At 36.9% G+C, this 72089-nt stretch overlaps 1 protein-coding gene across 1 annotated transcript; it reads left to right on the top strand.

Moving 5' to 3' along the window:
- Positions 1-16109: 16109 nt before the first annotated feature.
- Tbx20 (T-box transcription factor 20) lies at positions 16110-63141 on the top strand. The gene is made up of 8 exons (XM_027939698.2): positions 16110-16236; positions 19869-20118; positions 21169-21333; positions 24967-25075; positions 29267-29425; positions 38391-38467; positions 61531-61643; positions 62801-63141. The coding sequence occupies exons 1-8, from the start codon at positions 16110-16112 to the stop codon at positions 63139-63141; spliced, it is 1341 nt and encodes a 446-aa protein (XP_027795499.1).
- The last annotated feature ends 8948 nt before the right edge of the window (positions 63142-72089 follow it).

Below are 72089 nucleotides of genomic sequence, written 5' to 3'. Positions count from 1 at the left end.
TGATAGTCCTCTTTTTCAAAACAAAAAATATCATTATTAAATTTCACCTACTAGGGATAGAGGTATATCTCCATGGTAGAGTGCTTTCCTAGCATGCAAAAGAGCCTGTGTTCAATCCCCAGCATTGCAAATAAATAAATTCCATCTACTTAATGTTCTCTTTTCCAGAAAAATTCTGCTAATTTTAATGAAACATAACATTGTCCATCAAGGTCCAATTTGAAGCACACAGACCAAATTAATAACAGGTTAGTAGTTTTTCAAGATGCTCTAGACTTCTGTGTAGCCTCTGAATGGAAGACTTGTTTCCACATACCTCTCCATTCCCCAGTATGTCACCATTCTCAGTGCCACAAGAAGCAGACAATACTGATGGTCAGGGACAAGATATAGTGCCCAATGACACAGCCCCAAGAACCCATTCCCTTCAACTAGGTTTCACCTCCTCCAGCTTTTACCACCTCCCAATAGTCCATTCAGCTACAAATCCCTCAATGAATTAATCCACTGATTAGGTCAGAGCCCTCATGATTCAATCATTTCTAAAATCTCTACCTCTAGTTATTGCTGCACTGGGGACCAGTACTTCAACATATGAGCCTTTGGAGAACATTCCAGATCCAAACCATAATACCTCACAATGCAGATTCCCACTTAGTAAAGGACAAGAATGTTCATTTTGCTATCTCCAGCCTTCAAAGACTCCCAGGTTGTCTGCTTCTTGCTGGAGCCATATTCTGTAAGCCCCAAAGTTTCATTATTTTTTGTGTGTGTTTGTTTGTTTCTGTTTTATTGTTGTTTGTTCTGTTTTGCTTTGTAGTGCTGAGGATCAACCCAGAGCCTTGTGTATATCAGACAGGTACTCTACCACTGAGCTACATCCTCAGCCCTCTCATTTATTTCTTAACTCTAAAATAAAAGGTACATGTTTTTTGGAAAGTTATTTCTTCAAAAATTTTACTGTAGTTGGAGTAAAAAAAAAATCAAATGATTCATTCAAGATGGATGGCCATCCAGGAAGTAAGGAATTGAAAGAGAAAGGATATAATAAAAGGGTTTAATGAAGTTTTATGGAAAGAATTTCTTTGCTACTATATGGAAAATATAAACTCAATTCCTTGTCTTCAGACTTATCTGCACATTAACAGATCCAGCAAAGCCATAAATGCACAACTGAATTGGGAGAGATGGTGGAAGGACTGGTTTGCTAGAAATCAATATTCTAACTCACTGCCCTCATGCAACATCAGGAGGCTAGAAGCAGCATTTACTCCCTGGAGATCAACCAACAAATAATTACTGCACCATAGTAACTTGACGGTTAATAGCTTTCAAAAATGTGCTATTAATCCTCTGTTGAAAAAAAAAAGCTACAAAAATTCCCTCAGCACCAAGGTACCTAATTGACTGATACCCATTCCTCAAGGAATTTGTCTTTGAATCTCTGTTATGGCATCCAGATCAATGGTTCTCAAAAATGCTTAATGGTTAATGGAGGATTCCCATTCCCACCAGCATGATGGTAATGCAACAAGTAGGGGTGGACTTCCAGAATTCACCTGAGGTTTTTGATATGGTATGTTCCAAGAATGAGTAAAACATCTCTAAATGTGGCCTGCAGACTAACACAAATACCACTTCAGAACTTACTAAATATAGAAACTTTGGATATGAATCATACTATGCACTTTAATAAGATTCCCCAGGTGCTTTGTTTTATATGCAAATTAAAGTGAGAAGTACTATTCTAAAATTAATCAAATTTTTTCTGTAAAAGGCCAACTAGTAAATATTTTAGACTTCATAGACCATGTGGCTTCTGTCACTTATCTCGGCCATTCTAGTGCAAAAGCAGCCAACAAAACAGGGGCATAAGTCAGGATAGGTGGCATGTTCCTATAATCTAAGTGACTTGGGTGGCTGAGGCAGGAGGATCACATACTTGAGGCCTGTCTGGGCAATTTAGCGAGACCCTGTCTCAGAATTTAAAAATAAAAATGAAAGGCTGGGGATGTAGCTCAGTGTTAAAGAGCCACTAGGTTTCATTCCCAGTACTGAAAAACAAACAAACCAACCCCCAAAACAAGGGGACTGGGGTTGAGGCTCAGCAGTAGAGCGCTCGCAAGGCGATCCTCAGCACCACATAAAAATAAATAAATAAAATAAAGATACTGTGTCCAACTAAGAAATAAATATTTTTTAAAAGCCCAAACAACTAAACAACCCCCCAAAATCTGAAAACAATGTTCCATCTGCCAAATCTGGCCAGTCACCTGTTCTAAGCAGCCCACTAGCCAAGAATAGTTTTTGCATTTTTAAGTGTTTGGAAAAATGCTTTAAAAGAATAAATAAATGAGACAGAGACAGATGTGATATTTAAAAGTTACATGAAATTCAGATTACAGTGTCCACAATAAAATTTTACCAGAACAGAGTTATGTTCGATTGTTTAGGTATTGTCTGTGGCTGTTTTATGCTATAAAGGAAGAGTGGAATCATTATGACAGAAACATGGTCTGCAAAACCTAAACACTTACTATTTGGCTCTTTGCAGAAAAAGTTTGCCAACCACCACTATAAAACTTTGTGGACACTGAAATGTGAATTTCATATAATTTTCACGTCACAAAATATTCTACTTTTAATTTTTTCCTCAACCATTTGAAAATATAAAAACCATTTTTAACTCTCAGGATATACAACAGATTTAACATCTGAAGCAATCTGTTCTGCGAAACTGGATTTAGAAAACACAGTCCAGTTTTCCCAAAAAGAAAAAAAAAAAAAAAAATATACATATATATATATATATATATATATATACACACACTCACAAATATATATATTTAAATCTTAAAGATATATATCTTCATATATAATGCATATTTATAATACATATATAATATATAACTATATAATACATATATAATCTTTGTAATATATATATATATATATATATATATATATATATATATATATATATATCTTAAAGCAAAATTTCACAAGTTTGATTGTGATTATGACTTCTGAGGATGTCCCTAAATTGAGAAGTTTGACAAGAGATTATTTTTAAGATCCCTATTTTGGAACAGACATTTTATGTTTCTGCCACCTGACACCTTGTACTTCACTCTTGGCATCCTGAATTCCTCTACAACTAATGTAGGGACACAGGTTCTTCTCAAAGGAAATGAGGTTTGGAGTACAGGATCTACTAGAGACTTACTTTCACTGACTGCCACTTATGATCACTGTAGGGGTTTTTGTGTTGAGTTGGTTACCCCAATCTTTTCAAAAGCTGGAAACAAACCATATTGATGGGTAAAGACATTCCCTCATGTCTTTCTCACCTCTCTGGTGGACCACTAGAAATGGCTCTCCCCATGACCATTGCTCTCCCCCTCTTATCAATAGTCATCTCATTTCTCCCTAATGAATTCATGCCTAGCCTGGTCTCAGTCATGTGGCTATGGAGGACTTGCTTGGCTTTAAATTCCAGGGGTAGGGCATAGGGCACTGATTTGATTTGATCCTAAATCAGGGCCAGTGAGATACAAAGAGGTATTTATTTCCTGGACTCCTTGCTCTGCAGGGCTGCTGAAGGAGAAGGATTTTCCTAATAGGTGCACTCAAGGAATAATGTTATCATGAGACACATTGAAGCCATCTTGTGACCCCAGAGGAAAACCTGCCTAAAAACAGGACTGAAATCTTCCCATGCTCCCTCTCCCAACCCTACTATGCATCAGCTCTCATATATAACAAATTAGAATAATAAATAAATAACAGCACTGAAAGCAGGGCACAGTGGTGCATGTCTATAATCCCAGCAGCTCTGGAGGCTGAGGCAGGAGGATCATGAGTTTAAACCAGTCTCAGCAACTTAACACAGCCCTAAGCAAATCAGTGAGACCCTGTCTCTAAAAAAAATACAAGAAGGGCTGAGGATGTGGTTCAGTGGTTAAGTGCCCCAGAGTTCAATCGCCTGTACCAAAACACAACAAAACAAAACAAACAAATAAACAACAACAAAAACACACTGAGACCAAGAAACCAGGGACAAGGCACAGAGGGTTTCCTCTGAGTCATAGACCACACTTTCCTGAAGCTATCCCTAAATACCTGAAATGGGTAAATCAACAAAGTCTTCTTATTGTTCAAACCAGATTGAAAAGAATTTCTCATTATTCAAAATATAGAATCCTAATTGATGCACACATCGTTTCAATCCACACCCCATTTCCTTAAAAATTTTGTTTCATTGGTGGCACTTATATTTCATTGCACATGTAAGTGTTGCCCTCCCCCTCTTCCCCCCAGAAAGAGAATAAAAAATGCAGACCAGTCAACCTTAAAATCCAAAGATGACTATGGTGTGATGCCGATGACCAGGAACTCCTCCAGAAGTCAAATCTTTGAAGGCAAACACAAGGACAAATCTTCCCAGCTCAAGGCCAAATGAAGCCACGTTGCAAAATTTAATTTCACTTCTCAGAGCAATCATGTGGTTTTCATAATGATCATGAAAAAGCCCAAATATAAGTAAGCCATTTATTTGCATAAATGAGGTATATTTTCATAAAAAGGTATATTGCATAAATTAACCAAACATAGATAATAAGAAGACTTTCTACCCCCAAGGATAGCTTGTGTCAAAGGGATTTATGACCAGCATTAATTTAAAGTCAAGGTTCAAAGACCTGATCAGCAGTGTGACTTAGGGCTTGTCACTCCCTGACACAAGCTTCAATTTTCAATTTCCTCATCTAAACACTGGAGGTTGGGGTAAATTTTAATGACCTTTCTGGTCTTTTCCAACACTCTGAAATGTCTTGATCCCTGCTCTGTAGTAATCCAAGCTGAGGACAGTCAACTCCAGCATTGCCCTCTATGTAATGAGGGCTGTGGAGTTATTGCTAGTGAATTTTCTTTTCTTAACTTACAGAGCTAATCATGATCTTCCAGTACCCACACTTAAGAGAAACAGACCAGAAACCCCTCTCTCAGATTAAAGGTATGATGGGAAATTATGAAAGTAACAGGTTTCAAATTAGGGCCAGTAGAGATGGTGGAGCATCTCTTCATCACAGAAGGCTTATCAGAGGAAATGGGAAATTCTTGTTTCTCTTTTTGCTAGTCAAATTCCAAACTAAATGTGTCCAGAAGGAAGACTGTGGTAACATGAAGACTAGGAGTTCAGCAGCCACTTGGGAGAGCCTGGTTCCAATGTAGATTTTCGCTTTCACCTCAACCCCAGGGGCCTTGTGTACAACTCTGAGTAGAGCCAAGAAATACACAAAACTTTTAGGTGCTCTGAATTCAGGGAGACCTAGAACCATACATTGAAAAACTACCATGCTAAGAAATGTATCTTTTTGAATGTTTAAAATAAACAATAATAATTTCTAATAAGCTCTTTCTAAAAATACTTTCAAGTATTTGGTTCATTGGATTATTGCAAAAGCTCATCGAAGTAGACAATATTTATTACAAAGTAAAATTTATGAAATTTATTTTAAAATTGAACAATAAATAAAAGAACATCTCTACAGGTTTTGACATACATTAGGTTTCACCAAATGTTAGTCATTCAATATGACTAACAAGTGTACAAAATAAGAAGTGAGCAATGATTTTTACAATAGAGTAAATGGTGGCTCAAAGGTGAGGGACTGATAGGAAGCCATGTTGACTAATAGGGACCCTTAGGTGACTCCTTAGAAGCAGAGGAGCTTTCTGAGTTTGTGTGTTTGTTTTCCTACTGACTCAGTGCGTTGCATCAGTTTCAAAGTGTTTTTAGAGAATAAGAATTTAGAACATAAGAGTAGAGCATGAATGATGTTGGAGGACCCGGGCATAAGAGCTTTGGGAGAAAGGGAGAGACATTAGTTCAAGCCAATGTTCCACCATCTCTACTAGCTGTGTGATTTAGAGTAAGTTACATAATCTCTCTGAATCTGGTTTCTTCATCTGTAAAATGGAGAAAATCAAATCAGATTATCTAGCTAAGTTGCTTAGGCTGCCTCCTGGCACATACAAGCCCTTGAAACACATTAGCCATTATTATGAGCCATTCATTTTACATGCCAGAGGGAGAGAGTCAATTCAAAGCAGGACTTTGCTTTGGGGGGAACTAGAGAGCTGGAGCCAGTCCTGGCTGAAGCTGAGCACAGGAAGAATCTCCATGCAATCCACAGGGTTGGGCTGTATGCCCAGCATATCCCACTTAAGGACCATTCACAAACATTCACTACTTAGAAGGTCGCTTTAATAATTAGCCCTGCTTTGCTGATTACACTTTACTGATTAGAAACTCTGCTGACAATACCATGTTGTTATGAGTGCTAGTTTGCTGTTTGTTTTATTAATTTGTTTTTAGCAGCCCTTTGATAAAAATGGTGACTTATTTTGAAGCGAGGCTTCTGTCTTAAATGAAACGTCAATAGGATATTGTACTGAAAATGCAAAGAGGGAACTGGAGGCCAGAAGATGCTGGTGGGTGTTTCACAGCTCCTTTTCTCCAAGCCTAAACCTGAACACCCTATATACACATAAATACCTTTTAGGATCAGGACATAGCTGACTGACTGTAGGGAGATTCTTTTTTAAGTATTAAGTTTGTGGTTTGTAAAAATATTTAGCTAATAACGAAAAGAAAATATCCTTTGCTTAAGGAGTGTCTAAAATGTGGTCAACATTTCACAAACACCATCTCATTTAATGTGCTCCAGAGTCTAATGATATGGGTGCTAGTACTCCATCTATCCTACACCTAAGACGAATGAGGCTTAGAGAGATGAAATGACTTGTCCAAAGTCACACAGGTTGCAAATGCAAAGGTGTAAACTGAACCTAATTTGCTGTGGGGAAGCCAGCAAGTTTTTAACCCCTGAATTTCTTTGTTTCTTTGAAACATTTAACTTTGGTCCCTCTCTCCCCTTTCTTTCTTTGTTTGTTAATACCTTTATTTTATTTATTTTTATGTGGTGCTAAGGATCAAACCCAGGGCCTTGCACGTGCTAGGCGAGTGCTCTACCGCTGAGCCACAACCCGAACCCTCCCCTTTCTTTTTAAACAAATAAAAAGGGACTTTTAAAAAGCTAAATTCTAATGTGATGGTAGTAGTAACAACATTTATTTGTACTAGATCCTCCGGGTAATCTTAATCTTCACAACCTTTAGTTAAATATCTATCCAGACCATTTTTTTAAATGAGAAAACTAAAATTCAGAAAAATTCAGGGATTATGCCTCAATTACACAACGGTAGTCAACGTCAGATGGAGAACTAGGGACTAAAATTCTAATAAAATGTCAGCCTGGATACTGCTAGGTTGCGACTGCCCATGCCGCGGCCAGACTCGGTGCGTCCTCCTTTCTCATAATACCCCAGAAGTGCGGCAGCTGCGGCCCGGACAGGCGGGTCTCGGGACCCAACCCCCACTCTGCCCTGTGCTAATGGGGGTAAAGCTCGGCCGGCGCCATCCTGCAAGCCGAGTCTGATAATAGCCCTGATTAAATGGCGGGGCAGCCAAAGGAAGGCCCCCGCCGCCGCCAGCGCCACCGTCACCGCGCCGACGAAGCAGGGACCGGCAGTGGCGGGGGCTTTAACCCGGCGTCTACATCCCAGCCGCAGGGGTGGCGGCAGCCGGAGCCCTGGAAACAGTCTCAGGCCTCCGCTCCCGGATGAACGGCCGCGCGGTCCGAGAGAGACCTGGCCACTGCGAGCGGAGACCATTTAGTCGCTCCAGGGACCCGGACAGTGTCGGCCTGGGAGAAGTCTGAACTGACAGAGTTCACCTCTAGAGCCAGGCATAAGGTGCAGCCGTCCCCTTGATTCTGGGCCGCCTTGGTCTATCCAAAGTGGAGTTCTGGGACCAAGGAAGGATGCTAAAGATGGAGTGGACTGGGGGCGGGGAGGCAACAGATCCTAGACCCGATTTGTAACAAAGACCACGCCTTTAAGCCCCTGACCCGGTGTGTCCGCACCCCTCCATTGCGGAGGAAGTGTCTGCCTCCTGCGATCTCATCGCCCTAATTAGAGCAGCCGCTCACCAAGCGCTCAGCCGGCGCCTGGTTCTTCGCAAGACGCGTTGCATATCTATCACATTATACACTCCGCACAGCCTTTGATGAGGTCCACACCAAGGACACGTCCTCTACCTTCGCAATTAGAGAAACTAGGACTCAGAGAAGTACAGACAGGCCAGGGTCACATAACTAGCAAAGGACAAAGCTGACTTTGAACCGTGGCAGTCTTGCGGAGACTGCGAGCGCCACAGCAAGGAGTGCCCTGCCACGCGCGGGCCACTTGGAAGCTAGCACCGCAGGCAGTGGGCCCTTGTAGACTTCTCGCAGCCTTGAGAGATGCAACCCCCGCCCCCCCCCGCCCCCGCCAAACACACACACTTCTCCTCATTCCATCCCAGACGTCTTTGTTGCCCAAGCCCAATGTGCAGTTTACTAATGCCTTTTAGAAAAGAAAACAATTTCCAAAATCCGGCTGGACCGGCGGTTCAAGTGCAGCTGCGAAAGATCCTTACTTGGTTCTCTTCTGCTTTGCTCGCTGAGAAGTTGGACGCTGGACATGAGAATCACAGCTGCCCACGTTTGGCCAAATTCTTAGGTCCCTGAGGGCATAAAACAAAGATATGCACGTGTTTCCGGATGCCGAGACTGCTACTTTTAAACAGTCCAAGAAAATCCAGCCCCCTCATCCCAGCAAAAAAAAAAAAAAAAAAAAAAAAAAAAAAAAAAATCCAGCAAACCTACCTCCTGTTAGAAATCATATGAGGTGACGGTTAAGACTGAGAAGTGAACAGATATAGGTCACACAGACCAGGGTCTCCACACTGCAACTATCCATGAGCCCCTGAGCAAGTGTTATTTAGCCTTCTGAACATCATTCCATGCAATTTTGAAATGCACATAATAACATTACCTGACTTGTAATCAACATTATATATCTCATGGCAAGTCTCTAGTACAAAGCCTGGCACACACTGAGTGCGCGCGCGCGCGCACACACACACACACACACACACAAACCAAACAAACTTCTCTGTAATGCATTCAAAAGCTGGTATCCTAGACTTAAAATGTACACTAATACCCTCAAAGAAGAAATTGAGTTAATGGACCAAAAAAAAAAAAAAATCAATCTAACGGTGAAGCAGATTGTGGTCTTCAGCTCTAGCTAGGATGTTCACAGAAGAGGGCTCCTCTCTCAGCATCTGCAGGGAGCCTACTGGCTTCCACTTAACAGCACGTGCATTTCTCCATGGAACTCTATCACAGAGCTCCTGAAAAACCACACACAGAGGCCAGAGAGAAGGTTGTTTCTCAGACCCTTTGAAGGCTGAGTTGAAATTGTGGCTTTTGAACACATTTCCTTGATCATGTCTGATTTATATCATCTCTGGATTGAGAAGGAGGCTTCTTCTCAGTTCTAATATTGGCAAATAGTAATGAATGTAAAATCCTTTGCTCTTACACTGACACGGCTTCATTAACTATAGAACAAACTCATTGATATAGATAGTCTCATCAGTAACAATATTTTGCAGGTGTGGAAAGGACTGCAGCACAGCCTGGCACCCAGACCCCAACACTTCCTCTTCTATTATCTCCCTTAGATGTATTTAACATTAAGTCATTATTCCCCTCATCCTGAGTTCTTTTAGCAAAATGTTGAGGGAAATGTAAAGTACTTTTTCTATATTGATGCATTTTAAATACATCTCTAAGTTAGGCTTTGAACCCTGGATAGGCAGGGGTCATATGAAAATTGTAGCACCTCATCCCACCTCAACAAGCCAGTACCTAGCCCAGTATGAATGAATTCCCACAAATAGACCAAATTCTCTAAGTCTGCTTCTACATTCCTTGAATCTTTATCATAACTTCTGTGTTTTGTATCCATTTACATGTTTATTATCAGTGTTTCTCACAAGACTGGGAGTCACAGAAGACAGAAATTTTAGTGTTCTGATCACTGTTCCATTCCCTGGGCTTCACACAGTATCCAGCCCAGAGTGGAGACTAAATAATATTGCAAATACATTGCATTTTTCTTCTTTTATTAGACGCATGCATCTTTGTTCTTGTATATGCTTTAACTTGTCTGTAACACTGATATTTGTGAATCGGCATCCAAAATCCTTAACGGATGAATTTTCCCACTTCTGGGAATAATATGAACTTCAATTCATGGCTTCTGGGATGACTTGCTGTGGGAGTTGGTGGCAGAGACCTGGAAGGGCTACTTCCCTGAAGGTCTTCATCTTGATCTCCCAAAATCTTCTGACAAATGTGGACAGATTGTCACCAAACAGCTGGCTCTGGCTCCTACAGATCAAAGGAGGGAAGTGACTGGCAAATGTATAAAGACGCTTCCATCACCACCAGAAGGGAGAGTGCCATAGTTATTGGCCGGGACTGGATCATTTCCCAAAATGTGCCATTGCTATAAAATTAACCAGGCTACATCTCCAAACAGGCACTACTTTGTGCAGGGAAGGACTAGTAAGATACCTGTGGTTGCTCTTCTAAGAAAGTTCTCCTTTAGTTTGAGTTTATTTTTAAACCACAGATTCATAAAGGACCCTTAGGCTGCCTGTCTGGCGGTGGCTTGAGCCATCCACTCTGGCTCACAGACTGCCAGGGCGGGATGGGGAACCTGGCTACAAGACCCTTCATCCCAAAGCAGGCAATGCGTGCCCTGGCCTCTTTTCTTCTTGGAGGTTCCTACTTAATAGGCTAGTAGTGCACGCCACAGTGGCAGAAGCAACCGTTTTTGAAGCTATAGATTTGCGTTTTGAAGCTATAGTTCCCGCACAACAGCTTATTATCAAGGTAATTTCGATCCAATTCTTAACAGTTTCGGGACAAATCGAGAACCCAAAATTTAGAAAGGCTCCAAGAAAACTCAATAATCAAGAAAACATTTTAATGAAATAATTTTAAAAACGAAGTTTATGCAAAAAAATCACAATGTGTAAGATACCTAAGTTTTAAATAACACCCACCAATAGCTGGGAGGTTGGTAGTAGGAAAGTTCTGATAGCCCTAGAAGAGGGCTGTGGGAGCACGGATGAAGGAGGAAAAGGAGGTTGGGGTGTAGAGTTTGGGGAAGAATGGATCTGGGTTCCCGTGCGTACGGGATCAGAAGAGAATTTTCTTCTTTCACACTTCTTGGCGCGTGTTTTGGACCCAATGCTAGCGCTCAGGTTCTTCCCTGCCCAGGAGGAGGCCAGGGGCACCGAGGGCTGGTTTTGTGGTCCAGAGCTCCTTGGGGATGAATGGAGATGAGAGTGGCCGCCGTAGGGAGGAGAGAAAGGGTCGCTGCTATGAGCAGGTTTTGAGACTTGGGTGTGGGAAGTGGGAAGTCCAGGAGGCCGCGAGGCGTCCAGCTGTGGGACCCTGCGGAGGCCTGTAGCCGGCACACGGTGCAGCCTGAGTGCGGAGTGGCTCGCGGCATGTAGACATGTAGCCTAGCATTGAAGACTACGGGCACCCACTGTTGCTGGTTTCCAGAAGCCTGAGGTCGGGCGGGTTAACGTCGCAGCACCGCTGTTTCCAGCCCTTTACTCTACTGCCTCAGGACACACGACGTCCCTTTCCTCGTTGCCACCGCGAGCGTGAGATCCAGGGCGGGCCCAAGGCGCGCGCACCCACACATCACCAGAGACCGTCCGATGACAAACTCCAGCCACACTCCTCGAGGAGTAGTCTTCTCTGCTTCAGTCATAAAAAAAGGAATTGGACAAGGACGTCTTGAGAGGTGCGGCCCAGGGGCCACAGGAATTGCCCGAGGCCTGAACATTCGGGCCATTTCTTGCGATCTGTGCTGGGATGTAGGCGCTTCTTTGGGACCACTGGTTCCAGAAAACAACCCAACGGAGGTGTGCGTAGGATCCTAGGTTAGGGCTGTACGGAGGAAAGGCTTTGACACACCCTCTAGCCGAGCTTTGAAATCCGAGCCCGCGCTGCGCGCTGCTTTTGGGCGCCTGGGGACGCGCCGCAGCGGTCCCCCAAAGGGCCTCGGTCACTTTCCGCACAGTGCTCTGGGCACCTTTCCTGTTTTGCAAATCGAACTTATGAATTCAAGGGCACCGAGACCCGTTACTGTTGCTTTTAAAGCGTCTACCGAAAAGAGCTAGAAGGAGAAATGTGGACGGGTTCTGAAGCCACCTTCTCTAGTAGCTGCCCGGGTACTAAGAAGCTGATCTCTGTTCTCCTTTCCTGAGGCCAACACCAGCAGCGAGGCGGAAGCCTCTATTTGGAACCTGGCCCGCCGCCCAGGCGCAACTCCGGACCGGGAGCCTGCGGACAGTTCTCCAGATCTACCAGGACCGGTCCTTGAAGCTCCAACAGAAGGGTTAAGCATTCGTATTCGTTAAGCTAGAGACCCATTTCCCAAAAGGGAAAGAGATTTTTTTTTTTCCTAGACAATTTTCGGGGACGGCTAAACTGAGTTCTGGAGGCTAGGAATGAAAATTTGAAACGGTGACTTGTATAATAGGAGACATCTTCCAGTCTTCCATATAACTAAATTCAGACATAAAAGAAAAATTTTACAATCCTAGGCTCTAAAGTTTACCAGGATATAAATAACAGCTCAATACCATCATGCGGCTTCACTCTTCGGTGTACATTCCAAAATTGTCTACACAGCTCTACATGAGCACAAGAGAGATTGTTTTTGCAATTAAAAAAATGCAGTTCAAAAATTAATGTAATTAAAATTATGTGTTATTTTGTTTATACAGTAGTAAATGTTGCCGTTATTTATGTGTTAGATACTTTAGGTGCATTGTACATTATTTCAGTAATCTATAGAGCTATTTGCCAGGTAGAAATCATTAGCCCTATTTTAATGTAGTTAATGAAACTCAACTTTGAGAGGTTTAGATAACTTACAAAGTCTCAAAGCTGATGTTTGTTAAAGCAGTATTCAAAGACTTCTCCAATTCCAATGCAACTTTCAGAAATCCAAATCAGCCCCCAAGTCCACCATCAGCCTGGGAAGGGTTGGAGGGGTGTTAATATGACTGTTTTGTTTTAACCCCCGAGGTGGTTTTACCTATTAACCTGTGCCAAAAGTGGGATTTTGAAGGGACCTTAGAACACAATATGGTCTGCTTAGGGAGGGCTTTTAATCATGCTTTGACAGAACTTCTCTGCCAAGCTCTGGTGCCCCGTTTTTATAGCACCATATTGATTCTCAAAGGCAATAAATCTAAGAGGAGGGGCAGTGTGCCCCCGATAATAATGCTACAGCATATGTTTTACTGCTGAGGTTTCAACACCAACAAGATACATAGCTTAGGGATGTCCAAATGGCTTACCTATTGCACCCAGATTTGTTTTCGAGTAGCCTTTTCAATTCCCCTGGTCTGCTGTCTGCTTCCTCCAACTCATTTAGCCTTTCTTGCTTCCTGTATTACTTTTAGTAGGATGAAAAGTTTGAATTGCCTGTCCACAAGCACTGGGCTAAAACTGTACAAGCACTCAGAAAGGAGGTGAAAATGATTCCTGTCCATTCACCTTTCCTGTTGCTCCATCAGTTTTTCTGAAAATGTCCCTCTTGTGATATTATTCAAACTATAGTCTGAGCCATTAAGATACATAAGACCCAGCTTTTCCTCTGTGTGGAAGTGCAAGGTTGATATTTGATTTTTTTTTCTTTTAAATGGAAGTATAATTCTACACCAAGCTTTTGAAAACAAAACCCAGCCAATGAAATTTGCTAAATCCTTTAAAAATGTGCACCAAGGTCTAGCATTTGAAGCAAAAAACGAAGCCAGTATATATGCCTTACATTCATAAGAAAATGTCACCTTGAAAAAGTGCTGTATTTGGGAGGGGAAAGGGTGTGTGAGGTGATTTTTTTTTTTTTTTTTTTTTTAGGCAGGGTCTCACGAAATTTCCCAGGTTGGTCTTGAACTTATGATCCTCCCACCTCAGCATCCACAGCACTAGGATTGCAGGTGTGCACCACCATGCCCAGTTTGGGGTGGTGACTTTAATAACCAAAGGATCTGGACTGTGTTTGGGTTTTCCAAAACCATCAAAATATTCAAGAATGGAAACTGACCCTCGGTCATGCTAGGAGCAGCTCAGCCACAGCTGTAGAGCCACAGTACCATCATGACCCCGGCATGGAGTATGGATCCTGCACAGCTATCTCCCGTTAGCTAGTGGGATGGACTGCAGGGAAGACGAGTCGCCTCTCCACGTGGGACCTTCTTTTTCTCAAAAGCAAACAGTGATTAACTAGATTAAGGTGTAAACCCCTTGCAGTACCAAAGTCCATAGCTTTACTAGTTTCTTCCAGTTTTACATAGACATTTTGCCCTTGAGTCAAGATATCATTTCTGTCACTTTCATGCAGAACTTTGTTTAAAGTATTGATATAAAATGACCAAGACAGTCTTGAATCAGAATTCTTCCACATGGCATCATTTTGTTTACATAAATGTTTTCAACAACTATTTCGACTTTCGGTTTTCCCCCATATCTTTATTTCAGGAGGTGGGTGGTGTAGTGGGAAAAGGGAGCTGTTTTTCTTTTCTCCTTTTCTTTTAAGACCTATCAAGTGGCTCCTAATCGCCAGGCCGACTGGCTGGAAAGGAGGGCAAATATTTACATGTATAGTTTGAATGTGTGTGTCAGCCTGAGTTTACACGACTCCAAGTGAAGCGGATTACCCTGCGAATTCGGAGAATTTGAGTAATTCAGGCTGAGCAAGGCCAACAGGAGGCCCCCCCCCCCCCCACGAGGCTGTGGGAAGTTGTGGCCGCAACCGAGTTTGCAAAGGCAGACGATTCCGTGTTCTCTGAGGCTGGGCGTTGTAAAGGTCACACTCTCCCACTGAGTGTCGCGTGGTCCCCGCAGGGCTCCGCGCCATGACCCTCGCCTTCCCTTAGGCCACCGCCTCACTTTCCACAGTTCCTCTTGGAAATAGAAACCCCAGGGTAGAGGCACACTAATGCGCAGCAGAAGCCATGGTTTTGAGTGCAGCATCCTTTGCCAAATGCTCGCAGCTCTCCCTCAACGTTTTTATTTCAGGGCTGTATCTCTTCAATCCCACTGACAGGAGACCGAATTGGGGGACAGTTGAGGGCGAGTCCGGGACCTGGCCCATTGGCGCCAGTTCAGCGGCGCTGGTTTCCATTGTACTTAGCGTTGCCCAACTTTCTTTTGGAACTTTGAGAGCAGGTAAGAAAAAGAATGGAAGAGGCGAGAATTCCCTGAGGTTTCCACGTCCTCATCCCAAGTCCTAGGCCTTGATAAAAATGCCTTCTTCAGGCAGCGCGCACCGTCCTCCCGCCCCAGAACGGTGGGGTTGGAAGTGAGTGTCTGCTGTAGCTGTGTCACCCTGATGGCAGTACCTCTTGTAGTGAACCAGTGCTGGATTGTGGGCCCGCGAGAGCGCACAGCCAAGAGGGCGCCGCGCCCCAGGCGTGCCCACCCCGCCCGTCCTGCGGCCACGCCCCCCGACATCAGAATCAGGAAACGGTGACGTGAAACAGCGCTGACTGGCTGCGGGCCTACGGGATAGCCACCGCCAGCAAATTAAGGCGCAGGGCAGCGAGTGCCCAGGCGCAGTGTCTGTCGCGCCTCGCTGGGGCTCTGCACGCCTGAGCTCCGGCTCCCGGGTGCTGGCGCCTCGCAGCGCCATACAGCGGGTCGCCACCTCCCGACAGTCTGGGACACTCCTGCTGTACCCAGCAGGGGCAGGGAGAAAGAAGCAGAGGGAGTGTCGCTGACCCCTGGGCTTTTCCTCAGCTGATGTTCGTTTCCGGCTTCGGGCAGTCTGTGCGCCTGCTGCGCTCCAGGCAGTTTGCGCACCTTCTTAAGTCTGGGAGTGATTCCCTTCCTCTTCCGCCGGTTCGAAGTCTCTGAGGCTCTAGGGCTTTGCGGTGGGAGAGAGGAAAGGCCAGCGTGGCACTCTGGGGAGTTTAGAGCTGTTTCTTCTGAAGTCCCAGGCTCCGCTGTGACTGCACTCGGAAACTTTGAGCTGTTTCGTGTCTTTGGTCTTCTTTGGGGAAACTGGACGGCAGTTCGGTAGGCCCTGTCCCTGGCCAGGACCGCGCGCCGGGGACCATGGAGTTCACGGCGTCGCCCAAGCCCCAGCTGTCCTCCCGGGCCAACGCTTTCTCTATCGCCGCGCTCATGTCGAGTGGTGGCTCCAAGGAGAAGGAGGCTGCAGAGAACACCATCAAACCCCTGGGTAAGTTGGATTGCCTGGCTGTCCGTGCGGACAAGGGAGGCAAGTGCTGCGCATCCATCAGTTCCCTGGACACATTGCGCGGCTCGCGAGTCTGGCGGCAAGTGTGTCTGTTTTTCCTTTCTCTAGGGGCTTCTGACCGCCCCCACCCCCGGCCCCGGCCCTGTGCTTACATCTCAAGAGGAACATTTTTTTTTTTCTTTCTTCGCTCAAATTTTCTTTGGAGGTTTCACACTATGTTGAACACCAGGGGTATGGCATCTCCAGATTGGGGTAGTAGTCGCTCTCCTTATTTATCTAGAATCCCGATGTCAAATCGGATGAATGGTGTATGAGTGTTAGGTTTGTTGAGATAAAAATATTCAAGGACAAATAATAATAAAGCCCCCGTTTAAGACCACAGGACTTAGGATGCGTGTAACACCTACTTGTGCATTAGAAACCAAGGGGGAAGCCAAGCGGTTTCACAAGAAACCATTTTGGTTTTTTGTCTGCTCTGATGTGAGTAGACTGAACGGAGCCCGCTCCTTAACACCACTGTGAAGTGCTGTAGATTAAGCCGCTTCTCCCCGCATGAACCATTTTCTTTACAGAAGTACCAGACTTAATCAGTAAAACTCATTTTGTAACTGTCATTTTCATTTGAGGTTGGCAAAAACATTAACCAGTAACCATTTCCCAGATTCCTCAACTTTTAGTTATACTGTTTATTTAACAACCTTTGCCATTTATAGTAGTCCCTAGGCTCAGAGTAAAGGGAGAGTAGGGTTTATGTTCTCCTTAACACAAGTGAGTTGTGTGGGAAAGAAACTACCCAAGATAAGTATTTTAAAATCCCTTTACAATGGAGGGGGAAAGAAGTGTTCTCACCATCCACTCTGGTGTTCTCAGTAAATAATTATCACATATCCTGATCACTTCATATACCTAATATAAGTAATCAAATAGCAAACTTAAGGTAATTTTTTTCTATTTTAACTAGCCCCAATATTTCTTTTATCCTCCCTATCTTCCTCAACTCTTCAAAAATAATCTTAATATCATATCATATTCAAAGTAATCTTAATGTGAAAGAGAAGAATTAGAGATAAAACAAAAACCAAAAACAACAACAAAACAACAACAAGGGGCTTGGGCAGAGAGGCCAGAGAACTAAAATCCCTAGCAATAGGAACCAAGGAAATGAAACAGAAGATCTTAAGGAAAGACCATTTCAAAAAGTCTCTCCTCTGAAGTCTTCACTCCCCTTTTCTGGTTCTTTCCACCTACCTTCCATCTGAATAAAAACCTGTTGAAGAAATGGGAGCAACCAGTGAAACCTCAGTTATTTAGAAGAAACCTTAAGGACCAAGTTCAAAATCATATTTGTGGGACTTCTCACCATTATTCACCTCTAATTGGGGAGGGGGCTTAATTCTTTATGAAATCCCCATCTCATTTTGATACCTAGCAGGAAAAGAGAATTTCAGGTTAGAATTCTTAACAGATGTATGGACAGTGAACTGGGGAACAAGCCGGCTCCAGTTGCACTTCTTTATTGTTCTGAGAGAAACTACCTTCTCTCTGAATTCCTAAATTCCAAACTATAAAACCATTCCCAGCCCTCATGAACCCCTTCAACGGACCTCTCCCAGACACCCTCAAAATGAGCATTCTCAGACTGGAGTTCTGGCTCAGCGGTAGAGTGCTTGCCTGGCATGTGTGAGGCCCTGAGTTTGATTCTCAATACCGAATATAAATAAATAAAATAAAAGATTCATTGACATATATATGTCGATAGATAGATAGATAATGAACATTCTCTTAGCTTTTGAGAAGAGCTCAGCAAGAAGTGGTAGATGTTCTCTCTTGCATTGGCCAGTTCAACAGAGCATAGTTAATGATTGTAAGCCAAGGACTCTTACAAGAGAACACCCAAAGGTTCTGTTATGAGACAGCAGCGTGGTACCTTTATGGAAGCCGCTGTGTATGTGTGTGTGAGGGGGGCTCAATGTATCCTGTTTCACCCTTTAAACATATTAAATCTATTTAAAAGAACCAGTAGAGCTTTTAAATTAAGAATAATCAAATCAATTGTCATGCTGATTGTTTCAAGTTCAGAGAAAGAGAACAAGACCATCTCCAAATTTTATCTTCTGATATTTTGAGAAACACATTCACACGATGTCTTTAGAGGGATTTAAGTAGTAACCTTAACATAGCTCTTATTTTCCAACAACTAAAAGAGACAATATTCCTAAGCCCTAGATTTAATCAGTATATTAGGACTGGGAAGCAAAAGACAAGAATAATATTAAAGTTACTCCTTAATCCTATAAAGCCTCATGTGAATGTGTTTCTCAAAATATCAAGAGAAGATAAAATTTGGGGATGGCCTTGTTCCCTTCCTCCTAATTTGAAACAATCAGCATGACAGTTGTTTGATTATTCTTAATTTAAAACACTCCCATGAGTTGGATGATCATTGTATGAGAAGAAAATGCAATCTTCTCTATATCCTGTTTGTCCCACATAAAGAAGTGTGAGAATTAACAAGGCATTTTATGATATAAACATGTCATACGTGCCCATCTACCTTGTACACCTGTGCATACATACATTTAGAACTTGTTCCCAGTCCTTGAGAGTACTTAGAATAGAGTTGTTTGGAGGTCAGCTTCACATTGTAGATTCAAGTAGTTTCTTTTTTAAGGGATGGAAGATAATTGGGACAATTACAAAAGTCCCTCTGTATTCCATCAAAGTGACTGATGTAGTCCCAGGCCCTTATCAGCCTGGCAGGAAAATGTTCAGTTCATCCAGTGGTATTCAGTCCTCGGACTTTTAATTCCATCTTCCCACTTTAATTCCCTGCTAACCTGGCTTTGAGGTGCTTTTTCTCAATTCCCGGAATCTTTTTGAAGGAAAAAAAAAATCACATATGTTACCTCTCCAGGAATTTTCCAAGTCTAATCCAAAAATGGCCTAAAGAGCCTCCTACTGTGCTATAACAAGCTGTATGCTGGCATCGTTCATAAGATCTCGGGCTGGAAGGGAGATTACAAAATTTTATAATCTAATATTATCATCTCAAAGTCTAGAAAACTGAGAGCCAGACACAGAAATGGAGTTGTTGTTATTATTATTAATCACATTCTCACCTTTCTCCCAATTCCCTGTCCTCCTTTTATGGAGAGAAGGCTCCAGGGGAGAAGGGAAAATTCCTCTCAACCTGGTAAAGGTACTGACTGATCTCTTCACTCCCTTGATTTCCAGGAAGAAAAGTGTCCTGGTTGTCAGAGACAAGACTGGTACCACATTCCACAAGCTACAAAGTCTACATTTTAGCCTGCATGATCACTACCTTTCTCTTTCTTCACTCCTCACATTCCCCCCCCCCCCAAATGGGTTTCAATAATATTGGTAATAAGTAATGGTTCTAGAACTCACTCATTTGGTTTAGTAAGCAAGCAATGGGCATGTTACTCTACGGAAATGTCAGGTACATTTTGTACAGTGGGATATCTTCCCTAGCATCCTGGAGTTTCTGAGTTTAACTTTCCCAGAGTCAAATCCAGGTGTGTATTTTGGATATGCCGTTCTTCCTGAAAATTTCCGTGTTTAACAGTGTCATTCTCTATTCTCTTTGCCTCCAGAGCAATTCGTAGAGAAGTCATCCTGCTCCCAGCCGCTGGGAGAGCTGACCAGCCTGGATGCTCACGGGGAGTTCAGTGGCGGCAGTAGCAGCCCATCCTCCTCCTCTCTGTGCACTGAGCCGCTAATCCCCACCACCCCCATCATCCCCAGCGAGGAAATGGCCAAAATTGCCTGCAGCCTGGAAACCAAGGAGCTCTGGGACAAATTCCACGAACTGGGCACTGAAATGATTATCACCAAGTCGGGCAGGTAGCTGGGCCTTGGCGGGTGGGAATGAGGAAACTGTAGAGACCACGGAGGAAGTGCTCAGGGGCTTCCAGGAATTGGATTTTAGAGCTGGCTGGTCCTGGAGCAGGGAAGCAGCTTTGCTGAAAGGCAGCTTCCTTCAGCCAACTGGCATTTAGAAAGAGCTGCGGATGTCTGCATTCTCAGAGTCTGACCGTGGGAAGCCCCACTAGGGCCTTGATGAGGACGTTACAGGGACTGACAATGCGCTTCCCCAAAGGACACAGTGGTTGGAGTCTTCTTGTCCCTTCCTCCAGGAGGGTTTGGAGCTCCTGTCAGGCCCAAATGGGGAATGGGCGGCTGGGCGCTGCAAGGGAGGGAGCAGCTTCTCTATTAGCATCCACAACTTGCAAAAGCCGCCAACTTCCATTAACTACTATTTTTTTTTTAAAAAAAAATATTTATTTCAAAATAAAATTTGGAGGAAAAAATTTCCTGTCGCAAGAATCGCTGGTGCGGTGGGCCCTTTGGCTCCGAAGCTGGGCAGACTCCAGCCGGCAGGAAGTCTTGGGGGCTATAGCGTGGGCAGCTGGAACCCGGCAAAAGCTCCTAGGTCAGTGCCCCTGGGCAATACCCGCAGTATCGTAGTGTCTTGGGAAACCCGTTCTTCGATTCCCTGCTATTAGGGTTTGTTTGTTTTTATCATCTTTTTCCGGGTAGCACGTGCAAATTGGATCAGCTCTGGTGACTTTGGTCCTCTCCAGATGAATTTTCTCTAATCACACACCTTCCGATGTTGGGGTGTGGGGGTAGGGACCATAAAACTTTCACCTAGCAGTGAGGATTTGCGTAAAGGTGAAACTTAAACCATGCACGTTTTAGGAGAAGTTGTGTCTCTGTATTCACATCACTGTGGCTTTACAAGAAAAAAAAAAAAAAAAGGTGGTTTGGGAGGAGGGGATGCGCAGGGATGAAAGTCCATCCTTTCCCTCCCCTCCCAATTCAAGTCAGTTCAGTTCAAGTCAGTTCACTAGGAAGTGTGAACAGGGCGGGTTCTTTGTCTCTCTTTGTCAGGAGGATGTTTCCAACCATCCGGGTGTCCTTTTCGGGCGTGGATCCTGAGGCCAAGTACATAGTCTTGATGGACATCGTCCCTGTGGACAACAAGAGGTATCGCTATGCCTACCACCGGTCCTCTTGGCTGGTGGCCGGCAAGGCCGACCCGCCGCTGCCAGCCAGGTTCGTGCTTCTGGATTTTTCGCTGGAGCAAAATGTTATTAACCCCTCTGGCAGAATGTCTCTGGCTTATGTGAATTTTAAGCAGGTCTGTTTTTAAAGCAGGGTTCTGGCATGAAGACTTTCCAAACCTGGAAACTCCAGGGTTGAATGGAAAATATATTAGTCTCCAAGAAAGACAGTTTACACATAGAGAAAACACTGATTTTATTTTTCTTGTATTTCAAAGTTTTCCTTAAATTTGAATATTTATTAGAAATCTAAACCATCTGATATATGTTTGTGTATAAAATTGCTAATTGATACTTAAAACCCGACTAGATAAAAATACTAATGAAATGGTTGCCCTAATTTTTTTTTTCAGAACAATGTACTTTAGCAGAGTGTTTGCTTATTGTGAACATTTTTTAGTAATTGGTTATATTTGCACATAATAAACATCATTTTGGTAAAATTTGGTTGTTTTTGACAGATAAAGGGTTCAGAGATTTTAAGAAAATCAAACCCTTTTCCCCGCTCCACAGTTTTAATGGATCAATGTAATTCAACAAGTTAATATTCTTTTACATGAAACATTACTCAGTTAATGTATTAGGGATCATATGTATTTATTCATGTGGTAGTCATTGCTAATAATGTTTTTCTAGGAATATGCTGTTTAAAATAATTCCACACACACTTTTATTATTGTTGATATTTCATTCAAATGACCATTCTTGGGGTAGGGAGAGCATGTATTTGTGAATAGTAATAGCTAAAGCTACAAAATCTAACCTCATAATTTAATATAAAACAGAATATTAGCTGACTTTGTATTTTGTGTTTAACCTCATAACTTTTAAATTGTTTCATGACTATTTGTGTGTGTGTGTGTGGGGGGGTTAACTGAAAGGTGGTGTCAGAGATAAGAATTTATTTAAATGTGCATATTTTGAAGTTATGACTGACATATATCTAGTATGGAGTCCTTGTCAAGACACACAATTTATACATTCAGCTCAGATATTCTACTTAATCAATAGTTGGTCACGTTACTGAGTTTATTGTGTGCTAAATCCACTAGAGAAAGGATTATTAGCCCCTTTCAGTTTTCTTAGAGTAGGAAGGTCATCTTCCCAACCTTTCTAAATCAATATATTAAATAACATTTAGGACTAAGACATGTCTTAAAAATTACAACTCATATTTTTAATTGAGCAAGATGTGACAGTTTACAATATAAAATTAATGGAACTAGTATTCTCTATTATTTAATAGTCATTTTACTGTTATTCTTGAGCTTCCTTCTGAACTTTTTGATATTGTTTTAGAGAGAGAGAGAGAGAGAGAGAGAGAGAGAGAGAGAGAGAGATTTTAGCCGATTCTTAACTGTTTTTTATAAACACTCTTTTTTGTTTTCCCAGTCTTCTAAGAAGTTAATCGCTCTTATTTAACATGCATTTTCTTCCTATCTGAAGGTATGGGGAAATGGTGCAGGCCAGCAGGACTTTGGAAATATGACATGTCTTGTTTATGTTACTAATCTGTTCTGGTTAGAGAAAGAAAGCTCGCTCGTACCAATACACTATCTTAACTGAAGCATGTTTAAGCTATTGCTGGAATTTTAAGTCCTCCTTGGGAGGGGTTCGAGAGGGGAGGGGCTTCCTGTAAGAGTTTTCATTTATTCTACTTCAGTTTATTTATGTTGATATTAGATAAAACTGTGTAGTGGATTATGGAATATAAATATTCTGGATAATTTAAGCAACTATTCTTTATTATCATTGTCAAAAGAAATAGTTTGCTGTATTCTCTACCTCCCCAAAGAAAAGGGGGAAAATTGGGGAAACGAGAATTTTTGTACTGATAGAAGAAATTTTTTGTGGTTCTAGGTCTTTAAAGCACTATATTTTAAAGTCTGTTGGTCTATCATTTTTAATCAGAAGAAATAATTCCTGACAATATTATTTGATAGTTATGGGCAAGACATTTTCATATAGGACATTTCTTTTTTTTAAAAAGTAATTAGTATGTAAATAGGTTACTATTTACTCTTAATGTGATTATGTATAGTGACTATGATACTTTAAAGAAAAAAATTTCATCAACTTCTAGGATTTTCAATAATTTTGTACTTTTGGGGGAGTGTAGGAAAGGATACTGATCAATAAAACAACTGCACTTATAAAGTTAAAGCTTCAGAAGGATGAATTTAAAAAGCTATTATTTCTGTGCTGTAAAAAAATGAATACTTTAATGAAAGCAGTCATGAGCACCCGTCCTAAGAACAGTGAAACAAACACCTAAAGGCTTTAAAGTTCTTCCATGAATCTGGCCAACATCTTTAATGCTGTTAGCCTTTTCTTTGCTTTGCTCTGAGTGGACTTTGTAAGTTCCAGCCTGAGTTCTGTAGTCTTCTATTCTTAGTCTTCTTGACAAACCATGGCATAGCCTTCTTGTCCTGTATACGAACATTACAAGGAAATGTTTTTTGTGACTTCTTTCTCTTGCTTTGCCCAACCAAAATATTAATGTTTAATTATATTTATAAGACTCCTATATGGAACCTCCATATAAATAGCCTGTTTCATGGATAAAGGAATTTATCAGGGTTGGGGTGTAGCTCAGTGGTAGAACTCATTCTTTGCATGTAAAGGCTCTGAGTTCAATCCCTCAGATATTATTTTTTTCTGTGAAATCCAGAATTTCACCTTCCCCCTCAATAGTTCTTTAATTTCCCTCTGATTTCAGAAAGGTTTTGTCAAGAAAACATCAGGATAGAGATTTACAAAGAGTTGTACTTGAGGTAATGGTTGCAGGTATAACAAATGGCCTATGTTTTGCTGTGAGTAAAAGATTGCCTTGCATATAGGAATGGATCAATAAATGATAGATTTTTTTCCATCAAAATTTTATTTATTTGCTTAAGCTTTTTTACAAATGAATTGATTGAATAATTCAATGCTTATGCAGCTTGTTTAAACTCTTATTTAGTGAGCATAAAAACAGATGATGATGAAAGTAGGTGACAGTGTTTAAAGTACCAGAAGGCTCACCAGAATCTCAGCTCTGATAGAATTCTCCATGTTCCTGTATTAAAATTCCCTTTTTTATGTTTGCAAAGAACATGGACTTTAAACCAAGTCACTATTAAGTTTAAATAAATGGATTCTCTAAAATTGTTGCCTCTTTTAAATTCTTTGTTTACCTTGCTTTTTAATGATACTTGTAATAGGGACTCATGTAAATAGTCTAGTCTTTTTCTTCTGAAAATACCTATAAGATTTTGTGTTTGGTAGTTGCAGTAGATAGATAGAAAAAAAAAACCAACTAGATAGATAGAAAAAAACAACCCATCTTTTAAAAATGGTAGCTGACTAGATAGATGGAAAAAAAACAACCCATCTTTTAAAAATGGCTTGCTCGGCACATACAGAATATTTATTATTACCCTTTTTAGATCATCGGTGCATGAAACATAAGATATGTTTTTGAGTTATTTTAGCATTATTTATATTAATAAAATTGAAGCATGTGGAGCAAACAAAATGGGCCACTTATATGAGGTTTATGTGTTCCTGTAGGCACAGAACATTGTACAACTCACAGAGACAGATTTTTAAAAAGTGTCTCAATGAAGTTCTCTCATGATTTTAGGCTCTATGTGCACCCAGACTCTCCCTTTACTGGCGAGCAGCTACTCAAACAGATGGTGTCTTTTGAAAAGGTGAAACTTACCAACAATGAGCTGGATCAACATGGACACGTAAGTAGGGTGCCTTGGACTGTGCTGGTACTCTGGATGGAACGGAGAAGTCATACAATACGTCCTCTCAGTCCTTTTCTCCCTTCCCACTCCACTTTCTACTTTTCATCTCTGAGTCATTCTATGAGAACATTCATGTGTTCTTCAGGGAACATTGACAGATTTTGTCAAGAAGCCATTGCAGGGATGTCATGTGCCACTGCCCTGTGAGAGGGTCATAGATCTTCTGTGCCATGGGTTTCCCAACACTTCTGCAACTGCCTTATCACCTGAGTCAACTACACATAGGAAGCTATTGCAAACTGGTCTTGCTTAAGCATCCAATTTCTGTTAGTAGTGTATCAAATAATTCAGCATAAAGGAAACGGGACTAAGACTTTCCTTGAGAGTGTTCTATAGAACACATTCATGTAAGATGCAATAGAATAAAAGGGCTTTTTTTTTTTCTAAATAAGTTTGCAATGCTGTTTACTTATTTTGTATCCCTTTTTGGAGAGTTTTGTAAATGTTAAAACAGAGAATCCCTGCCATTAAAATGAAAGATTTATTTTGTGTCAATATAGTTCATTAAAATATGGAAAAAAAGAGAAATTGCAACCATAAGCTCTTATCAGTAGTTAATAGAACAAATAGTCACTGATGGAGAGACCCTTACACATTTGCCAGAATTCCTTTTTAAGGCATTATCTGTGATATAATTCAGTGCTTCTATATGGCAATTTACATATCCATTTGGATTCAGTTTTTATATTAAGAAACTTTAGACAAACTTGCAAACTTCTTTTTAATAAGAAATTACTATCTTTTTCTTTCTTTTACCCCTTTACTAAGTAAGGATTTTGTTACTTAAGGTTTTAGTTTTCATTAAATCTGTGCCAATTAGAGGAAGTATTTCAAAATCTTTTTCAAAGATGTCTTTGTGCTGGGGATGTGGCTCAAGCGATAGCGCTCTTGCCTGGCGTGCGTGGGGTGCTGGGTTCGATCCTCATCACCACATAAAAATAAAATAAAGATGTTGTGTCCACCGAAAACTAAAAAATAAATATTAAAAAGTTCCTTCTCTCTCTCTTAAAAAAAAGATGTCTTTAAGTAGATAATTAAATAGAGAGTTGTAGATACAGTTTCAAATGGTTGGATTGAACCTGGAACCAACTAAAAGGCTTTTGGTGTTACCACCATTCATTTGCCCCCAGGCCTCCTTTATAACATCAGTCAGGGTGACCAGGTTAACTTCTGTCTATTGATGGCGCTGTTGAGATATTGAAAGTAGGTTAGTAAGCTTTTGTTGTTTTAAGTACTGACCTTTATAGATGTTGGCATAACTTCCTTTCAATTATTTATTTATTATTATTATTATTATTATTATTATTATTATTTTGATGTGTCCATTCATGGATTTTTTTCAGGTTAAAATTTATGAAGCATCTGAATGATTTTTTTTGTAGGTCAGTGATAATTTTTAATGTCATTCATATTAAAATTTCTTGGGCACCAACTGAAATCTTTGCAAGGAAAAAGGAAATTCTTTTATGGGTCTGGTATTTTCCCTATGTGAAGCTTTTAGGAGGATTATTTGGGTCATTCTAGAAAGACCTGACTGTTCATCTTGGGATAAACTGTCCAGAATTTAAATGTCTTTCTTGTTCATGACAGCTTCATGGTGGGACTAGCACTACACTGGATTTCAGGAGCTCTGGGTTTTAACTTGTTCATGTCAAGATCAGACCTTGACAAACTGTTGCTCATATCCATTTTGCTTTAAAAATTTCATGATTCAATATAACCCTTTGTCACCAGAATGAGTGTGTTCTGAAAATTTTAACCAAAGATTTTTTTGACAATGTGTTGTTTGGCTAACTTTTTTGAACCTGTTCTGAAGCCCTAATACAGATGCATTTTTAGCCTTATAACAGGGCAATTTCCTATCCCCAGAAATTTATTTTTACAATGAAGCAGAGTCCATATTTCTTTTAGTGTTTCTTAGCTCCAGGAGGCATGGTGACCAGAGTCAGAAACTCTGGGGTTTCAGACTGTTCGGTGCATGTTCCCAAATGAAATTGGCCTTGCGGGCAATTGGAAGTAGGGGAAAGGGTGTTATTTAAAGCTTACTGTATATTTTTTTTTTTTGTCATTTCAATATGCATATGTATGAGCTGGTGTGTAAATGATTTGAAAATTATTCTTAGTAGAACATATAAGGAATGTTGAAGTTTTTATTTTTTTCTTTATCAGTGTTGAAGACAAATGCTTCCTTTGATTGCTTCAAATGTATTCCAGTTTTGTGATTAGCATCAGTAGCATGAACTTCCAGTGATAAATGCATTATACAAAGAGATGACATTATTTTTTAAAGTTTTATTTAATTCATTTGAAGTTCTAATTTGTTTCAGTTATTCCTATTCTAGTTTAGAGTCATAAAAAGGTGACATATGCAAAATTCAATCCCTTCCCTTCCTGTTACTTTACTTTGGCTTACAAGTTGAAGAGACTGGCAGAGATGGATTATGTTGTTCCCTCCATATCAGTGGGGGTTGGTTCTCAGATCCCCTGTGGAAAGCAAAATTCATGGATGTTCAAGAACCTTTATATAAACTTATGCAGTCTTTGCATATAACTTCCTATATACTTCAGATAACCTGTAGCTTATTCATAATACCTAATACAATGTACAGTTGTATTTCTATGTTGTTTAGGAAATAATGACAAGAAAATATGTTCTATACTTATGAACATATGAATATGTTCTATACATATGCAATTAAAATTTTTTTTGGATTTGAAGTTGATTTAATCTGGAGATGCAGATTGTATATACATTTATCCCACAATATCTAACACTTAATTCTGCTAAAGCCTGTTGGCAGAAACACTTACCACACCCATGTTAGCAGGAGAGCAAGGGAGTCATCAGCTGCAGTATCAGTAGCAGCAACCAACACTGAGTGCCTGCGACCCTGCCACACTGTTTATCAAGTGAGTGTGAGAGCCAGTCTCTCTGCTAGGGGCTTAAAGGAAAGCAAATAATGTAAGCCCCTAAGCCCAGGAAAGAGACCCAGCTTTAGACATTTAGGTAGCTATCTGGGTGACAGTGGGAAGAGGTGAGAAATTTTTATATCTAAAAATGAGTTTTGTTGCTTACATTTCATAATGAAAATGTTTTATATTTTATTTAAAAGATAAATGAAAGATGTTGTCTCTTAGTTGCCTCATAACAGGGTATCTTTATTATTTCTAAGAATTTGTCAACTTTAATCAGCTATAGAATGGAAGATGGCCACCACTGTGATTCTGATTTAGCTTTCTTTCTTTTATCTTTTGGCTGGGCAGATACTGAGGAACTGAACCCTGGGGTACTCTACCACTGAGCTATATCCCTAGCCCTTTTTATTTTTATTTTGAAACAGGGTCTTGCTAAGTTGCCCAGGGTAGCCCTGAACTTACAGTTCTCCTGCCTTCCAAGTAGCTGGGATCAGAGGCATGCAGCACTGTGCTGGACTTCAGGTTTCATATTACACCTGGAAGTTTTGAATGGGGGAAGCTGTCATAAATATGAACAGTAGAGTTCATATTTACTGAGCATTTCCTATTTCTGTGTGCTTTATCAGGGTTATGCTGTATGATCCTCATCAGAGCCCTATGAGGTTAGCCTTGTTTTTGCATTTGAGAAAACTAGAGGTTGGAGAGTTTTAAATCATTTGTTACCAAGATTAAAGAGCTGTAAAATGGAAGAATATAGGTTTCTAACATATGTCTGTCTTATACCATACTTCCTTTCTAAATTATTTTACTCTTGCCCCTATGAGTCATAACCTGGCCTCCTAGAATATGTAATTGTTTTTTATTTTAGAAAATTCAGACATACATTATTTTTGGCCTAATAAAAGTATTTAAAGACTTGATTTTTACCAAATGAATAGAACCTATCCTCCAGATGACCCACTCCCTCTCCCTCATCATTTTAGAAAGGACCTTTGAAGCAAACTGGGTTATTTGCAGTTATTTTGGTAAAATGTGATTCATAACAATGACTCTGCAGAAGTATGTGAAAATGATTTGCCTGGAATGGAAAGGATAGATCCTAATCTTAAAATTGAATTTGAAATTATAGATTTGATTTTTCTTGCTTTGCCTCACTATACTCTTTGGCTGGCTAAGTATGTAAAATTCAGTATTTTCTATCTCTTTTTGTAGATAATTTTGAATTCAATGCATAAGTACCAGCCACGGGTACACATCATTAAGAAGAAAGACCACACGGCCTCCTTGCTCAACTTGAAGTCTGAAGAATTCAGAACGTTCATCTTTCCTGAGACAGTTTTTACAGCAGTCACAGCCTACCAGAATCAGCTGGTGAGTGCACAGTGCACAATTTAGCTTCTGCAGAGGGTAAGGACTTAGGATGCTTCAGTTGCCAGCCCTCATAATGGTTGTTTACTTAGGATAAAGCTACTGAATGGCAGCCCTAGGCCCTCTAGGGGTGTGATGAGTGGCTACATATGACATCATTTTACTTTCTAGAATCTTCAGATTCCAAGTCAGTTGTTCATTGCCCACTCTCTGCCCCAATCTGCCTTCTCAAATGTTCTTTTTTTTTTTTAAGTATTTTTTTTAGTTATAGATGGACTTTTTAAAAAAAATTTATATGTAGTGCAGTGCTGAGAATTGAACTCAGTGCCTCAGACATGCTACGCAACTTCTCTACCACTGGGCTATAACCCTAGCCCTACCTTCTCATATGATCTTTTCCAGAAGATTATCTGCTTCTTTTTCTCTACCTCCTGTCAACATGTACAACCCTGTCCTTGTTGCTCCATAAAATTTAAAAGTTTAGTTTCTCTGATTAATTAAACACACATCTTCTTGTCAACTGTCCAAACTGCTGATACTTCAGATATCTTGTGAGGTTGATTCAATTGTAATTTAGAATGATTCTAGTCAAATTATTTTAAATGTTTCTTTAAATAATAAACTGCAGTATGTAAACAGTTATGCATTTAATTAACATCAAGATATTTAATTTATATTCTTAATATTACATTTCAAATTTGTGCATTTTATTTGTCCAGAAAGTTTATTCCAACATAGTAAATATTTATCAAGGTCCCAGTAAGGGCCTAGCACTGTTAGATACATTTTCTTCTTTTGTGGTCGGCATGAGCTCAAAAGACTTACAGTAATAGTAACAATCTACAGGTGAGGAAGCTGAGGCGAAGAGGTAAGTGACTTCTGTAGTTCAGAAACACCAGAATTTGAATTCCTTTGGATATTCTTCAGTAAAAGGGGCTCAAGCTCTCAGTGTACTTCCCGATTCAATTGTTCATAGCCTGGTTTCGTATCTTGCTTTTATTTGATTAGTTATGGGTAGTCAGGACAGTTGCTGTCCTCTTGTGGTATTCTTGAGCTTTAGTTTCTGAGTGAATAACTACGAGGTACTGCCCGATAGATGGCTCAGAGTCTATCATAGGTTGACCAAGCAGAGGGAATATGGTATAGGCTCTTAGGAAAAGCAAGATAAAACCTAGAGCCCAGGTAGCCCATTACTCATGAAGGAATGGAAGCCCAGGAAAGGGATGTGGGCAAATTGCCAGAGTGGGTATGTAATGCTTGAGGACCTATAATTCCTGTATGACTTTGAGTAGGCTTTATTTCACCACTGTGGCTGCCATTTTCCTTACTGATAAGTTGGGGCTAAGAACTAACCAGACCATCTTAGGGGACTGCCATGAAGATCCAGTGAAAGCAAACATGCTTTTGGATGGTGTCAGGCTGGACTATCTCAGGCATGTCAAAAGAGAATTTGTCATTGTTTGAATTTTAAATTTAGCGATGTCTTTTCTCAATGAGATAAATCAGGGCATAGTTGTTATCCTGTGAGTCATCTTATTGCAGAAACAAAACAAAGTATTTTACCTTTCACATTTTCTCCAAAATGACAACACAAGAAGAGAACCTTTCAGAGAATGCCCAAGCTAAAACAATGTGTACTGCCTGAAGTCCACAAAAGCCAAAAACCCTAATGCTTGTTGCCCTGAAAATCTGGAATTTTGAAAACAGTAATCCCATTTTTAATTGACTTGAAGGCACATGGAATGCAGATATCATAGATTCAGAATAAGTTTGTGAAACATTCAATTCATTTTTATACTAACTGAATTTAAAACCTTGATAATATAAATATCAGATTTACAAAAATTTAAGAAGCCCTATTGATGTTTCAGAATGAAGTAAAAACTTGTCATTTGGACATTTCAATACTTTTATCTGAATTCTTTGTAAAAAGGGCAAAGAGTTAGTAATTATTTTTAGTGAAAATTATAGAGACAGATCAAAAACTAAAGGAAGTTTCTATATATAATGCATTAGATTTAGTTATAAATATGGGTAGGACTTCTCATAGTATACTGAAATAGGAGCATATTATATATAATAATACTTAATTTCAGTACTTACTATGCACAAAACACTGTTTGAAGGGTATTTTCTTTTTTAATTTTCACAGTGATATTATGAGATAGGAACAACAAAAGAGAAATCATCAAAAGAGAATTTTGAGGGCTGGGGATGTGGCTCATGTGGTAACACGCTCACCTGGCATGCACGGGGCACTGGATTTGACCCTCATCATCACATAAAAAATAAAAAATAAAAAAAAATAAAGATGTTGTGTCCACCAAAAACTGAAAAATAAATATTAAATATTCTCTCTCTCTTTTAAAAAAAGAGAATTTTAACAAATTTTTAAGCAAAATATTTATTCTGCATTATACAGTTGTTAAAATCGAGGCAGAAGTTAAAAAAGCCACCCAGAGTGATCTTACTGCTCCCATCACAGATTTAAATCCAGGTGGTTACATTTGAGAATCATTGTCTTTAACCTTCTTTAATGTGTAGGTGCCTACTGTTCAGAACTCATCCTCTCTCTACTTTTGACCCTTATATGCTGAGACATCCTTTTTTTAAAAAAAAATAGGGTTTCATCTCTTTATGCTCTTTTTTTTTTCTCCTCCAAAAATACTCACTGCTCATCTGCTGTGTGAAGGGTTCCATTCACACTGCAAATTATTGAGTGTAACTGGAGGGTCACCATCCTCAACTGGAGGTCAGAAGATATACTAGTGTTAGCTGTATCTAATAGGAGCTACAGCTACATGCTTTAATGTCATATTATCTCATATAATTATTTTTCCACTAAACTTTTTACTTAGAAAATTTTCAAATAAGCAAGGAAAAATGTAGTGAATGTACCCTCCTTTTAGATTCAACAACTAACATTTTTCCAAATTTGCTTCATCTCTTCCTTCTCTCTCCTATTTGTATACATACTTTCCTCCTCCCTGAATTACTTGAAACTGAGATGCAACATCATGACATTTTATTACTAAAGACTTCTACAAGTGTATCCTGACAATAAGGATATTTTTATGACCATAATATCTTTATCAATTGATAAGAATTATTCATTAATGTTGTCTAATATTCAGTTCATTTAAAATTTTTAGGGTACACCAATGTGGTTTTGGTAATTTTTTTCTCTCTCTCTTAACTAGGCTCTAACTCAAGTTCATAGTTTGGATTTATTATTTCAAATTTAGAAAAACCTTTCCACATTTTTTTTTCTTAATCTATTTAATTCTGACAGTTATCCCTAAAGGAAGCCCTATGAGCATCATTTTGTAGATAAAAGAAACTGAGGTTCAGAGTGGTTAAGTCACTCGCCCAAGGCCACAAATTTGATAAACAACACGGTCCATCCTGAGGTTTTGATCTTCCAGGTTTTAATTCCTCCCTTTTGGTGGCATTATGGTGTTTTTCAAGGCCAAGGATATGACCACTGCCTGTGTCAAAGGTTTGAGAAGTGAGTTTGAAAATGTTACTAAGTTAAAATAGGTTAAGATACTAATTAATGCTGATTCCAACACTAATTGCTTCTCTTGCTAATGTTTTATTTCTAATTGATACTATAAATGGGCTTAAAATCCAGCCACAAGAATCCCACTATCCTTTATTGCATCGTAAAGTATAAAGATTAATATGATTAGTATGTCATTTCATTGCTGAATAACCCACAATGGAAGCATGTGAATTAAGAATTAACTTCCTCAGCAGACCCTTTTGTGCCTTAGTTTATTTCTGTGCATTTGCCTTTAAAACCACCATCTTTAGTATAAACCCTTGTATAAATGTGAAATTCAGTTAATAGTCCAAGACTTGATTTTATATACTGATAGGCCAGTTTTGCAAATGGTTTATAAATCTCAGAAGATGAATCAAAATTCCTAAAGCAGATGCTTAAAAACATGTGGAATGAATAAATCAGTTTGAGGGGTTTAGCATTTTCACTAGTTCTATGACAGTTTCTAAAGTTTTACTTAATTCTTTCTAGGTCTCTGTATATCAACAGCTTCTTAAGTGTTATGCTGTTTATGCACTGCTTTCCTTACAGTAAACATATACTAAAATAAGTGTATAAGATATAAACAAAGTAAATTTTAATATTTATGCTATACTGTGTATAGCATAAATATTAAAATTTTTTCATGAGTGAAGAACAAGGAGGTAAGAAAAAAGAGGAGAGGATTTGAAAGTTGATATTTAGGACCTCTTTATATCTTGAATTTTGGATAAGACCATTATTTTTATTTCTATTCAAATCCAAATCAAAGTTTTCAGTAGAATTTGTGAAAAAAAGCTTCTCATTTATTATGGCTGGTGGTTTTATTTATAAGTAATGAAAATCAAAACTTTTTTTTTTGCTACTCCTTTCTCCTTTCTTTGCAAGGGAATGATTGCATTTCTGTACATTATTAGATAAAAGCTAAATACATTACACTTTCAACAAACTGTTTTATAATTTAAAATTTAAAGGTCATGCATTGCTTTTGAGCAGGCAGATCATTGCCATAGAGTTGAAGTGTAGGTCAGGTTTCATTTTTAAATGCCTTTGGTCAGATCTTTTCCTGATAATTGGAGAAATGGTCTCTGAGGGCCAGTTTCACCTTGTCACTGGGAACCCCAGATTAGGTTCAGAGTCCGGTGATATCACTGGGAATCAGGACACTGCAAAAGCTTCCTTTTGACAAATGGTGGTGTCAAAAATCTGCCCTCCAATGATGCACATATTTATTTGCAGATAATATAGATGTTAAAAGAGTAAGTTTTCTCCAAAAGAATTGTATTATGGATATTGTGGAAATTATACATGCAAAATAAAAATAGCAATGTATTTTGACCTGAATTAGTCATACATACTCTACACTGTAGGCGCTCTTAAGCAATTACAATTACCTTTATGTTCTTTTCACCAAGTAAGAAACATGGCTTTCTTTAAAAATTGATTTTGAACGATAAAGAAGCCATAGCCCTAGTTTCTCTGTAAGTGATGTTTCGTAGTTGATCCTTTTTTGATTCTTCTTTTTTTAATCTTTGACAAGGGTGATCTTGTCCCATGACGCAACTCAGGCTTCCTGTATTAGAGCATGAGTGAAATGATGTCCAGCTGCAGCCGGGACTATAGCTCAGCTCTTCTCTCTGACCAACTCTCAAGTGCACTGCTTTTTCAGTTTTCCCAAATTTCAGAAAGGGATGTAAAACTACACCTCCTGAAGTGAATATCTTTCTGAATAACTACTGGCTTTTATTTAAATAGTGAGGAAGGAAATCTCTCTCTGATCTCTTACCATGTAGTTACCTAGAATGTTAGAATTTTACTATTTAAAAATCATTTTATCTTAAAAATTAGAAAATGAAATAAAATGCTTTTAAGTAAATTTACAGTTTTAGTTAGTCTGTAACTAGTAAAAGGATGAAATCATATTTCCGGCTGCTTGTTGTTGAAGTAAAGCTTAACATACATTTTGAGTCTATTAGTGTGGACACCCAGGTAAATTCAGAGTCTAGCTTTATTATAGTGAGTGGGATGGGCTCACTGAGAAGTTGAACCCAGGTCCCTGTGCTGCCAATTAATACTCCAGAAAAAAAAAATTTAAGGATGTAGTATCAACCAAGAGTTCCTATACAATTTTAATGATAATAGATTTTTTTCCCTCTAATATATAAAAGGAATTATGTTCTCCAGAATTAGACAAAGTGGTCCATAGAAAATGTAAACACCTGGTAATTGTCTCAAAGTCTTTTTTCTAATTAATACCCTAAAATTAAATCATTCTGTACCTAATTAGTAAATCTGAGTATATAAAACACCATATATAATTCTTGCAACTTTTCTAAAGTCTGTAATAATATCAAAATGTAGAAGAAAAAGTTACCATTGATAGTCCTGGATTATGAAAACTGGGTTTAAGAAATATTGAAGTAGAGAATTCTAATAATAAAAGAAAATTCAAAAAAATCTGAAAACTCACATTAAATTTAATTCAGTTCCTTGCTCAAAGCTGTGGCAGTAACATTAGATAAAGGAAGACAGTGGACAACACATTTTTAGAGTACATTTTCTATCTGGTGTTAGGGACTGAAGGTTTTAAGATCACTCCACACTCATCACATTCTGACACATTAATCTTTATTTTTGGAAATATGAACAAGACCAAATATATTTTGAAATCTTTTTTCAGGGACAAAGTATTTAGAAATTATAAAAGATAGATAATTCCTTCTGTCCTTTTAGTTTACACTGGGATTTAAAAAGCTTTCCATGGTTCACATTTAAGAACATCTGTAAAAGAATTTCTTACAATATGAGCTTTTCTATCTGATATATTATCTGCTATTATCTCTAGAACATTTTAACCACTGGAAAATCCATTCATTTTTTTTTTGCTTCTATAAACATGCTACTTGAAGGAAAGCTCACCTTTATTATTCTGTCCGGTTGTTTTGGCTTGAAATTTTCATCTGGGTTTGATTCACCCTTAAGGTGACTAACCATGCAGGGACACGGTGCCACCTTTCAGTTAAGTTAGCAGTGCATCTCTTTGCCTGCCAAGAGACCATGGGTTCTTTATTTATGAACTATTCAACATCTAGCACTGTATATGCAAAGTAACCCTCATCAAGTAGTTGTTGATGAATTATTGCAAAAATATTTTCATGAACTATAGAACACTTTAGAAATATAAAATATTTTAAATTATAATTGTTCAGTAGAAAGAGACATAACTCTTGCCCTTGAGGATTTTAAAATCTTGTTGATAATTAGAATCGTAGAATACATTGATAGTGTGAGTATTAGGAGATATTTATGATTTATTTCAAACAAATAAAAATTTTCTCCTTCCTGAAAAATCAACCTTCAAAAATAAAGTTCTAGTCCGCATGAACAAATGGCTGGAGCTGACAACTCTTTAATAAATGTTAGTTATGTATGAGAAAAGGTTCTCTACTAGCTTTTGATGGCATGTTATAGAGGCAACCTCAGGTGACCTGTATATTATTTGTGTATATACTCTAAATAGATGTTGTTCTCCATTGTTGTCAGGTTGTTTATTTATCTTGCTTATTTTCTTCCCTATTTACCAATTTCCATAACTAAGTAAGAAGGAAATTAGTTACTGTCTTTTGGTGCTCTACAGTGGATGTTCATGAACTAAAGATAAACATTTCTGAGAAACTTAAAGCCCTTAAAGGTTATTACCACAGACCCCATCTTGTGGCTTCCTAGTGTAATGGATAGAATAGAGCTGTCCATCTGGTGGGAATTGTGCAGGAGAGCTTCCATCTTTTTTTTTTTTTTTTTTTAATATTTTTGAGTTGTCAATGGATCTTTTATTTATTTATATGCAATGCTGAGAATTGAACCCAGGGCCTCACACATGCCAAGCAAGTGCTCTACCACTGAGCTATGACTCCAGTCCCAAGAGCTTCCATTTTAAGGGAGGTGAAGAGCTTGTGTGCAGTTTTGCAAGTTTAGCTCACATTAAGAAAACTAGAAAAAAAAAACACATCTTTTTTAGTGAGAAAATAAATTATGTGTTAATGATTTAAAGGTAACTGTGGATATACTTTAATTAGAAAAAGTTACACTTGGCAACATATTATTCCACACTCCCTATTCTAGTTGTTATTCCTTATTTTGAAGGAAAAGGACATTTTTCAATCCATGACTACCTTCCCTTTAAGAATATTTTGTATGTGTTTTCCTTCAAAGATTAACATGGAGTCTAATTTTGATGCTGGTGAACTGTGTCTCTCTTGGTAGGTTTCCTCTGTTCTAATTCAGTTACTGACCAGCTGTGTCTTGGTCCTTACACCTTTGTGCCTCAGTGGAACCATATATCAGAGGAGGGCATGGGTTCAATGCTCTCTGAGGTTCCTTTCAGCTCTGACAGCAATTTTCCATGTCAAGTATCTTTTAATTAGTATCTTTTAATTAATTAGTATTTCATCTATTTTTTGCTTCACAACCTAATGTATTTTTCATTGGAGACATGGTACATATGATTTAATGGATCTTTCTACTTTAATGTTAGTATTATAAGAATTATAAATACTGTTGGGTATGATGTCACATGCCTGTCTTTCCAATGGCCCAGGACACTGAGGTAGAAGGATTGCAAGTTTTCTCCTTATCTTCAACAGGAGAAACGTCAGCAACTTAGAGAGACCCCGCCTCAAAAATAAATCATAATGACTAGGGATGTAGCTCTGTGGTATAAGCACCCCTGGTTTCAATCTCCAGTACAAAAAAAATTATAAATTCTTTGGCATAGACATAGACTGAAGACTGCAACTCTTATTAGAAAGTATTGGTTTCCATATAAGCATAGAGTTCTATAAATAACTTTGTATGGAAGATAACAAAAAATGGACTAATTTGATTCTAATTTAGTCAAGTGGAAAGAGGGAGGGGGTAAACTTATATTCTGAAGACTTTATAACATGTATTTATGCTATGTAATTAATATAGTATTGAACATGAGGCTATTATTGGCCATTTAATTTTTTTATTTATTATGACATATGTACATGCTGATAGTATTAACAAAATCTGTTGCCAAATCAGAGTGAGTTTGCAGTTTTGCTTTTATTCCCCATTTCCCACCAAATGCTGGAATTGTACACAGCTTTCCTACTTAGGGAGTTGCCCCTTCTGCAGTTGAATTCTAGCCTTTCACTATTCTCTTAAATGATTCAAACTCCAGTTTATGTCTACACTTGCCTGCAAGGCCCTCAAATCTAATTATGTTTATCTTGGCCACGATCCATTCCTTCTGTGAACTTGTCTAACACTGAAACCCTGCTCACAATTTGAGAGACATTATGATATTCTTGGGGTGCTATGAAAAGTGAACAAACTTTCTGATTTTCCTTCCTTGAGCACAGAAATGAGATTATATTGTACCCATTCTTTTTTTTCCAGATAACCAAGCTGAAAATAGATAGCAATCCCTTTGCCAAAGGTTTCCGGGACTCCTCCAGGCTCACTGACATTGAGAGGTAATGAGAATTCTCTGTTTACTTTTTTGTCCAGATAAGATAAAGAGAAGAGTGAGTTTGTAAGAACACATGCCTTTCGACGCCAAGGAACCATAACCTTTCTGCATATAGTCTCCAGTTCTTTGCACCCTTTCCTTCCAGCTGTAAACCCCACAGATATTCAGTTCTTAAATTTTGACAGCTGCTGCAACAGGATCTATCATATGCTCAGTTTGAGTAAGGAGATGCTTTGGTTGGGGCACTCATTTCACTGTGAAAAATAGGACTTTGTTGTTATCAAAGTCTTAGTCCTTCTTGATAGTATTAAGTTTCATGTCTTGATGAGTGACAGTCTGCAGAAAAATGAAAACTTGATAGCCTTTTGCCTTCTGAAGTGGATGTATTTGCTAAAACCAAGAGTATAAGGTTAATTTGGAAGTCTGAAACAAGGAAATGTAATTTAATTTAAGGTTACATGATTTTACCTATAGAGTAGATGTCTTATCTTCAACAGGAGAAACGTCAGGTCTCAGGACCTGTATGAAGACAAGCAATAGTCATGTACCTATAACTTAGCTTACTTCTTCTCAATTAAAATGGTTCATGCAGTTTGAGACCATCTAGGTCATGGGTAATGACTATATCGAGATTCATAGTTTGCCCAGTATGAATGTCAAAAAATATATTTCCTAAAGAAACTTCTAACCATATCAGTTATTTGTATTTCTTCAATACACTGTCTCTCTATATTTAATTTTTTTATGTGACTGATGTCTGTGTTGACAAGTTGAGTACCTTAGCTCCCAGCCCTTTGGTTTACTTGTGTCTCCATATCTTTGTGTGATTTCTCCACCAGCTCCTATACATTTCTACCACACTCTTTGTTACCCACCACATAGCCACATCTGATCTCAGCACTTCTGCCCAACTTCTCTTGGCAACTCATATTAAGGGATAATGATGCCTGGTTCTTCTTGCACCTTCCCAAGTGGCAGAGCCATGGGGAAGTGGTTTGGATAGGGAGAAGAAACACAGAGACTCAGTTTGGAGGCAGAGGATCAAGCAGGACTGGCTGAACATTGGATTCAAACTGTGGGATTTGAATCAAAAAGAAAGATTAATTAGTTGGAGAGTTTCACAAGTGGTTGGGGGTGGTGAGGTCCAAGGGTAGGAAACTTGGGCTTATGGTTGCAAATCCACTGCAAAATGCAGAGAGAAGACAGGGGATAATTCTCCAGGTAGGTGAATAAGTCAGTGAGAATGTTGTAACCAGTGTGGGTAAGAAAGGAGTTTACTTACAAAGCCTTCTTTATTTAGGCATGACTTTTCCAATTCCTCCTTCTGAGGGCCAGAAACTCGGATGCAGATGAGTGTGTGCAGCTGGAATGATTTTAAGTGAATTTTTCTTCAGTTTTATTTGGGTTTCAAGTGTGAATACCAACAATGACTCAGTGGGGGCAGTAGCAATGTGTTTCCATTGTGTACGGTCATATCTCCTGTCTCAGATCAGGGGGTAAGCATGATATATTGGGAGAAAACAGTCATGGGGTAGGGGTGCAGCTCTGCCTTTTCCTGGGAGAATGATCCTGAAAAAGTCACTGAATCAGAGTCTCTTTCCTTATCCAGAAAATGGACACAATAACCCTGCTTACTTTGAAGGTTTATTGGAGAATCAAGTAAGAGGACATTTATGGAATAAAATATAAAAATGCAAAATAATTGCAGGTTTCTCATTGTATTAGGTGGGCATTGCCTCTCACAGCTTGTCCACCATCTAAGGCTACTTTTAATGGTCTCAATGAACTACTCCTAGAGTAAAAATAACCTTGTAGTCACACATGTGCTCATGAGATAGGCATACACAGTCTGACTGCCCTTTAGAGCAGCAGATTTGATAATACACGTGGCCACATTTTCCACTTATTGAATAAGCATCCTGATGTGAGAGCACTCACGTGTATGTGAAGCTAAGTAGTTTTCAATGGTCTGAGGGCCAAGAGAGCACTCTTACGTGACTAGCTGAAAGTTTGCAAGATGACCTAAGTAGTGTGAAATTGGCCAAGGTTTTGGATTTCATTTCCAGGTAGTTAAGTCTGAATTTTTCCTAAACAGCCTTTGGGGATGGGACAAATCAGATCAATTGATCTTTAGAGACCTACAGAAATTAAATTAGTCTGGAGTCAGTTACTGCACTAAACCATCTAGTAATTGAATTGCTTCTTGTAACTGATTGAAAACAGCCCCATCTGTAACAATATTGGGAGCTTTTCTTCATAAGAGATCTGAGAGAAAAACACATCTTTTTATGACATGATGACAGATATTGCACTTTTCTAACCTAATTGAATATGATGTTATGAATATGTGACCTTAATGATTTCAAGTTTCCTGTTCTAGATTTACAACTTACTTTGTAGGACATCCGAACAAAAATGCCTTTAGGATCTGATCTGTTTGTCTATACCTTGAAACTCTGTTATTATTCCTTTTGTAACTGCACTAGCTTGGTTACTTTTAAGGCATTAGGTTTTTCTAGCTTTAATTTTACTACATTGTGTTTGAATAGTGGAATGTCTCACTTCATGTATAATCTTACTTTTCAGGGACAATATCTTCCTCACTTGTAAAAGAAAACCAATCTTGTTATCAAAAATATAAAATATACCCACTATGGACAGCTAAGAAGCGGTCTAAAAATCCCAAAGGGACATCTTAATGTAATCTAATTTCTAGTTATTTAGATCAGAAAAAGAATTACCTACTGGTTCCATATGATAAATAACTACAGACAGTCTGCCAGTTGGCATTTTCTTTTTTGCTTTAGGCAGGGGGTACATTGTGCACTACACAAAGGCACAGTATTCCACCTGAGAAAGGAAAAATATCTGGGAATTTTTAAGAAAATGATTTCTTCAGAAATGTTTCTTTTATTAATTTTTCCCTTTTACCAAAAGAGCTCATGCTCATTGCAAAAAACAAACAAACAAACAAACAAACAAACAAAAAACCTAGAAAATAATGACAAGGAAGAAAAAGCATAAAAATAATGAGAATCCCATTCAATAAGAAATAACCACTGGCAAACCCTGTTATCTGTTCATTCTTCCAAGTGCTGCTCTCTGCATGTACAGAACATTATTTCCTTTAAAATTTGTCATGCTGCACAAACTATTTTAACTCTCTATTTACCTAATAATCTATACCTATGCCACACTTTTTAATGGCTGCCTATGTTTTCATTATGTACCATTATTTATTTGACTAATCCAATGTGTTGGCTACTTAAGTTCCTTATTTTTTTGCCATTACAAGTATGTCAGGAGGAAAATGTTTTTTTTTAAATACATATTCTTAATTATGACTCACATAATTTTTGTGGGTAGGACAAATGCTCACAAGTAAAAATGCTGGGTCATGGCTTATACTTTCTTTTCTTTTTATTGTAGTGCTATTTTTAATGTTAAAAATTGGGGGGTAAGAACCTAAATGTTCAATAGCATAATAATGGTTTTTAATGAACTTTATAATCATGGAAATTTTAAAAATAGTGGTAAAATATACATAAAAAACAAAATTTACCATTTAACAGTTTTTAACTGTGCCATTCCATGACATTAATTATGTTCATGATGTTAGGCTGCCATCACCTCTATCCATTTCCAGAATGTTTTTACCATTTCATCCAAATAGACACTCTGTACCCATTAAAATAACTCCCCATTCGTTTTACCTCCAACACTTAGTAATTTCCACTCCACTTTCTGTCTCTGTGAATTTGCCTGGGGTAGGTACCTCATATAAGTGGAAAGATACACATGTTTTCAATCAGTTCATACGTACTACCAAGCTTCCTTTCAGAAAGACTGTATTAACTGCCCACTACCCTGCACTCTTGTCAAACATGATCATCATCTTTTAATCTTTGCCAGTATGATAGGTGAAAATTTGTGTTTTCTTTTGGAAATTGGCCCATTTATTTCTTGAGCTCAGTTTTTTTTCCCTTTTTGATTGCTCACCTTCTTCTCTTATTTATCTGTATAAGGTATTTATGTATCAAGAGCGTACATATTTATTGTTCCTATATGTTGGAATCATTTTACCAGTTTGAAAAGTTATATTTTTGAGAAATAAAAGATTTTATTACAAAATTTATCATTCTCTTTATGATTTTTGCCCTAGGAAGACTTTCTTCACTCCAAAATTACATGAATATTCAACTGTAGATTTTCTATCACTTTATTCTTTTTTAATTTTCCACTTAAATCTTTAATTCATGTGTTATTTATTTTGGTATAAGATATAAAATAGACATATTACCTGATTTATTTTTTAACAAGTAGCCCTAATATCATATATTTACTAATATATTTATTTCCTACTTATTTATAATTCTCCCTTCATGAATTCCAGATTCTTATCTGTATTTTTTAGTTTATTTATTAAAATGGCATTATTACACTGTTATAATTTTCATAAATTGATAGCAGTTGATGATACCTAAATATCTGAGATTTCAAATCTGTTCTTTTTACTTGTCATTTTTTAGATCTTCTTTATCTTCTTTATGTTTATGCTTCTAGTATTTAGAATCATTTTGTTAAGTCCTCTAAAAAATCTTGGAACTTTGACTTTAGATATTGAGACTTCCATTTTAGAAGTATGTCAAATATTTGTTCTTCCATTGTAATCTCCTCCTATGTTCTAAGAAGTTTTGGCATTTTCAAGTTTGTAAGTCTTGTATATGTTTTCCTAGGCACATACTTGTCCAATACAATAGCTATTGGCCATAGGTAGCTGGTGAGTACTTAAAATAATCCATATTGAGATGTGCTTTAGATGTAAAACATAAACAAAAAACTATGGCCCAAGGGAACAATCCTCTTTCCCCCCATTCAAAATAAAAATAAAAATAAAATAAAACAAATCTGGACTGGATTTTTAAGACTCAGTATAAAAATAAGAATGAAAAGTTCTCATGAACAGTTTTAAAATACTGATTAGATACTGAAGGATATCTTGATTTGGTTAAATAAAATATGTTTTTTATGTTTAATGTGGAAACTAGACTATTTCAGAATTAGTTATGTGGTTCACATTACATTTCTATTGCAAAATACTAGAGTTTTTGTAGGGGCACAGGTTGCTTTTGTAAATAAAATTTTAAATTAGAAATCTGCCTAATTTAATCTATAAAAACTATTACTTTCCCTGTCTTTAGCATTCTTCCGTTTACAGAACAAAAAATTAGTTTTAATAAATTTCCATTTTAGTCTGTTTTTTAGATTGCTGTGTCATTTGGAAAAATAATGATTTTTCTCTGTTCTAATAGTTACACATTATCTTTTTCTTATGACAGTGACTAAAATTTCCAAGATAGTACAGAAAAATAAAAATAATTGGCATTTTTTCTTTTTTTTTTTGTGATTTATCTAATAATGCTTGTAGTGTAGATAGTTTTTGATGGCTTTCAGTTTCAGATGATATAAATGCAGTACCCATCTATGCCTGAATTAAGAATCTTTTGCTAACTTAATTTCAATTGAATTTATATTTAATGCTTTTTAACATCTATTGAGTTGATCTTAGTTATTTTTCTATTTTCACATAACAATTTGATTAACTCTAGTCATATTGTCTAGGTTGAACCATCCTTATATTCCTGCAATAAATCCTACCTGAATTCTATGTTATTCTTGTAATATATTGCTAAATTGAACTAAATTGAAGTTGGACCCAATACCTTTATTTCACTTATTTATTTTTATGTGGTGCTGAGGATAGAACCCAGGGTCTCACATGTGCGAGGTGAGCGCTCTACCGCTGAGCCACAACCCCAGCCCATTTTTAATGGACTTTTGTTATCAATCTTCATAACAGAGATATGACTTTGTTTTTCCTTCTATCAGTTTTGGGTGACAGGTTTCTGCTTGTTTGTTCATATGAAATGAAATATTTTCCTTTTAATTTTTTTTGGATTAGTTTAAATAGCAAAGAAGTAACCATTTACCTGAAGAGTTTATCGATCTGGTCCACAAATCCATCTGGATGCAGTATTCTTTGGAGGGAATACTTCTTTAATAGTGTTCTCAGTTTGTTCCAAATTCACAAATATAAATTGACTTCTGTCCCATTTAGTGTTGTTTGCCTCGTATTCTACTTCGTCTAATCTACATTTCTACCCTTTAAAAATTTTTGCTCTGTTTGCCTGTTGATTTTTAAAAATATTCCCCTCTTGTATCAACATAGAAATATCCTGACATTACTTTCATTAAGACATAAACAACCCTCTCTTGATTCATTTGCCTTTCTCAGTTTTCTGCTCCTTCTTAGAGTAAAGCTTCCTAGGAAGTTGTATTTCCTTCTCCAATCCCTTGCTTTCCTTTCTGTTGCTCTGCCTTTTAGATTTGCACTGCCAGTATCCCCCAGCCCATCTTTTCCAGGTCACCAGCGAACTCACCATTGCCAAAACCAGTGACCAGGCCCATTCCAGTCTTCATCCTACCTGCCTGTCAGCAGCAGCATTGAGAACAGTTGTTGATTCCCTCCCTTGGCTCCCAAGACCTCTCTTCACTCTTTTGGCCAAGACTCCTCACTCTTCTGGGTTTTGGGATTTTTTTGGGGGGCGGGTACCAGGGATTGAACTAAGGGGCACTCAACCACTGAGTCACATCCCCAGTCCTATTTTGTATTTTATTTAGAGACAGGGTCTCACTGAGTTGCTTAGTGCCTCACCATTGCTGAGGCTGGCTTTGAACTCAGGATCCTCCTGCCTCAGCCTACTGAGCTGCTGGGATTACAGTCATGTGCTACCATGCCTGGATAAAGCTTTATCCTTTTAATTATAATAACAACAGTAAGAGCAAACACTCCATATTTGCTATGTGTCAGGCAGTGAGTTATATACTTGGTGCATTTTATTTTAGTTATTCTTGAAAACAGTCACATAACAAGGAAACTATTATCGTCCCTATTTTACAGGTGATACACCTGAAGCTGAGAATTTAACACTTTGTCCACATTCACATGATTAGTACAAAAATCATGTGAACCCAATTTAGTTTGTTAGAAACCAAAGTCCTTTCTCTAATGTTCATTATATTTCTTTCAAATAATTATTAACATCCTTAAATTCTAAAAGAACCTTAAAATTCTAGAAGAAAGTAATATAAAGTTGGTATTTCTCTTTTTTTTTTGGCCAAGAATGAATTTATTCATTTATACGTTTTCTTGTCTGACAAAATAGGAACTACACATACTACCTTTTTCTCAACCACTAATTTTTGTTTAAATAATCTTAAACTTAAAATACAGACTTTTATTCCCATATTTTTTATAGTCTTTCTCAGATTTTTCCTTAATGTTCATAGAAGGATTGCAACACATTAATTACAATCATTTTAAATTTAATGCAAGCCACTCATTTTGTTGCTTATTGCTCATTTCTTCTATACTTTCTTGAATCACTGGAATTGCATTGTGACTTTATTCTCAGTGTTGAGTAAACATTGGTAATTGGCTGAGGAAGGTCATGCTGGACTTCCTCATGTGTTCTTGTTTTTTCTTTGCAGGAAACTTGCCTGTTTCCTGTCTGTACAAAATATTTCTAGAATGTTTTCTTTATCTTTGAAATTCATAAATTGTATCAATATCTGTCCTGTTGTAGGTTTTTTCATTAGTGTTTAAAAATTATTTAAGCTTTCCCTTTAACAACTCAAGTTTTAATTGAACTCAGGAAGATTTACTTCCTGTTTTTCTTTTTCTTTCTCCTCCTCTTCTTCCTTCTATTTCTCCTAGCTTCCAATTGGTCTGCTCTACTCAGATCTTCTAAAACTCCTGTCATGGAACATATGTTGCATCTCCTGAATCTATTACCTATTTATATATTTAACTTTTTACTCTGAATTTTTGGAGAACTTCTTTTATCAGTTTTCCAATTTGTTTATTCTCTTTTTTTGCAGCATCCAATATTCTGATTATTGTCTTTATGCGTTCCTACAAAATGCTGTTTTACTGTTTCCAGAAAATTTGTACAAGTTCAAAATGTTTCCCTTTCATGGCTCCTATTTCCTGTTTTATTAATATAGTCTTCTTAACTCTCACTGAAAATTTGAAAACACAAGTTAGATTTTTAAAACCATGTCTTCCTGTTTCTTGCAATAAATCTGTTACAGGGGGAATAATTTATTTTGCTTTATCAAATAACTCTTCTCCTTTTGAATTGCTGAATGGTTTGTAATGTCCAATTTTTTTTTCTGTAGTTGATCTATAGAATGCAATATCTGTTTAATATTAGAAACTAAGGTTAATTCTGAATGTTAGTGTGTGGTGCTATGTCAGATCTTCCAAATGCAGACTGAAGAAAGGGGAGTAAATTTACTGTCATTTTACCAATATGGAAACACAGTATTTCTGTGTAGATTAGAGAGCTGTTGCAGTTAAGGGGAAGCAGCCTCTGAAAAGGGAGCATTATCTTTGCAATGCTATCTACCTTGGCTGCTAAAAACCAGCCAAGTGACCCATGCCTCCTCCAGAGCTGTTCACACTCATGGCTTCACACTCTTGGGTTAACCAAATGCATTGTGAGCTAATTCTGTCCCTCTGGACTCCAGAAGTATGAGAATCTGCTCCCTATCAAGTACACAAAGATTTGCCTTCATCTTAACATCCATTGCTCCAAAGCTCAGAAGCCTTCTCATTTACTTTCCTCAGATATTTTTCTTCTTTGCACATGGACAGATGGCAAGCTGGTGAATACCTCCCTCATTCCTCTCCTGTTTGTGGGTGAAATATCTAATGACGAGTTTGGCACCATACCTCATTTGGGGGGTTTCTCTTGTTTTCTTGGTCATATCAGTGGAGCAGGAAATTAAATATATGTTTATATCACCCCATTGGTTTGGAATTCATACTGAGAATCTCTGTAAAAGTGATTTTAAAAACCCCTTACATTGAATAAAACTTTCAAAACATGAAATTTGGACAAAAGCTCAGTGGGCTTTTTTTTTTCCCCTCAGAATTCACTGTTGGTTTAGATGAGGAAGGAGACTTTAAGAAATCAAGTTGAAAATCTAATTTCTAGGAATTTATAGAATTTTTATCTACATCAAGGCAGTGAGTTGCAAGCATGTTGGCAGATTTGCTGAAGAGGTACCCAGTTTGCAGATAATTTATGGGTCTTTCATAATGACTTACAGTGCCAGAAATTATTGTGTAGTCCCATCAGAGATCTAGGCCAGTTTGTATTTTCTGATGCAGAAGATTTTCCTTAGGAGTACTACATGGTCAGCAGAGCCTACATCTAATCAGTTAAACAACCTTGAGCAAGAGATGGCTAATGGTAGCACACAAACTAAGAATGGCTTCTCACATTTTTAAATGGCTGAAAAACTTTTAAAGTAATATGTCCTCACATGAAAAAAATAATAGGAGAGTAAATACTTTTGTCTATTAATAAAGTTTTATTGGAACATAGTCAATATAGTTTATATATTGAATGTGTTTGCCATCCTGCTATAAGAGCTGAGTATGTGTGACAGAGACCACATGGCTTGCAAAGCTCAACGTTTTTACTGTCTGGCTCATAACAGAAAAAGTTTGCTGATCTATCTTTGCTTAGAGTCTTAAGGGGCTGTGGAATATTGGCAGCAAGGAAACCTACTATAAAATTTTACATCTTTAGGGTGATTTTTCCTCTTTTTCTGTAACTAAAATGGAGAATCCTAACCTCATTGTGAGACCCACATGGTGACACTACTTTGACAAAGCTGGAGATATCTGATCTCTGCTAATACATGTCCTGCCTGTCTCTACAGAGGTAGTGGAGACGTGTTATTAGGGTTGTTTTCGCACTGGTAGTTGAAGCCAGAAGAAAGATGACAGAGTGGGAAAATGTAATAGCTTAGAGACACACACTTTTCAATGATTCCCTAGAGATCTCAGTTATCTGTGTAACTTTTGTCCATCTTCTAAACTTGTGCCTCAGTTATTGTGAGTAACTGAAAACCAGGTTATGCTACGGTTTGAAGGCTGTAAGTTGAAGCTTAATCTCCATGGGGTGGTGGGGATGGCAACTTTATGAGATGATTAGATCACCAGAGATGAGCACTTTACTTAGGGGAGTGAGTCCTTACTCTAGAGGGACTAGACTGCTCACTTTGAGAATGCCTCCTTCATCTTGCTAGCTTGCCTTCTCTCTATCCATGTGACCTCTCTCTCCTTTGCACACACCATCATCATTGTCACACATGATGTCACATGATGCTATCCACCATGTTATGACACAGCACCAGGTTCTTGACAGATGGGGTCAACACCCAATCTTGGACTTTCAGCCTCCAAAACTGCAAGTTAAGTAAATCTCTTTTCTTTATAAAGTACTCAGTTGCATATATTTTTGGGATGGTAGTACAAAACAAACTAAGGTTGTAATTTTTTTCTCTTTCGGAGTACTAGAACCTTGCAGTCTTTAGACAATTAGTATTAAAGGAGTTAGGAAAAAATAAAGTAAGAGTTAGTAGGTGTTAAAAAGATTACTAGAATATCAGCTTGTTAAAGGATTGGAAAATACCTTCTTTTTCTTTTGCTTTTATTGTCTATGCAAATGGTAGGGTTTTCAGGGGACATTATTGGGGCATTATTTCAGGGCCTCTATTTCTTTTACACACAGACTTTCTGAAACAACAGAAAGAGGATAGAAGTAATTCTCTGAATATCACTTTTTCTCTTCTTTGTACTTTCTTAGAATGAGGGGTCCTTTGAAGACACCTTGAGACTCTGCCTACACTAAATTATAGGGAGCTTCCCAGTGGAATCCTTTTTACATTGTCAAAAGCTCTGCTGATGACTTTGGAGGTGGAGAGGAGGAAATTCACAGTGAAATGAAGGGTGAGGATTATGTAGATTTCCCTTCTCTCATCCAGTACTCCTCTGGCACTTGAGCCAGCTCAGTGGACTGGGAGATCTGAATGGGCTCCATAGTCTGTCTGTCCTATAGAAGAGGCATTTCTTTTAAAATCCTCGTCTGCCTTGGAATTCTGGACATGTTAGTCACATTTTGATCCAGAATGAGACTTTCTGCAGTGCAGTTTTGTGCACCTAGTTCCTCTCTCCTCTGTGTAGGATGTCTGCTTGTCTGGGCTTTCTTCCAAGCCTTCTGTCTAGCTCAGAAAAGAGAGAACTCTGCCACTGTCACGAACCAATTAGTTCAACCTGATGGTTGTTACCCAAGTAACGAACAAAATAAGTTCTCATTATCACTCTTAAAGAAAATCAGAATAGATTTGGGCCAAGGAGAAGATTATTTATATTAATTTTCGGAGGAGGGGAAATGATACTGGCTCAGAAAAATACCTATTAAGCTTAAGCCTAGTGAATAACAAACTATTATGGCTCATAAATTAGCTAATTCCCTTAATCTTTCATAAATCCCAACTATATTTGGGTATTATGGAGACTTTTACAAAGTAGATCATGAAATCTCTGTAATAAAGTAGAAGTGAAATGTCATTTGCATTTGTTATTTAAATGTCATAAATGTCATTTTATGTAAATATACATAAAAAATCCGTCAAACAAGCCTGAATAAAGGGAAACACTACAGAAGAAGCAAGCTACTTGAAAGAAATACTAAAGATAGGAAATGGCAAAAGTTAATGCCATTTTTTTTTTTTTTTTGTACCTTAGACCGTACCCCTTCTCCTGCTGACCTGCAGTGCTCTCCTGGGACCTACACTCTGTTATAAGGAGCCATGGAGCAGATTAGGGCTTCTGAGATGGGGAGAACAGAGGACATCTATGTCACCTCTGCTTAGAGGGAGGGAACCCAGCAGCATACTGTTACTTGGATGTGTCTTAGTAACTAAGGCTGCTTTAACAAAAGCCATAAGTTGTGTGGATTATAAGTAACTAACATCTGTTTCTCATGGTTCTAGAGGCTGGGAAGTCCATGATCAAGGTGCTGGCAAATTTGTTGTCTGGTTCATCTCCCTCTCTGCTTTATAGATGGTGCCTTCTTGGTGGAAGCAAACAAGCTCCTTCAGGTCTCTTTTATAAGGGTACCAATCCTCATACATGAGGGCTCCACCCTCATGACCTAGTCCTTCCAGCATCCCACCTCTTAATATTATTATCACATTGGGGATTAGATTTGAGATTCAAACTTTGATGGGACATAGACATTTAGACACAGTAGATATCAGAACCAAGAGACAAAAATCAAGGAGTTTAAAATTGAATTTTATCTCTGTGACTACTGAATAGCATATTATAATATTCTAATCTTGTCGAAATGAAAATAGCTTTTTTTCTTAATTATTGGTGTGTGATTTACTCTTTCTTAAATATGGATTAAAAAGTAAGAAATTAGTTTTCAACTTTATTATGTGTACAAAGGTATGCCCTGGTGTTTTGCTTTTAAATTTTCAGAAAAGAACTTAATAGGAAGTGTTTATTTTGACATTAGAATTAAATTTAGTAGTTTATCATGTTATCCCTGTCAGTATACCAATGATGCAACCAGGGTCCAGACAAAAAGTGATTTGCCTATAGTCAGCCACACAAAACCTGGGTTAGCACTCAGGTTTCTTTTCAACTAACACTTGAATTTTCTAAACTAACTACTTTAAAATTTTTGTTTTTCTTTATATGTAGTCACCTGTTACTTAACAACAGGGATATCCTCTGAGAATTGCATCATTACACAATTGCGCGGTTGTATGAACATCACAGAGTATACTAATACAAACCTAGGTAGTGTGGCCTACTGCGGACCTGAACTGTAAGGTACAACCATTCTTGTCTATATGTTCTGTCATTGACTTAAATGTCATTATGTAGTACATGGCTCTATTTATAGCTTCATAAACAATTAGAGCCATAATGAACCTACAAGATCATCTAGGTTCCCCTCCACACCCCCTTTTATGGAAGAAATCAAAGCCCAGATATATATAAGGAATCTGGTTACTTAGCTTCTTGGGAAAGAAAAAATCTCCAATGAAAATAGACTTGGTATAAAAGTCTACATGCATAAAATAAAAGAAGTTTTGTTTGGCAACTATATTAAATTTTGTTCTTTAATAAAATCTATTCATTTAATAAAATTTAAATAGTCTGTTAAGAAAACAACAAATGAGAAGGGATGGACTTTAACATAGTTAATTTATTTTTTCAAATTATTGGACAAATCACCACAAAATTCCTTTAATTAGCAAAATGTTTTTCTGCATTAAGAGGTTACTCATTTATCTACGACTTTTAAGAGGAAACATTTGTTTTACAAAACTGCAAGTCTAAATCACTTCGATAAAATCCCTTTTTTTCCCCTTCCTAGAGACTAGCATAAGTAGCAATCGTTTATGGTTGACTTATGGTTGTGAATTATCCTGTTTTGTTCTTGCTGGTGTCTTTCCATCTGAGTGTAATGGATGTCTGTTCCCTACTTCATAATTTAGTGAAGTTTATTTATAGGCTGAGTAATCTGGACTTTGCACAAAAGCTTTCTTCTAGTTGTCATAACCCTAAGACTTACAAAACTAGGTGTTTTTTTTTCACTGAAAAATTATTTAAGCTACTAATTATAATATAAAACTAGAAATGTATATTACTGTGAAAAGGAAAAATCAATAGGATTTAGTTAAATAAAAATAAAGTCTAAAAGCTTTTTAAAAGATTAAGTATTTTGTTTTTCCATAATTGATTGCTTAATATATTTCAATTCTCAAATTAAAATTAATGATTTATAATACATCTCAAATTGTATTACCTAAAATTTTTCATTTATCAAGTATTTTGTGGAAGCTAAAATATTGATGTATTATAATTTATAGTATATCTGCATAAATCTTTAGTAAAATATTCTGACAAGGAGCTATTTATAAAGACCCAATGAGACATGATATAAACTTGAACAAGTTGATGAGCAACAACTTTAAATATTTTGTTTTCAAAAATTTAGGTTTGTTTTTAATGGATTTGACATTTTCTCCCTGAACACAGTTTTTTCCAGGTCTGTATTTAGAAGAGAAAATTATTAAAGTTTAAATGAAAATAACATTTAAGTATATATAATCAGAAAGAAAAAAAATATATATATGGTGGGAAGGAAGGTTTAAATGAAGCATAGAAAGTTGTAGGGCTTGATAGTGTCAATTTCAACTAAAATGAATGATTGTGTAATCAGCTTTTGGAACACAGGATCTTGATACTCATTAATAATAAAGAAAATTTAATTTTATTATCTATAAATATTTACTGAGCACTTATGTGGTAGATAATATTTAAGCTGTATATGTGCATGAATTCACTTAATCATAACTTTTAAGAGAGAAATCATGTTAAAATCCTCATTTTACAGAGAGAAAATGGAGACATGGGAAAGTGAAGTAATTTGCCCTCAAGCACACAAGTGACAAGTGGCAGAATAAAGACAGTTAAGCAAACAGACTCTTAAACCGCTTATTAGTGTTTTGATTTTCTTAGTGTGGCCACCTCCATGCTAGTGGCATCAGTGTCACTTGGAAACATATTAGATTCACCCCCCAGACATAGTCTGAAGCTCTAGGGTAGGGCTGGACAGTTTATGGTGAGGAACCCCCTAGGTGATTCTGATGCACACCATGTCTGAGACCCCTGTTTAGACAAAGGAAGCATTTTTTTTTTTCTGATCTGGGACCAGTAGTCCAATAGTGAAGACAGTCAATGCAAGCACATAATTGCTATTAATCTAGTAAGTGCAGTAAAAGAGGGATTTATTTGGAACAGTGGTGATGAAGAGAATGTGAGGGGAAAGGGAAGGCTTTGCTTTTTGAGCATTGAGACATTTCAGAGATAGAGGAAGGGCAGCCAGTTCTAATATTGGTAGAACACTGGAGAGTTTGAACAAAAAGTTCAAATGACTTGAAGTAGTTCTGAACATTTTGGTAGGAGCTATGAAAATCATTGTCACCATCCTCTATTTTGCCCATGTTTGGCTCTGATTGTGTCTCTGACATGCATATTATTCCTGGAATTGATGGTTACAAAGTAGTCAGAAAAGTTCTTTTAAAGATCACCCAAGAGAATGATGAACTTTTTTGCCTAGAAGATAATTTAGCGATAGATGCTAAAAAGGCTAACCTTCCATAATGGTATCCATTTTATTTACTTTTTAAATCCAAAGGTAAATCTACTAAAACTCAAGTCTCTTGCACTAGCATATAACAGAATTGAGTATGACAAGATACTGTCATAGCTCAAAAGACCTAAGTCACTTAACCTATTAGGTGAGTCATCCCTCATTTTTGAGGATACAGCATTTTAGAAATCCTTGTGATAGGCTTCTAGGCTACGTAAATTCTTTGCACTTTTCATTCTGCTGCAAATAGGGATTAGACATAAAGTAAACAACATGGGCTGACTACTTTTTGTAACATCTTCCAAAGAGATGGCTCTGATATGCACCACTGTGTTCAATCACTTAAAAGGCAATAATTCAATTATGCTATCCTTTATATAAGAACTGCCATTGCTTTCAGTTCACTTCCAGGCCTGACACAAGTAAATCACTTTGATAAAATCCCTTTTTTTCCCTTCCTAGAGACTAGCATAAGTAATGATACCAATGATCTAGCAAGGACAAAATGAATATAATGTATTTTTTATAGAAAGGCAGAATGTTTCTCAAGGCAGTGATTCATTGTGTTATTTAGAAAATGAGTTTTCTTTTGAGTGTATGTGAAAGATGTTTAAATGATCTTATATAAAAAAGCACTTTTGGAGAGGCAAATACTGTAATTCTATTTAGAATTTCAATGCTTGAATGTAGCATTTTGTATACGGAAATTACAGAAAGAGGAATACATATTAGAAATGTACCATCAATAATTTGGGCCCTTTGATGGCCATTCCTTTATAACTATACCAAAGAAAATATTTCTAGGATATTGAAACAAGTTTTGCTTTTACTGAAACAATCACCTAATTCTTATCTAATTTTATTTTAAATATTAAAAATAGAACACATGGCCTAGACTCAAAAAGATACCAACTTGAGTATTTGTTATAATTTTAATTTTATTATGAGTTGTATAGGTCATTTGACTTTCTTCTTAAGGATACAGGTTATCCAAAATGACAGTCACTTTCTAATATTATAGTAAATTAAATCTTTGAGTAAGTGACGTTAACTGTTAAAGCTTCTAGTTTCAAAATTCAGCATATAATGACTGAACTATTTGGCAGTTAGCAGATTAATTAGGGCCTATGTCATGCCAAACTGTCATTTTCATTATTTTTTTTATTAACGTGGATTGTACATGTTAATATGGTTCGGTGTGATATTTCAAAACAGGTACTCAGTGTATACTTATCATATCTAGCCTCCCTTATCTACTCTCTTGCCCTCACATCCCAATCTGTAGTAATCACTATTCTGTATTCAAATCAACTTTTAAAAATATTTCCGCATATGAGAGAGATCTTATTTCACTTAACATAATGTCCTCCAGTTATGTCCATTTTCTTGCAAATAGAAAGATTTCTTTTTTATGGCAGAATAATTTTACTCTGTATGTGTGTGTGTGTGTGTGTGTGTGATTTTCTTTAGCCATTCATGTGTTGATGGGTACCTACATTGATTCCATATTTTAGCCGCACAATGAACACAGGCATGTATCTTTTTTTAAAATATTTTTTTTAGTTGTAGATGGACACAATACCTTTATTTTGTTTATTTATTTTTATGTGGTGCTGAGGATTGAACTCATGGCCTCACACTTACCTATGCAAGTGCTCCACCACTGAGCCACAACCCCTGAAGGTTTCTTTTTAGCATGCTGATTTCATTTCCTTTGGATATACACTCAGAAGTGGAATAGCTTGATCATGTAGTAGATCTGTGTACTTAATACAGTTACCATGATGAAGTTTTTATTTCAACAAGTCTGCTCAAGGAATTTCAAAAAAATAGATTATATTTGTAATCAAGTGAGAAAGAATCACTAAAGCTTTCATTTCCTCATGAAAATATTAATATGATAGGTATAATTTTGTAGTAGAATTGTAAAAATCATTCTAGAAAATTTCTCTGCTCACTTTAACATTAAATCACGGACAATTCCTCTTATTTGGATCACATTATTATGAATAAGGATTATTCAGAAAGGTAGAAATGGAGAAAATAATCTAGAGAATAAAATATTTTTGTCTATTTTAGATATATTTTTCTAGGCCCCTAACATTTTCTGAGTATCTTCTATGTGTCAGATACTATTTTAAGTAATTCAAATTCAGTATTATTTAATGCTGGCACTAACAGTTATTATCATTATTCTCTGATTTCCTATTTATATTTTTCCATAGCACTATGACTTAATTTACTGTGCTTTTCTTCCCCACCCCCACTATTTTCCTCCCTTAGTAGGCAGGGAAGTTTAAGTGCTTTGTTTACTGCTATCTCTGCAATTTCTAAAATAATGTATTGTTCATAGCAGCAACTCATCATATACATATCTATATGTGTGGATGTATTATACATTCATTTGTTTATTCACTATTCACTCATTTTATTTATATATAAGCATCTGAAAAGATTGTAGGAAACAACCAGTGCCTAATGTTCACACAGGAATGGGAAAAGTGCCTAATCCAACCAGTTGGAATGGAACATTTTTGATTTTACATGGCAATTGGTAGAGTGCTTAGGAGGGTTTTGCTTCAGAAGTGAGGAAAGGTTAGCTCTCAGCTGAACGGGGGTCCAGTCCTATATCACATATTTTGTAAGCCAAACCCCAAACTACTTCCAAGTAACTTTCTCATATCCCAGAAGAAAGTTTTGTAATAAGAAGAATAAAGATAAAATGAGAGCGGGTTTCTTATTAGACAAAGTGAGGAATATTTTTAAAGAACAGAAAGAAAAGGGTCTGTGAACCTGGAGTTCTATACCCAGAAAAAAATGTTTTTTAAAAAACAAAAGCAAAATAAAGACTTTTCTTCAGACATACAAAAGCTAAAACAAACTGCACTACAGATGTATTTAATGAAGTTCTTCAGGTGAAAGGGGATTATACTAGATGTCAGTCTGGGTTTACACAAAAGAATGAAGAGCAGCAGGAATGATAACTACTTGGATAAGGAGATCAAATATTTTCATTCTATTTAAATTTTTTAAAAAGATAATTAACTATTTAAACAAATATAATAATGCAGAGTGGGATTTATGTAAATCAAAATGTTTGACAGGAATGGCACAAAGGTTGGAAAGGAGAAATGAAAATATATTATTGTGATTTTTTTGGGTGGGACATTGCTGGGGATTAGTGAAATTGTTTTTTTTTTTTTTGAGGGGGGGCGTGTACCAGGGATTGAACTCAGGGGAACTCAGCCACTGAGGCACATTCTCAGCCCTATTTTGTATTTTATTTAGAGATAGGGTCTCACTGGCATCTTGATGTTGCTGAGGCTAGCTTTGAACTCATGATCCTCCTGCCTCAGCCTCCCAAACCACTGGAATTACAGGCGTGTACCACTGCACAAGGCAGTGAGATTCTTATACCATACTTGAAAACATAATAATTAACTTGAATATAAATTGTGACAAAGATATTTACTACAAATGTGAAGGCATCTACTATCATAACATAAGAAAGTTGTAACTAATAAACCAATGAAGGAAACAAAATGGAATCATAAAAATTTAACCATAAAGAAGGAAAAATAAAGGAAAAAGACAATAAAGAGCAGATGTACAAATAGGAAACATATAAGAAGCTAATAAATTTCAGTGTAACCACATAAAAATCACTTTAAATATAAATTCACTAAATACCTCAATTTTTGTTTGAATTAAAAAGTAAAGTGAGCCCAAACTTATGTTGCCTACAAGAAACACACTTTACACATGAAGACATAAACTGAAAGTAATAGAAACAATTTCTAACAATAGAAACAATTTCTAACAATAGAAACAATGATCTAACATGTTAGCACTAATCAAAAGAAAGCTAGAATGGCTATATTAATGTCAAAGTAGATTTCAGGGAAAAGAAGGTTATTAGAGACAAAGTAGATCATTTCATACTAATTAAAAGGCTCTACTCCTCAGGAGGACATGCAATCTAAGGTGTTATGCACCTAATAATAAATCTTCATGTTTGGCAGAACTATAAGGACAAAGAGACAAATATACAGTCATCCTTAAAAATTTCAATATTCCTCTCAAAATAATCGGGTAGACCAAGTAGATATAAAATGAGTAATGAAGAATATTTGAATATTATTAACCAAATTGACCCCGTTTACATTAGAAAACACTCCTTCCATCATCAGCCAAATATATCTTCTTTGCAAATTTTCCATGATAGACCATACTCTATATCACAAGTTTCAATATATTTAAATGCATGTAACTTTTACAAAATATGTTCTCTGACCACAACAGACATGAATTATATCAGAAATCAATGACAGGAAGACATCTGGAGAGTCTATACATATTTGGAAACTAAATAGCTAACGAAATCTGTTATTTATATAACAGATTATATAATTATGTTAAACTAAAACTGTTATTTACTTAGAAAATGAAAACAACCCATAGGGCAAGGAAAATATCAAAAAGGAAATAAGAAAATATTTTGAACTGAAGGAAAATTAAAATATGCAGTGGGATACTGCTAAAAAGTATTTAGGGAAAATTTTTATCTTCTTTAGTATTGAAAGAATATCTCAAATCAATTACCTCATCTTTCATCTCAAGAAACTAAACAAGGGGCTGGGATTGTGGCTCAGCGGTAGAGCGCTTGCCTAGCACAGGCGGGACCTGGATTCGATCCTCAGCACCACATAAAAATAAAGGCATTGTGTTGTGTTCATCTACACTTACAAAATAAATGTTAAAAAAAGAAACTAAACAAAAAGAGCACATGAGATCCAAGTTCAGGGGAAGAAAGTAAATAATAAATATTAGAGTCGAAATCAATGGAATAGAAAACAGGAGAACAACAAAGAGCATCAATGGAACCAAATGGAGAGATTAATAAAATTGACAATTCTTTCAGCCAAACTGACCCCAAAAAAGTGGGGAGGTGGAAAACACAAATTACCATTATCAATGAGAGAAGTAATATCACCATAGATTCTTCAAATATTAAACTGAATGATAATAAAAGAATATATTCTATAACATATTATAAACACTTCTTATAATTTTCACAATTTAAATAAAATGCACAATTTTTTGAAGGCACAAACTACTAAATATTATTCAAGAAGAAGTAGACAATCTGATGGCTGTGAATTTGTAGTTAAAAACCATTCCATTGGCTGGGGATGTGGCTCAAGCAGTAGCGCACTCGCCTGGCATGCGTGCAGCCCGGGTTCGATCCTCAGCACCACATACAAACAAAGATGTTGTGTCCACCAATAACTAAAAAAAAAAAAAAAAAAAAAAATTAAAAAATTCTCTCTCTCTCTCTCTCTCTCTCTCTCTCTCTCCTCTCTCTCTAAAAAAAAAAACAAAAAACAACCATTCCATTAAAAAAAAAATTGCAGGTGCAATGACTTTACTGGTAAATTGCACCAAACATTTAAGGAAGAAATAATAACAATTTTACATAAGCTATTCTAGAAAATTGGAGAAAAGGGAATATTTTAAAACTAATTCTGTGAGACCAGTATAATAACCTTAATGCTAAAACTAAAGAAAGATAACACAAAATGAAAAACTACAGCCCAATATCCTTTATAAATATTATGGAAAAATTCTAAACCGAATTCTAGGCAATTGAGTCCAACAAAAAGATAATATATCAGGACTGACTAGGGGTTAGTTCAGGAATGTTGGGTTAGTTTAACATATGAAGTCCAACCAATATATAATTTACCATATTAACAAACTAAAAAAGAAAAAGCATTTGATCATTTCAGTAGACATACGAAAACATTTAAGAAAATTCAACATCTTCCTGGTAAAAATTTATTAAACTAGGGAACCTTTTCAGTCTGATACAGGCATATACAAAACACTGAGGGCTAATATTATACCTAGTGGTCAAAGATTAAATGATTTTGTTCAAAATAAGGAAAAATCATGGATGTCTACTCTTACCACTGTGAGTTCAAATTTGTATGGGCACTTTTAGCTATTGCAATAAGCCAGGAAAATTAAATAAAATTCATCATGATTGGAAAATAAACAAGCAAAATTATCTCTGTTCACAGAAATTTTTTTTATCTGTTATTTATATAGAAAATGAAAACCTATATAAAAGCTACTCGAGTAAATAGGTGTGTTTAGTAACGTCACAGGGTACAGGATCAACATACAAAAAAATAACATATCTATTATCAGTGAACAATTAGAAATCAAAATAAAAAGCAATATTTACTAAAACATGTTTAGGGATAAATCTGGCAACAGACATGCAAGACATATTTAAAACTACAAAACACTGCCGGCTGAGTAGGGTAGCACACGCCTGTAATCCCAGTGGCTTGGGAGGCATCAGCAGGAGGATTGCAAGTTCAAAGCTGGAATCAACCACTTATTGAGGCCCTAAGCAATTTAGTGAGACCCTGTCTTTAAATTAAATAGAAAAAAAGGTTGGCAATGTGGCTCAGTGGTTAAGTGCCTCTGGGTTCAATCTCTGGCACCAAAACAAAACAAAAAACAAAGCACTGCTGAGAGAAACTAAAGAAGACTTAAATAAAAGAAAGGATATATTGGTGCATGGGTTGAAAGACTTAATATGTCAGTTCTTCACAAGTTGTTCTACAGATTCAACACAATTCTGATCAAAATCCCAGTAGGCTTTTTAAAAGAAATGAATAAAGTATAATACTGAAATTCACATTATAATACAAAGGGAATAGAATAACAAAAACAGTTTTGAAAAAAATACTAGCTAATTTCAAGACTTTATTTGAGCTATAGTAATCAGGACAGTGTGGTTTTGCTATCAAGATCACGCACAGATCAAAAGAACAGAATGGAGGATTAAGAAGTAGACTCATCCCCTATTCTAGTTGAGAAGACTATCTTTTTCATCTGTGCACATATATGAGCTTTCTAGAACACCAAATGCACTATGAATTAGATAGTATTTTTCCCACAGGTAAAGTATGTATATCTATGTGAAATCATAAGGGTTACATTTTGAAAAGTTAGTATGACATTTATTCATTTTTCTTATTCCTCCAATATGAAATTTACTACCAACATAAAATTTTAAATCCTCTTTTGGTCATTTGGTGGTTAATTTAGTGTTGATCTGTAGTTCACAGATATACCTAAAATATATGCTGTGCAAACTGATGTGCTATTAGTATTCATTTAACTTGGCTAAAATCTTGATAGTTTTTTTTAATAGCAGATCAGTTGTCCAGTACCAAAATAATTTTTGTTTTTAAAGTTAACCTCATTCTTTGATTCACAGACTGTGGTGCAAGAGGAAGATAATTTACAAAGACAATGTACCAGTTTTTCTGGGGGCTTAAATGTCTTACTGCCATTTATGTCTCCTTCATAGTTTTTCTGTAATTTTCAGTCTTAAATCAGTAAGGAGCTCAAAGTGTGCATTAATCAAACTATCCATATTGTCATGTACTATCATTGATTGTTTGATCTGTTAGTGAACAATAAGTCTTTTTTATGATCAATTATTTTGGATTTTTTGGCAACATTTTGTCAGATGTTGAATCAGTGCCGTTTGGATCATTTGAGTATTTTGTATTCATTGTCAGTGAAATCATTAGAAAATGCTCCACAGATTCTCTTCTGTCACAAAATTTTTCATATCATTAAATTCCATATTCCTGTAGTCAGGTATCATGGTTCCTTGTTCACCTCTTTATCCTTCATCTTATAGGGTTTCAAGAGATTGCTCTCATCCTATAGTTATATATGCTTGCATTTATGGACTTGAGTTTATGTCTGAGGAGTCACTCTACAACAGAATAAATGCACACGTTTCACATGTTCTTTCCCTGAAGTGGTTTCCTTTTGGCTGAGAAAACAGATTTACTGACTAGTGAATTATCCTTAAGACCCCCTTGTATCTCTGAGTTCTTAACTTTGTAGTGAACTCATTACATATTACTTTGTAACCTAGGGAAAGTGTGGAGAGCCTGATCCAGAAGCATTCCTATGCCCGCTCACCCATCCGTACCTATGGAGGAGAAGAGGATGTCCTGGGGGATGAGACTCAGACAACCCAAAATCGAGGTAAGATAGCTTTGGGGGTTGTGGAGCCAGTGGGAGCTAGAGTTCCTAAAGGAGAACGAAGGTAGGTACTTGATGAGACGGCCTGTCCCCAAGGTACACACTGTCAGGAAAGGATTTCAGGGCCTTCTCAGGAGGGGACAGCCCCTTACGATCTTATGATTTCCACATGTATTATTGTCCAAGTTCTAAGTGATTACACTGAGTTACTGTTTTCTAGTAAAAGGACACTGAGCCTTTGACTTAGGGGTCAGGAGGTACTTGTCTGCAATTTAGTACCAAAGAGCTGTTGAACCTTGGGGGCAGTTTATTAGTCTTTCTGAACTTCAGCTATATAATCTGAAAATGAAGGAATATATCTGTTCTGCGTACATTAGGTATGTCTTTTTAGGATCAAAGATAGAAGTGGAAAACACTTTTAAAAGAGGATTGTCCTGTGAAGAGCATCACATAAAAGTGGTGACCCCAGTGGTGAGAGGAAGAATAAGCTGAGTTTCCCTGTTTTAGGGAGGAACCCCTACACTTGGGGAAGGAAGTCCTGAGATAAGGCCAGAGGTGCTCTATCCCAGGAACTGGAGCATTTGTATGGGGAGGGAACCTCTGTCATTATTTTTTGTCCATACTATAGATGATATCACCAGAGAAAATATAGAGTATTTCTTATTACTTAACCATGCTAATATAGCCAGAAAATTTAATGTCAATTCTTGTTTAAACTTTTAGGTGCTGCAATATAGGACAGCTTATTCTTTTGGATTCTCATAAGTGGCTTTGGAAGTTATATAGCTTTGGTGAGACTGAGACATCCATAAGGAGTCTTTTTTATGGAGATGCTGCAAAAGTTAGAACACAGATATTTGGAACCCCAGGGAATCAGTTCATCACCTTCAGACAAGCGATTAGTGTTTTGGTCATTCTGTAGGAATATGCAGGCCATTTAGTGAGTTAAGTCTTTTTTCAGTTGGTAAATTCTTTCTTCCATGCAGGATTTAAATAATATCTTCATATCTAAAAAGGTAGATTTGGCCCATGACAAATCTCATGTGCAGTTGTCTTTTCAAATCATAGATCTATTAAATATTTTTGAAAATAAATAGAACTTTACAGATAATGCCATTCCAGTCTAATGAGTGTTTTTTTTTTTTTTTTTTTCCTCATAGGGTCAGCCTTTACAACATCTGACAATTTATCTCTCAGCTCCTGGGTATCATCATCTTCCAGTTTTCCTGGATTTCAGCACCCACAGTCTCTGACTGCTCTTGGCACCAGCACAGCATCCATAGCAACACCCATTCCTCACCCCATACAGGGTTCTCTGCCACCATATAGTCGGCTGGGGATGCCTCTGACCCCATCAGCCATTGCGAGCTCCATGCAAGGGAGTGGTCCAACGTTCCCTTCATTCCACATGCCACGGTACCATCACTACTTTCAGCAGGGGCCCTATGCTGCCATCCAGGGACTACGCCACTCCTCTGCTGTGATGACACCATTTGTATGACTCTTCTAAAAAGGGGAGAATTTAGATCCAGAATGTGCAAATGGGTATGGAAATATAGGCAGGGTTGGGTGGGCGGGATAGCGGGTATTGGAGCAGGGGCTCTCCAAGATACATGGGACCTATTAAAGAGGAGAGCTGGACTCACAATAAAATCTAATGCTAAGGGAATGCACCACGGACCAGGATTCATCTGTAGTTGGGAGAACATCTCTTAGAGAACTTAAGTTGGGAACCTGTCTTAGGTTCAGGGGAGAATCAACATAAAGTTCTTAGCCAGCCTAAATCTTGCAACTAATAGGATATTAATTTACCCAGAAAGCTTAATAATATAAGGCAGATGAATGTTAAGGTGCTTTACTCCTTAGTTAAAAATGCTGTGTCAATGCAGTACTGTATAAAATCAGTGTGTATAGGTTTTCTTTCTGCTTTCCACAGTTAAAAGAATCTTCAAAGAGGCAATACTATATAGCATACTGACCATATGACTAACTTAAGTCAGTTTCTCCCTGTAGAAAGTGGGAGCCAATAGAGAAATATCTGTAGTGCTGTATGTAGCTTAAGCATGTTTAGTTTTTTGTATTTAGTTTGCTGGGGAAGGAGATGAGATAATGCTAATGCATCCTGTTGTGTGGATGAATATGTGTAGTAAGCCTTCACAAAGCTCTTTTTGCAATATTGAAGGGCCAGTACTTGACAAGCTCAGTCTTTAGTCTTCTTTCTTTCTAATTCTCTTTCTTACAACAACTTGTTGGTTTTGAAGCAAGGGCCTCTCTAGATTAAGGACTGATTTTTTTTCTGGGCTGCATTCTAAATACACTACTGACTTACCACTGAGGAACCCTCCAAAGCCTATGCAAGATGATATGTGAGGCTTTATTTCACTTACAGCTTAAATAAAAAGATGGTTGTTCTGTTCTGAAAGGAATTTTTCTACCAAGTGAGCCAAAGGCCCCTTCATTTTCACTTCAGCTTTTGGGAGACTTTATGGATGTTAAAATGCATTGGGCCCATATTCTTATTTTTGATAAATCTGCTTTGTTGCTGCTGCCACTGATTGACAGGGTTTAAGAATGACCATTCTAAATGCTTGGGTAGCCATGATTTAGTGTGCTCATGTGTAGTAATGTGCCCATGTATCTGACTTATCTTTTTTCCTTACTGTGTTACATTTGGAGACTCTTACCATTTTCTCACTCCCTAATATGAAATTGCATATTAACTTGCTGACTGAAACATTGGCAGTTCTTATAAATCCATTAGAGCCTCATCCACTTTATTTTCAACTTTCGCTATCTTCTTAAGCCATTCTTTAATGTGTATAATAGTAATTAGTTATATTTTAATTCTATATAATCCATATTATTTTTGAGCATCATATATCTTAGCATTTACAGTCTGGGTAACCACATTTGGTATTTAGCAACAGTTCATTTTCCTAATAATAAAGATTTAATGAAGTTAATAGTCTTTCAACTCAAGGTATAATGCATTCCAGCTACAGGATGTAAACTGTCTTCTTAGCCAATTTCCCCAAAACTCTAATTTAATATCTATATGTAATTTTCATTCTATTCTGTTCTTACTGCAAAAGTATTGAATCTGTTATGAGAGATGGGAAATATTGTTACTGACAGTAGAAGTGTATTTGGGGGGGTAAATGCAATATACTTATCACATCAGACTTCCGTAGATTTTATTTGGTTGTTTAACGTTAGACTTCTACACATCAAATGCCTTTCTTGGACATGTTCAGCCCATGAAACAAGGCATCTTGACTCAGTCTGACCATGAGATGCCAATTTTGGATTTTACACTTGCCATTTTTCACTGAATCCTAAAGACTACTTACAAAGGAGCACGGACTTTGTTAACAAAGCATTTCAAAGCCCTATGGCATATCCTGTAGGTTAATTTCTAACTTCTTGCATGTTATGCTGTAGCATCCTTAGGTAGTTTACTTTCAGAGTACAGATGTGTAGTTCTTTAAACAGAGCAGTTATGACTAATGTTTAGATAGGGGCTTAATATTTAATAGTTGGCCTATTGCCAGTATTCCTTTGAATACAGAGTGCTATTGCCTAAAGCAGGAATAACAAAAGATGCTATTTTACACAATGATGCCACTCAATTACTGGTCTGCTTAAGTGAATCTGTGTCTAAATTTCCTTTTCAAAGAGAATTAGAGGATTATTTACTATTTGAAAATTCTCCCAATACCAAGTAGGCTTATGTGTTTTTTTTTTTTGTGAAATGTAGTTGTATACCATTATTTCCTAACTCATAACTTTGTTTTGTAATTAAGCAATATGAGACTAAAACTAGGGTAGAGTGCTTAAAGAAAAGCAAAGCATGCTCTGGAAAAATGATCCCTGAAATTCTACATGGGATATATTTTTAACAGTGGTATTACCTGAACTAGAGAGAAAAAGCACAAGAGAAAGAGAGTGCAAGCAAATCAGTCACTCTAGTCATGGGAACCAAGAGGTAGACATTAACCCCACCTGTGTCATTCCAAATTATTCTGGTTGTCAATTCTTATTGACCCTGGGGAGCTTAGTATTTAAAATTCCAAATCTATTCTACCTAAGGTGATTGCAAGAACTATATATTTAATGGGAAAGCCAACCAAATGATAACAACCAGGAGTTACATTTGTAATAAATTCTTGTTTTTCCCTCTAAGTATATTATAGTATTAAAAAGCACAGCTAATGTGCAGTGCTGCTAAAAAGAGTTCCTGCCTGTCAGACCAGATTGGTGGAACTGTAAGGAATCAAATCCGTTTATAACTTAGTAGGCTCTGCATTTGAGATTTATTTTTAAAACAATTGTCAATAATTTTAAGTTCAGTTATTCTTTCTACTTATTTAGTAAATCTCTTCCCTCCTCTGCCTACATTTAGCAGTACAAGCAATAAATATATCCATCCTGTGTCTAATATATCACAAATTTTTAGGTAACAGGTCTCGACTAACAATTTTGTATTGCATTGCTGGTCACTTTGAGTTTATACCAATGGTATCTTTCCAGGAGGACCTATCACCATTTCTGATAGTTGGGCACTGAGTGGATGATATTATGAAGCTTCCTGATAATGCCTTATTATCTAGCAAGCACCCTTGTGTAGGGCTAAGCTGCAGGAGATACAGTGACTTCTGGGGCATTCCAAGATCTCTCCTCTTCCACCTTTATCCACACTTCTGTCATTTTGTTTCTTTAGCCACAACCATCTCCTAAACAAAAAGGAAAAGGAAACCCTCTAAAAGCCCAGGAAATAAATGTGAAATATCTTCATCTCATACTGCTTATGAATTTTTCAGAAAGATGTCAGGATATTTATCCCATTTCTATGTTTCACATTAGCTTTTCACACCATCTTGTTTATATAAAGCCCGATTGTACTGAGAACGAGCACCTTCAAATTAAGTGGATGGAATGACTTTATACCCCATTAAATATACAGACAAGTTAATCATGACTTAGTAACTAAAGCTCCAGAAATTAAGTTATGCAATATACAGGGAAACATCACAAGAAAACGAACACTTTATTCTATCTTCCACTGACTTAAGTGAGTAAAATTGTTTTCATTATGAAATGGATAGAGAATTGATAATTATTAAGACAAGAAGATGCTCTAGCCTAAATCTAGACAGAAGATTTTCAACTTTCTCCTCTAGCTAGTGGTGCCTGAGAGGAGTTTTGTATAAATTTTTATATTATGTTATAATTAAAGTATTCTTTTTTTTCTGTAAACAAGCAAATGTTACAGACTCTTTAAACTTTAGAAAATCATAAAACTCTTCCTTCATTACTTTCTCATCCATTCCATTTATAAAATATCCTAGTTCTTATTTTTCTTCAGCATGCTTAAATATAGAAAAGTTCATTTATAAATATTTGATGGGCAAGTAATCCAAAACTATTTTCCAGCCTTCTTTCTGTTTCTCTCTCAAATAATTTCAATCCCCTCTCCCCTCTAAACAAAGTAGAAGGTAATAACTTTTCATTGTTTCAAGTAATAAGTAAATAACATTTTTGTGAAATAGTATATCTGGACAAAAAATACAATTTGTTGTATTTTACTTCTGGTACATTAACATACTGTATTTAGTTTTTTTTTTTTTAATTTCCAAAACCTAAAAGAAGTTCTTTTATTTCCTAAAGGGTGAAATTAGATATGCCTCTTTAAACTATCACAGTTTCATGGTTTGCTGTGTCTTCGTTTGCTTACTGAACTGTGTGAGAACCATCACTGTAATGAAGTGTGTGTGTTCAGGGTGGGAGGGAAGGGCTTGGGAAATGTTCTATGGAAAAAAGGAAATTATACGCATAATACTATGAAGTAACATCTAATGAAGTTCTTTTTAAGTGCAATATATTTATTTCTGCTAGAAATGTATTATCAACCTTATGTAATATTTGAAGCAGTACATGTTATTTGTAAACAGCTTAAAATTATATATTACCCCAAATTGTACAGAAGTACAAATGTGTGGATATCAGTTTCTTTCATTAAAAGTGGTGTGGTTTTGATATATATGCACACATTTACATCTCTCATTATCTTACACACTGTAACTTTTGGTACCTTTTTCCTTACCTGAAAGAAAGATTAAGTGACACTATGTGGTCACAGCTGGCCTCTCCTAGACCAGACACAGCACTGGATTATAACACAATATTGTAGCATTGTCTTTAATTACATTTGAATGACATCAGCAAAAGCATTACTCGCATATGCCACCATTTCCCATTTTTCTACACCTAGTCCCCTTCTGTTTATCTTATATAATGTACCCTCAGAATCCTGTGATTTTTGTACCTCTTGTACTGAATGGTCCTGAAGACTACATAAAACTTAAAGAATTCCTACCTGTCATTCCAGCCATGAGCACTTGGATATGCTATAATGATATTACACAAAGCAGGTTGACCTGAAATAAGATTAGTCAAATTCAAAGTCCTAATCCTCCTTCCACATGGCAGTCCTTCAAAATATGTGGCATTATCAGACCTTTTGCTTTCAAGTTTGCTCTTACTCCTAAATTTTTGTTCACATTGAACACCAACCTTTAAAAAATCATTTAATTAGAAGAATTTCAAGTTTTAAGAAAAGTTGCAAGAATGGTATAACAAAACTCTGTACATCCTTAACCCAGATTCACCTGCTGCTACCTTTAGCACTATTTGCTTTATCTTGTGCACACTGAGTAGTGTACACACACACACAGACAGTGCACAGATAATATATAGAGCTTGCTTTCTGAATCATTATAGATTAAGTTGAACATATGCCCCATTGTCTCTAAATAATTCAGAGTATATTTTAAAAAATAAAATTTCATTAAATAACCACAGGACTGTTAGCAACTTCGGAGGATTTAACAATGACACAATACTTTAATCTAACCTCTGTATTTGTTTTGATAAATATGTACTCAGTTTTGTCAAATGACCCAGTAGTGTCTTTTGTATCATATTACTTCTATCAGAATAGATGCACTTGGTCTTTTATGACCAAAGGAATCTTATTTTTCAATGGTTTATAATTTATTATCATCCTTAATTATGCTGATACTCGAATTATTCCAGTTTTACCATTTGACAAAAATGAGTACATATTGTTATTTTTAATTCCAAAACATTCCCAATAGGGTCCTTTTTACCTTTGATACATTCCATCTTTATCTGGCCTCTTCCACGGTATGTACCCTGGTTCCCAACAATGTCAACATATTTGTTAAATTATCTAACAAATTTTATATTGTTTCACTCATACATCTATCAAAAACAAGCCGACTAAAAAGAAGACAGGGCCTGTGCAGTGATGCACATCTGTAATCCCAGTGATTCAGGAGGCTGAGGCAGGTGGATTGCAAGTTCAAGGCCAGCCTCAGCAACTTAAGAGAGACCCTAAGCAATTTAGAAGACCCTGCCTCAAAAAAAATAATAAGGGCTGGGGATTTTGCTCAGTGGTTAGGCACCCTTGGGTTAAATATGCAGTACAAAAAAAAAAAAAAAAAAGCAGGATACATTTGCTGTTTTTTCCTGTTATTCAACTTAAGAGTATTGTCACAGACACATTCAGGATTTAGGTGAGGTGAGGGTTCTTCTTGCCCTCCTTGCAGCACAGCTGGGTTCATTTTTCAGTTTTCTTTTTGTTTAAATGGATTTTTCTTCCCATCCTTATTGTTTTAAAAATATACAAAAAATTAACGATCTTCTAACAACAACAACAACAACAAATAACTCATAGAATTAATTAATGATTAGCAAGGCTGTAGTACAAGGTTAATATTTAAAAAGTCAATTGTTTTCCCTCTATGCCAGAAATGAACAATTGGAATTTGAAGTAAAAGCAAAACACTCTTTATATCAGCACTAAAAAAGTGAAAAAAAAATGAGGTATAAATAAACAAAATATGTTCAAGGTCTGTGTGAGAAAAACTACAAAATGCTGAAGAAAGAAGTCAAAGAAAAGCTAAATAAATGGAGAGATACTGGAGATACTGCATGTTATGATTAGGAAGACTCAATATTATGAAGATGTCACTTTTTACTAATTTGTAGTTTCAAGCATAGTCCTGATCAAAATCCCAGCAGGTTAATTGTGGCTATAAAATAAGCTTCTGAAGTTTATCTGGAAAGGCTAAAGACCCAGGATAGCCAACTCAATATTGAACCAAGTCAGAGAACTGGCAGAGGTCAACTTGAAAGCTTACTACAAAGCTACAGTAATAAAGACAGTGTGTACTGGTGAGAGAAAAGACAGATTGGGGGACAGAATAGGGAGCTCAGAAATAGACTCACATGAATAAAATTAATGGATCTTTGACAAAGGAACAAAGGCAATTCAGTGGAGGAGCTGTAATATTTTCAACAAATGGTAGTGGAACAATTGAATATCCACATCAAAATAATAAGCCTAGACATAGACCTTTTCAAAAATTAACTCAAAATGCCTGTAACCTAAATGTAAAATGCAAAAAACGTTTACAAGATAACATAAAATCTAAGCAACATTTTTTTTTAAGATGTAACACTGATAGCATGTTTATTGATAAAAAAGTAAATATAATGGACTACAACAAAATTAAAAACGTCCATGCTGTGAGTCAAGACACTATTAAGAGAATGAAAAGACTAGTCATAGAGTGGGAGAAAATATTTTCAAAATACATATCTGATAAAGGACTTTTTATGCAAAATGTAGAGAACACCTTAAAACTCAACAATATGAAAACAAGCAACCTAATTAAAGTAAAGGCAAAGATTTACCTGAACGGGCATCTCCCCTATGAAGGTATACACATGGAAAATAACCATATGAATCCCAGCACTGCAAAAAAGAAAAGGAATAACTTTCACTTACAACATTAATGAACCTTGCAATTAGGTGAATTATATCAACAAAAAAGGAAGGAAGCCAATCAACAAGACTACAGTGTTACAGGATTCCATTTATATGCACTGTCCATAATAAGAACATTTATAGAGATAAAAATATTAGTAGTTACCTAGGGCTCACTGAGAGCGGGAGAGGTGAGTTAGTAGGTGAAGTGATTGTAATCGGTATGGGATTTCTTCTGGGAGTGATAAAAATGTTCTAAAATTGAATGTTGTGTCTGACATAACTATGAATATACTAAAAATCATTATCTGTATACATTAAATAGACTAATTACATATTATGTGAATTATATCAATAAAACATTACTTAAACATTAAAGAAATAACATCATGCAATGAGGGAATTGTAAATTAAAACATGAGATACTACTCCACTTCTATTAGAATGGCTAAAATCCCAAACACTAGCAACACCATCCTGTTGCTGGATGAAGAGCAACAGGAACTTCACTAATGGCAAGCAGCATTGCAAACTGTATAGCCATCTTACAACACAAGTGTATCAGTTTCTTGCAAAATTAACATAGTATTATCCTGTGATCCAGCCATTGTGCTCCTAGATAGTCACCCAAATGATTTGAAATTTTATGTCCCACAAAAATATGCACATGAATATTTATAGCAGATTTATTCATAATTGCCCAAATGTGGAAACAACTAAGGATGTTCAACAGGTAAATGGATGATCAGATGTACATCCATTATCCTTCAATCAGAATATTATTTAGTAATAAAAAGAAACACTATAACTTAATGGTAGAGTGCTTGCCCAGCATGCATGAGACCCTAGGTTTGACCCCTAGTACCACAAGAGAGAGGGGAGGATTATCAATCTGAGAAAAGATTTGAAGGAATCTTAAATGCATATTGTTTAAAGAAAAAAAATCATTCTGAAGGGATCACACACTATAAAATGCCAACTATAAAACATTCGGGAAGAACACAAAATTATTGAGACTATAAAAACATCCATGGTTTCCAGGGTTTGGAAGGAGAGAGGGAGGAATAAATGAATGGGGAGCACAGGAGTTTGGGGAGGCAGTGAAACAATTCTGTCCTGATACCTTAATGGAAAATACAGGAAAATCATGCATTTATAAAACAGTACAACTTAAAGGATAAAATACAATGTAAACTATGAACTTTAATAATGCATCAATATTGGTTCATTAAATGTACTGCACTAATGTAAGATGTTAATGATAAAAATTATGTATAAGAGTAGAGGAAAGGGAATCTATTGGAACTGTATTTTGCACATTTTTTTCTTTAAATTGCTCTGAAAAAATAAAGTCTATTAGTAAAACAACAATGACAACAAAGTATTACTTTGTATCCACAGGGATGGCTACAATCATTAATTGTGTATAATAACAGGTGTTGGTAAGGATTTGGAAAAATTGGACCACTGCCTCAACATTGGTTGTGAGAATGTAAGATGGTGCAGCCACATTGGAAACAAAGTTACAATATGACCCAACAATTCCACTCCTAGGTGTACATACCTAAGATAAGTTAAAATACATGTCAAAACAT

Source organism: Marmota flaviventris, chromosome 1, assembly GCF_047511675.1.
Source record: "Marmota flaviventris isolate mMarFla1 chromosome 1, mMarFla1.hap1, whole genome shotgun sequence".
NCBI classification, from domain to species: Eukaryota; Metazoa; Chordata; class Mammalia; order Rodentia; family Sciuridae; genus Marmota; species Marmota flaviventris.
Note: the sequence above shows the minus strand (reverse complement) of the source record. Positions and strands in the feature narration are given on the sequence as shown.

Bases quoted from the DNA above. Each gene is read 5' to 3' on its own strand.
- Tbx20 (XM_027939698.2), top strand. From the start codon at position 16,110: ATGGAGTTCACGGCGTCGCCCAAGCCCCAGCTGTCCTCCCGGGCCAAC. The intron at 20,119-21,168 runs GTAGCTGGGCCT...TCTCTTTGTCAG, and splicing joins ATTATCACCAAGTCGGGCAG to GAGGATGTTTCCAACCATCC. The intron at 61,644-62,800 runs GTAAGATAGCTT...TTTTCCTCATAG, and splicing joins TCAGACAACCCAAAATCGAG to GGTCAGCCTTTACAACATCT.